General features: G+C 34.3%; 3 protein-coding genes across 8 annotated transcripts; 1 reads left to right on the forward strand and 2 right to left on the reverse strand.

Moving 5' to 3' along the window:
• Nucleotides 1–2,439: 2,439 nt before the first annotated feature.
• Nucleotides 2,440–5,787, reverse strand: LOC108198069 (uncharacterized). Its single transcript, XM_017365850.2, has 2 exons — nt 3,266–5,787; nt 2,440–3,163 (listed from the first exon to the last, which is right to left on the reverse strand). Exons 1-2 carry the CDS (start codon nt 5,785–5,787, stop codon nt 2,440–2,442), a joined length of 3,246 nt encoding a protein of 1,081 aa, XP_017221339.2.
• Nucleotides 5,788–22,253: 16,466 nt separating this feature from the next.
• LOC108199296 (sucrose synthase) lies at nt 22,254–27,756 on the forward strand. 2 transcript variants are annotated; one of them, XM_017367063.2, is made up of 14 exons: nt 22,254–22,446; nt 23,737–23,878; nt 23,959–24,091; nt 24,267–24,418; nt 24,513–24,705; nt 24,872–25,207; nt 25,308–25,403; nt 25,508–25,681; nt 25,776–25,892; nt 25,976–26,142; nt 26,240–26,464; nt 26,555–27,118; nt 27,201–27,339; nt 27,429–27,756. In XM_017367063.2, exons 2-14 carry the CDS (start codon nt 23,781–23,783, stop codon nt 27,459–27,461), a joined length of 2,427 nt encoding a protein of 808 aa, XP_017222552.1. In that variant the 5' UTR covers nt 22,254–22,446; nt 23,737–23,780; the 3' UTR covers nt 27,462–27,756. The 2 variants fall into 2 exon arrangements, with proteins under 2 accessions (XP_017222552.1, XP_017222554.1); XM_017367065.2 differs by lacking the exon at nt 22,254–22,446 and adding an exon at nt 23,357–23,580.
• Nucleotides 27,757–28,759: 1,003 nt separating this feature from the next.
• LOC108199284 (uncharacterized) lies at nt 28,760–44,548 on the reverse strand. Of its 5 annotated transcripts, XM_017367043.2 has the most exons (12): nt 43,684–43,823; nt 43,111–43,208; nt 42,711–42,987; nt 42,398–42,583; nt 41,459–41,656; nt 40,903–41,367; nt 35,434–37,719; nt 34,909–35,105; nt 34,435–34,590; nt 31,200–31,434; nt 30,215–30,525; nt 28,760–29,627 (listed from the first exon to the last, which is right to left on the reverse strand). In XM_017367043.2, the coding sequence occupies exons 3-12, from the start codon at nt 42,906–42,908 to the stop codon at nt 29,318–29,320; spliced, it is 4,542 nt and encodes a 1,513-aa protein (XP_017222532.1). In that variant the 5' UTR covers nt 42,909–42,987; nt 43,111–43,208; nt 43,684–43,823; the 3' UTR covers nt 28,760–29,317. The 5 variants fall into 5 exon arrangements, 4 of the variants coding, with proteins under 4 accessions (XP_017222532.1, XP_017222530.1, XP_017222529.1 ...); XM_017367041.2 differs by lacking the exon at nt 43,111–43,208 and having other exon boundaries at nt 41,459–41,611; nt 43,684–44,547; XM_017367040.2 differs by lacking the exon at nt 43,111–43,208 and having other exon boundaries at nt 43,684–44,547.
• Nucleotides 44,549–72,089: the final 27,541 nt, after the last annotated feature.

Consider the following 72,089-nt stretch of genomic DNA (forward strand, 5'->3'; position numbering starts at 1 on the left):
TTAGGAGTACCTGAACTCCTTCATCTGCCCAATACTTCAGCAACAACTTAAAATCCTCAAGAGGTATTTCAAGAGGTCTGTTTTCAAGCCTTTGCTCATCGGTGTCATATTTTGTGTAATGCTCCTTCTTGATCCGGGACTTATGCACTCTCCAGCAAGTATTTAGTGTCTTGTTTATCCACTTCAAACCTCCATCAGGGATATCATACCTTTCCTAGAATGTATCAAACATAAAATACGTTATTTCAATGCAAACAAATGAAAAAGAAAAAGCTTGTCAGGTTTAGGTAAAAATGTCTACCAGAGTGTAGTCCACCATTTTCTGCTTTAGGTCTTCTGGAACAACATGCCAGTTAACATGAGTAATGGACACATGATCCTTAACCAGCGTACCAAGAAAGTTACTTAACTCAGATGTAACCTTCTTATCTCCAATTGGCTGATTTTGTTTGTTCAATGTAATGACCACCTTTTCATTAGCAGTCCTACCGTGAACTTTATACATTTTTGATCTTCCTCTAAACCTTTTAGGAGCTATCCAGGTATAAACATGATATAGAAATATCAGTAAAAAAATTTGGCCCTATTAATGCTAATTATCTCGCAAATACAGAAATTATCGTGCTTGTACATTAATTACCTGGTTCGCCTTCTTCAACTTCATTTGGTAAACTTGATTCACCAGCATCCTCAATCCTTGGGTCAAGTTCCAGATTTTGCTTTTGATGTTCGCGCAATGCGACATAGGCAGCAATAGAACCACTTTGAATATCACCACACTGTTTTAACAGTTTACTACATGTCGGATTTAGAAGCTTTGGAGTAGTTGAACTTTCAACTCCCTCCTTGGCGGGGACCTTTTTACTTGCTTTTTTGCGCGTAGCATGCAAGGGATCCTTCTCACATAAATTCGCATCATTTGCTCGGGAACGGGTCCTGGGGCCAGGTGCTATTTTCTTTTTCTTCGGAGACTAATGAAATTAAAATTAGTACAAATTGTAAAATGCTAAGTGAATAGATGCAACAATAATAATGATGAAACAAGCCTATCAGTTTTAACCATAATAACGATGAAACAAGCTTTACCTTTGATGAATCTTCACTATCTTCTTCCTCGCTCTCATTTTCCAAGATATATTCATCTGATTCCTCTTGGACTTTATCTTTTTCCTTGTTTATCTTTACTGCTGGTGGATTAGGATTAGGCAAAAATTTATCCAAGCCAAGTTCTTTAAACTTTTCTCTGTTTTCGAGCACTTGCTTGTTTCTCCTTTCCTCGTAAGGATTCTTTGTTGGTGTTGTTTGTGTTGGTACCTGCAAGAAATCAATAGTACCAATTGAGTATACTAGACATCATTATAAACACTTAAAAAGCATGCTAGCATGAAAAACACAAAGCAGCTGATAAAATATTTATCTATGCAGGGGCATTATTTTGGTTAATATTGTAAGCAAAGTTTCACTAATGTGCATGTTCTGGTACATTATATGAAAGATATATACTAGACATCATAATTATTAAAATATCATTACCTCAACATCGGTGCCTTCATGTAAATTCAATTTTTTCCTCACTGAACCATTTTTATTGACCACCGGTTCTTTCTTTTCTGGAGTCCCTGCAGCTTGCTTTTTACATTGTCGTGGTGATAAAATCCTCCTCGGCGGCTCAGGTGCTTTTTTATTTGCCTTCTTTTTCTTTTCTTGTTGCTGTTGGAGCTGGTGAGTAGTCACGAATGTGCGCTTCACTCCCTCCTTGGTTGGCCCTATAATACCTGTAATAATGCTCTTCCTCGGTCGTACAATTACATGTGGCTGCATTTGTACCGAGGGCTCGACTCCTTTATCAACCACAGTGTCCACATAGAGATCCATCTCTCCATCATTTTCGCATCGATCAACAAGCTCTAGCAGTTCTTTATCTTTGGTCAGAAGCCTCCAACTATTGCCATCTCTCATATATACCCCTCCAATTTCCGTCAAATGCAAATAATCCTTGACGTATTCCATAAGAACTGAATAAGAAAATTCTTCGGTTGGTACTTTCGCTACTGGCAAGGTCTTTCCAGGGGAAAATCCACTCCTCCTGAAGATTCCATCATAGTGCAGTACTATAGTTATCAGTTTCTCGTCCATCCTGTGCAAATTTAAAAGAAGATGATTAGACGCGGCACAAGTAATTGCAAATTAGACCTGTATTTTCTGCACCAAAATTTGAGTAACAACAGATATAAAGCACTACAATAATGCAAGAAAATTAACTAAATTTGGACAATAAAATAATTAAACAACAACAGATAGGACACATCAACTAAATTAGGACTAAAAATTAAGGCAAAAATAAAACAACATAAACTAATTAAGTAGAGCAACATCTGATATAAAGCACTACAATAAGGGAACCAATTATCAAACTAACTAAAATACAACATTATCAAACTACAGGTCTTCTTGATTTTGTTCAATGGGAAATTCTATTTTAGGGATATCATCCCTGAACCAACTAAATTCACCATCTTTACTATGAATTTCATATCCAGGTTCGATATCATGACTGTCATCAATCTGATCATATGCATTTTCTTGTTCAGCATCACACCACTCCCTTGGTAATTTTTTTATGACATAATACACCATCTTTTCAGTCGGATCTTCCACGTAAAATACTTGTTGCACCTGGGATGCAATGACATAAGGTTCTGATCTGCAGATGGTCTTCTTAAAATTCACCTTGGTAAGACCATATGGATCCTTCTCTTCTTGGTACCAAGTGCACCTGAAAAGAACCACTGCAAAAACTCCCCAATAATCAACTTTAACAATCTCTTCAACTGATCCATAGTAATTGACAGCCCCGACTTTTGGATTATCATCTTTCGAACTTGCAAAACTTGTCGTTTCAGCAGTCAAAAATACACCGCTGTTTTGGGTTGTGCATTTTGAATCTCTGCTCTTCGTGTGAAAACGATATCCATTTACCACGTAGCCACTGTACCTCCTGGCCATTCGATTAGGACCCAAAGCAAGGACACGTAAATCAGATGAAACTTCCACCCTTTTTCCCACCACCTCTGTTAACCACTTCCAGAAATCTTCAGAGTGTGCTTGCTCTTTCTTGTATTTTTTTGATTTTGAATGAGCTTCCACTAACGCGCGGTGATCCCTAAGAAAATATTAGGTGAACAATTAATTCAAATAGTTTACGAGGAAAACAAGTTCATATATACTAGTACTCGACAAATGAAGGAGGGAGTAAATAACTTACTCGATCAATGTCTCAATTTCCTTATTACCGCAATTGAAAAGAATGTAAGTATGACAAGCTTTCCAAACTGAATCTGCTAGCTGAATAACTTTGCCATCTTTATTCTTTCTGCCGCCAATATGATATTCCGCATTTGTTGGACATTTTGAAAAATCAGTTAATGGTTCACCACCCAAAAATCTTGAACAGAATGTAACGCACTCCTCTGCCAAATAGCCTTCTGCAATTGAACCTTCGGGTCTAGACCTATTACGGACATAGTTTTTCAATTTACAAAGATATCGCTCAATAGGATACATGCAGCGAAGGTGCTCGGGTCCACCGTATTCAATCTCTCTACACAAATGAACGGGGAGGTGCACCATGACATCAAAAAAAGCAGGTGGGAAAATTATCTCAAATTCACATAAGATGTTGACAATTTCGTCTTGCAGCCTCTGAATATCATCCAAGTGAATGGCCTTACTCCACAAACCTCGAAGAAATGCACTGAATTTTATCAGCGGCTTCGCAACATCAGCTTTGACTGATTTCTTCACAGCAAATTGCAACAAGTAATGAAGTATAAAATGCGCATCATGGCTCTTATACCCCAATATCTTCCTCTCGTTTGTGTGCACATAACGACTAATATTAGAGGCACAGCCGTAAGGTAATTTTGCATTCTTTAATACCTTGCAAAATATGTCTTTCTCCTTGTTTGACATGTCAAATAAGGCTGCATTAATTTCATAAGATTTCCCATCAGCAGATTCCATCGGATGAAGGGACTTCCGTATTCCCATTTCTTGTAAATCAAATCGAGCTGCCAAATGATCTTTTGACTTCCCACTAATATTAAGCAAGGTACCTAATATACTATCGCAAATGTTTTTTTCGATGTGCATGACATCGAGGTTGTGTCTTAATGGATTATGCTTCCAATAAGGTAAATCGAAAAAAATAGACCTCTTTTTAAAAGGGATGCCACTTTCACGCTTTCTTTTTTTATTTTCTCCAAACTGATTTTTAAACCCAAACAGCAGCTGTTCAACCTCTGTTCCCGTCAACGGTTCTGCACTCTGCCTCGTCTCAATTGCCCCATTAAAATTTTTCTTGTCAAACCTCCATTTGTGGGAAGGATCAAGAAACCTACGATGACTCATATAGCACATCTTACGGCTGTGTTTCAAATATTCTGAGCAGGTTTCGTAATGGCACACCGGGCATGCTAACTTGCCTTTTGTGCTCCAACCGGACAACATAGCATAGCCCGGAAAGTCGCTAATGGTCCAGAGTACCCCTGCCCGTAAATTGAAGTTCTGATCAGTCATGGCATCATAGGTTTGGATGCCAATATCCCACAACTCATTCAACTCAGCGATTAATGGTTGCATATATACGTCGATACTATTTGAAGGGGAATTTGGACCCGATATCAACGTCGAAAGAATTAAATTTTCTTGTTTCATGCAAATCCAAGGTGGGAGGTTGTAGTTTACTAGTACTATAGGCCATGTACTATGAGAAACACTCATCGTACGATACGGAGAGAATCCATCAGCAGCTACACCTAGTCTTACATTTCGAATTTCCGAAGAAAATTCAGGATAGTTAGCATCCATCATCTTCCAAGCTAAGGCATCAGCCGGATGCCTAAGCTTACCATCTTCTACCCGTCCCGTTGCATGCCAAGTCATGAGTTTAGAAAACTCTTTGCACATGAAAATTCTTTGCAACCTAGGTTTAAGGGGAAAGTATCTCATGACGTTTGCAGGTACTTTGCTAATAATTCTCTCTGAATCATCATTAACAGCAGACCCTTTCTTTTCTTGTATAACCCACCTCGAAACCCCACAATTATCACAAACTATTTTATCCTTATTATTGCCCCAATACAGCATGCAACTGTTAGGGCAGGCATGTATTTTATGATAATCAAGACCTAAGTCCTTGATTATATTTTTAGCAGCAGTGAAAGATATAGGCACATTGGCTTCAGGAAAGGCTTCTTTAATCAGAATTAATAAATCACTGAAGCCCGACTCGGTTATACCATGGACACACTTCAAATGGTAAAGACGGATGATAAAACTTAGCATAGAAAAATTTGTGCAGCCCGGATATAGCGGGTTTTTTCCCTCCTCGACAAGGCGATAAAAATTTTTAGCCTCCGCATTTGGTCCTACTTCTACATTCTGAAACCTCCTACCTGTACAATCGAACATATCTTGTAAATTATCCCCGAAGGCAGCCCCCGCTTCACAGTCCTTAAAATCTGTCGTATCTCTTATTTTGGCTCCTGAAATCCTATAAATCCACTGGACATGCGACATAGAAGGTCCCCTGCAAATTAGATGATCATAAATTACATCTGCACGATGCCACTTACGATCATCACAATCTTTGCAGGGGCACTTTAATTCATCACCAACAGAAAAAAGGGCAAATGCCTTCTCAACAAAAGCTTTTATCCCCTTTTCATATTCTTCGTGGTATCGTGGAAGTCCTATCCAGCTTTTATTACCATAATCACTTTCCATTTCTAAAACTAGTCGGTAACAGATTCAACACGTTGCACCTATAAAGTCAGCGTAATATGAATATACTTGTCTAGGTGCCAATCTCAAAACCATTTGTTTAAACTAATACTCAGCCTACACAATTATTTATGAGATTATAGAATGTACAGATTCACTAACAGCACAGTAATCATCAAAGCAGCGCGAAAATGACATAACTACTGGATTTCAGCACATATCATCAAAACATAGAGTCAAGTCAGCATAATATTAATATCCACTATATCATCAGACACCAAAACTACTGGATTTCACCACATTAAACTAGTCACATGTCAATTATATAGCACATGCTAACATAAAAATAAAATATAAAAGTTGTACCATATCATGTAACAAAAAATTAGAAAAACAATTAGTGTATCATGCATAAACAGAAAAACCTATCATAACACATGGCAACCACAAAATCATAACAAAGAAGGTTGTCACAAAATTTACAAAAAACATAGCATATCATATCACTATATTAACCCATACACAAATATCATGCAAAAATCCACTCATACTCAAAATAAACCCAATCAAAAACAGAATAGCCCAATCGAATACAAAATAAACCCAATCGAGCAAATACAAAAAATTAAAATTAAACACATACACATATAAAGACATAAACCCAGTGAAAGCTTTTTACCTTAATGAAAGCAGCTGTTTACCCAATGAAACCCCTAAAATGTATGAAACTTCAATCCCTCAAAAAGTTAATCCCCTCAGAAACTTCAATCCCCTGAAATGCATGATATGAACTGTTAGTAAACAGTTTATACTAGATATACAACTAAATGCAAGATTAAAAACTGAAAATAGAAGATGTATTACCAGTTAATCGAAGAACCCCCAAATCGGAGTACCCTAATTACCTACAACTGAAAAATCGATGTGTTAGTAACTAAATCGAACAATGTGTGTGTGTTTGTGTATTCAGGTACCTAATTGATGCTTGAATCCATGCTTGAATCGAAGAAGAAAGAGTGCCGAGAGAGTGTGTTCGAGAGAGTGTGTTCGAGAGAGAGAGTGGGTTTGTGATGTGAGTGTATCTTGACTTAGGCTTTTTTTCAGTGGGGGGAAAACTACCGCCGAGACAATTCACCTCGGTAATAGCAATTTAAATTTACTTTATATTAATAAATTAACATATTATTTAATTAGTAAAAACTGTCTTTTTTAATTTTATATATAACTATTTGTTTTTTAAATAAGATGTAATAATTTTTAAAAAAGTTAAAATATTAAATATAATATTTTATATTAATGAATAGTCCAGAATATAATTTAAAAGGTAATTTTATGATAAATATTTACTTTAATCGGAAAAAAATAAACATAATATCTATTGTAACACCAGATGCTAGTGTTACATATCGTGTAACACCGTCATATTCATGTAACACTAGGTTAACGGCTATTGTAACAACAATTTCAGGGTGTTACAATAGACCTCGGCTTTCTGAGCTACCGCAACGAAATGCTTGTAACACTTATAAAATACCATTGCAGTAGCCCACTTATGGCGTAGTGCCTGTTTAACTTTGTATCAGGGAATAAAGTTAGGAATACAAAGGCTGTCAATCTATTGAACCGTCATACACCTGCAAATTCAACTTCTGAGAGTAGCCCATCCGACGTTACTGTACAGGTTCCCGATTTGGACAATTTAGGTGTTCGTCGTCCAGGTAACTGTCCTCATCACGTGAGTATTCTTAATTATACGCAGCTGCAAGTGATCCCTGAATTGACATTGAATTCCTACTGTAGTCTGGTATTCTGACGAAGCAAGTACCAGTTCAAAAAATTTGTTACATGCTTTCAACAAAGCTAGGGAAAACGCTGGTCTTGGAAGTAGGAAAATGGCAGGTAAACTAGATACTATATCAATGCTTGAGATCAATTTTTCTATGCACCTGCATTAAATGTTGCTGCACATCTGGCAGATGCAACGATTTTGCGTCAACATCAGGCACCAACACCGGTCATGGGGAAACCATCTTTTCAAATCCCTTGAACATGGGTTAGTGGCTCTTTTTCATCGCACTGTTCCTGTTATGAAAATTTCTCACTAACGCTGATCCTCATGTGGAGAATAGATGATGTTGCAGAGGATGAATCTAACACCACTCCTGATGAAGCAGAAGGAATGCACTCTTTTGCCATGTTTAAACACCATTTTATTTTGTTCCTTTTTAGCTAGGCTTCTCTCCGTCAAAAGTAAATATGCGGTCAATTATCTTTTCCGAATGTTGTATATTTAACTTAACATTTTTTAATCGGGAATCTAGAATTTTAATAAATTTTGTAATGTATAAAAAATTAATAAATTCCAAGTACAATTCAGATACAAATATCACTTTTTTTTAACATAGGACCTCGCATCCACTACCCTCGGGTGCACACTGGGTAAACCACGAGCTCACGCAATAACATGCAAACTACGTAAATCAAGGTAAACTGCATTATATTTTTTTAGCATAAATCTCAATTTCAACGGTGAATACCATATATTCCAAATAAATAATTTTTTGATGATGCAGTACCTATAAATATACATAATATGCTAAATAAAGATTAAAAAACTAATGTTAATATTGATTTAATTTATAATCTGACCTCATTTTAATGAAAATTTTAATAATTTACCCGCACGCGAAGCGCGGGCATAATTCCCTAGTTATATAAGTATGTAAAAATTTACTAAACATAATTTATCACTATTTAATAATTATATTAACATATAATCAATCAATTAACTAAATATATAAAAAATATTAATATATTTATTATTAAAAAGATTTAGGCCGATAAATAGTGCCGGTCTAAATTTAGGCCAACAGCCTAAATTTGGACCGAGATCTAGTCACCATTTAAAAGATTTATGCCAGAATGAGTTCAAATTTGGATATTTAGGCCTCTCTTGTGTTTGCCTAATCAGTAGTCCTGTCAGCCGGTCCCCGGATGGGCCATAAACGAACAGAAACATTTCGTTAAGAAATTTCCGTAATCGAATTCAAATTGAATCAAAAAGTTATTGATGTTCGACGAAATCAGCAATTAAATAATTTAAGTTCAATTTGGTTAGTTATCTTTTTGGATTTAGTTCAAGTTCAGCTTTACTTCTTATTTTTGAATTCAAAATTTCTTTTATTTTTTTTCAAATTTTGCTCAACAACTCAAGCTTTCTTTTATTATTTGTGTTTTTCCTAATTTTTTTATTAGGATATGTTTTTCCTATATTTGTTAATATTATTTGACAGATTCTATGATGATATTTTAAGTTAGTAAATTTTATTTTTTCAAAATAAAAGAAACAAAAAAAATAAAATTATTTACAAGCAACCAGAACTCGACATAAATGAAAAACAGGTTTTTGACTTATTTCTTACAAATAAAAGTTCTAATAATACAAAAATAAATTACAAAATTGAAATAAGAATTTAAACTCGAATTTGAAAAATAATATCTCTATCAAATTAATTTCGTTAACAGATCTAGTAGCCTAGCAGCCAGCCACACGGCTGAACAACGATTTCTTGACCTAGGAAAATCACCCCTCTAGAAGTGAAGCAGCCAAATTAATTACATCCTCTCTGTTTTAATTCATTACGTCGTACTTTTTGACATACACTTTTAAGTGTTTTGATTAGATAATTAAAATATTATTTTTTTTAAAAAAAATCTGAATAAAATTATGTCCAAAATTTTAATTCACAAAAAAAAAATCAATTAAAATTAATAATTTTTATCATCCGGTCAACTCACCAAAATGTACATGTATAAGTCAAAAGTGTAATATAAGAAGTAACACAGATATAGTAAATAAGTTAATAAAGTGTTTTCTACTTCTTTACACAAACGGGTCAAGAAAAGCAGAAGTCAGAAGGCAGCATTTGCTTCTTACAAACAAACACCACCATAATATGCATCTCAAGTCACAGGTGACAACTAAGTATCACATGTATAACATATAACTAATGTATGCCACTTATAAGAGCATTCACAGCCGGCCTCCAATCCCCAACCCCAAAAACTTACTAAAAATAGTAATCTTTCAAAATTTTTTACAAACTTTTAAAAATTTCTTCCATCCCATTTCCCATATTCAATCCCTATTCCCCATAAAAGTATAAGATAACACATGAAATTAATAAAATAATAATGAAATGATAATGAAATGGAAGATGAATAGTGTATGGGGGATGAATAGTGTAACCCCAAATATGGGGATTTATTTCTAATCCCAAAAACTAAAACCTATTTTGGGGTTCCGGATGTAGAGTACATTTTAGTAAAAGTTACTTAGTAGATTTCTTTAAATTATAGGGTTGGGGTTGGGGTTGGGGAATGGGATGAGAATGCTCTGATATACTCAAGATGCTATATTGATTCTCAACATATACCACTATTTTGATTGATCATCCAATTTATAAATAATGCACTCCAAACTTACCCTACTCACCAATAAATGTGATAGAAGATCCTCATCCCAACAATACAATTAGACATAATTGAGATTTGGTAACAAACACTTCAACTTGAAGAAAAGTAAAAGTGGTCACCAACAAAACAATGGAGTAGGAGTAATGTTTAATATGGTGTATAGTGTACTATATATTTTGAAAAAGTGAGCAAAGCTAGGCCAATGCATGATGCTTCTTGAGAATCAGTGTCCCACAAAACCATCAACTGTTTTACTTGGCAGCTGGATTGGACTCAATCGGATGGCTACAAATATTATATAGTAGTACTAGTTAATTTTAAAGTGCCACTACTATTAAATAAATTGATGAAAATTTTTACTAACTGCCTAAAAGTTGGATGTTTTGTGGCTGTTTGGCGGGGCTTTTAAGCCCCGCTTCTGGACTTTTAAGTTAGAAGCACTTATTTTGTACCGTTTGTGTAAAAAGTCGAGAAGCACTTATAAAAAGCTACGATTCCTAGCTTTTGTTTCATGACTTCTGCTTTTTTCCCAAACACTTTAATCACTTATAAGTCTTAACTAACTTCTAACTTCTACTTCACTTTTTTATGTTTATGCTGTCAAATTACCCACTCGGACTACTTAAAACTGGCGGATTCTTGGATCTCAAAGATATGACGACGAGAGTGGAAGATAAATCAGAATGTAATACAATATATGATTAGTTGGTTTCATAAAATTGGAAATTTTATATTTAATTATTGAATTGTTAATTCAAATATTATTAGAGGAGATTAAGATTACTAATTCTGGCAAATGTCTTCCTAATCTAACTAAATGACCACATCAATATTGTTTCAACATAATTTGAGTTTTGTTTTATAGTTTTAAGGGGATTGATAAGTAACAAAAGTGATAGTACAAGTTACTACTTCTGATGTCATATCTATTTGTTAAAACCTTTTATGATGTTACTGACCTTTTCCGACGTCCATGTCCAATGACTAACATCTTTAAAAGAACCTACTATTGTTCATTATAAGCTTAAATAGATACTAGCTTAAAACCCGTGCAATGCACGGGCGGTTATAATATTTGTTATTTTGTTGTATATATTTTAGATTTAACGAACTTTATTGAAAGTAAAATTGTGATAGAATAATGTGATTAGAAAAACTTTTATTTAACCGCTGAATAAATTCTTAATAGTTAAATCCTTCAAATAGCTAATTTATAATTATGTCAAATATATATTTTAAGTGAGAATGTTAAAAAAAAATTACATGTTACTCCCTCCGTTCTTGAATATCTGCCTTTTTGATTTTTTCGCACACATTTTAAGATACTTTGACCACATATCTAGAAATGTTACTTTCAAATATTTCTTTTTATGAATAAAAGTATTGATATAATTTTTTTGTTCAGAAAAAAAAATTCAAAAATAATCTTTAAGAACGGAGGGAGTATAATTTAAGGAGACCCATAAACCCAGATAGAAACAACCCAATTAGCATTTTAATATTTAGTTATTAATAGTTAACAATATAATATAAAACATATTATAAGTTAAAGGGAAGCGTAAACTCAAATACTGATCATAATACTAACCTAATTTTTAATGTTTTAATTTAATAGACAGTAAAAAATATATATTATAATTTGTTATAAATTAAGGAGGTACATGGATCGAATATGAAACGGTTTATTAAACTTGATCGAACGAACAACTGAACTTTTCATGTTTCGGTTTTAATAGTACAATAATAGATAGTATAGTATATAATTGTAATATTACTTTGAAATTGAGACCATTAGAGTATTTAAAAATAACGTTAATATATTTTGGTCGAAAAATATCACCATTTATTTATTAATAACTATATATTAATAACATTATATATATATATACACACACACACATATTGCCTGTGTTAATTGTAGAAGATCAGTTTTTTTAGTTACAAAATATTAAAAAGATAATGTGTTTTAGCTATAAAGGTAATTACTGTATTCCTCGATGATCATTTAGAAGATTGAATTTTTTAGTTAGAAAATATAAAGAAGATAACATATTTTAGTTAAAAAAATATTTGTTTATATAGATAGACCTGTATTTCGGCCCAAAATTAAAAAGAATAATTAGTTATTTAGATAAACCCGTATTTCGGCTCAAGTACCGAGCGACCAACTTTTTAATGTTTTGGCTTTAATAAAAAAAGATAACATATTTTAGTTAAAAAGAATAACTGGTTATATAGATAAGCCTATATTTCGGCCCAAAGTTAAAAATAATAATTAGTTGTAGAGATGGGTCCATATTTCGGCTTTTTTTCGTTGGTCCCAACATTATTACTTTAAAGAGGTTTAACTGTAAAAAAGATAACATATTTTAGCTAATAAGAATAATTGATTATATAGATAGGGCTTATTTCAGCCCAAAATTTAAAAAAATAGATTAGTTATATAGATTGGCCCATATTTTGGCCCAAGTACCGACCGACCAAACTTTTAATGTTTCGGCTTTAATAGTATGCTAAAAAGAAGAATTGATTATATAGATAGGGCTTATTTCAGCCCAAAATTACCAAAGTTAAAAATAATAATTAGTTGTAGAGATGGGTCCATATTTCGGCTTTTTTTCGTTGGTCCCAACATTATTACTTTAAAGAGATTTAACTGTAAAAAAGATAACATATTTTAGCTAATAAGAATAATTGATTATATAGATAGGGATTATTTCAGCCCAAAATTTAAAAAAATAGATTAGTTATATAGATAGGCCCATATTTTGGCCCAAGTACCGATCGACCGACCAAACTTTTAATGTTTCGGCTTTAATAGTACTAGCCTTTAACCCGTGCGAAGCACGGGTGACTATATAATTCTTAATTTATTATTTATAATATAACTTTTAATATTATTTTAGTATTATAGATTAATTAATTGGATTTACTTAAATTATATTAATCAACTAATTTTGTTTTATTATAAATTATATTTAAAAGGATAGTAGTCGTACAATATTTTGATTTGGTCATGTGTTTGATGATTCAGTTTATAACTAAAAGTCCGCTTTACCTAGAGTTCTCATAGTTTTACATCTCTAAACAGTGTACACGCAGATTTCTCATAGTCTTACATTTCTAAACAGTTTAATATAGTATAAGATAAAAACTCCACCATCATTTTTTTAAATATAATTTATAATTAGTTAAAAAATGTAACCCGTTTGTTAATATAATTTAATAAGATTTCAATTTATTAATACTAAAACACTAATAAAATGTTGTTAGAATTTAAATTATATATAATAAATTTAAAATTATAATATATAGTATATAAATAATATATAAATTATATTTAAAAGAATAATGGTAGAGTTTTTTATCTTGTATTACATCACAAGTGTTTGTAATTTGAACGGTATAAAACTCTTTAATATTGTAAGAGCAAGAGAAGTCTACATGTGACCGACTTGCAGTTATAAAAGAGATGACCAAACCAAAATTTTGTACGACTACAAATTAAACCTATGTTGGCTTATTATATTATAGTATAGATAGTATAGATTCCTGACTTTAGATGAATACTGGTTTGAATACTATCCGTCAAAAAAAACGATTTAGATGAATACTGGTTTGGATTAATATATTTCATCAAAATAATAAATATAAACTTTTAAAATTACCTCATCAAAATATATTTAAGAAAAATTGGAACAAAAAGTGTCTACATTATAATATTTCAATATAATTTAATTAATATTTAAAAATGAATTTAAATAAAAATTCATAAATATTTTTAAAATATACACAATACACCAAAATTATAAAATTTTAACTTTTAATAATATAACATAAATTTATAAAAATTTGAACCGCAAGCTTGTATATAAATACGTATATATCGTGGAAGGATTACTAAGGCCACCAAATTTCAGCTCTTTCGTGCATCTCTGTGGCTGTCAATCTGTCATGCAAGGTCTACCTAAAAATTAGATAAACTCATAATGGCACTGTTTACTACTTATACCAAGCAACAATCGACAAAGTTTAAAGAACACTTAAAATATCTATCATTTTTGGATGAAAGAATATTGATAACTCCTTTTTCCCTTTCCGTCTATGCGTGTCTTGCAGTGTTATTGCTGGATGTAAGCCTACAAAATAATATCGGATGTGGGTTTGAGCCTCGCAACACCTCCGGCGTGAAAATAAGTACAGATGTCGAGATAAAAGACAGAAAATAAGCTATTAACAATGCAGAGGGTGAGTATATGGGGTATGGCTGTTGTATGGATGTTTGAGTATTTAGCTTTAGTGAATGCAACGCAAGTGTGTGTAAAATATGAGCGTATGTGGAGAGAGTAACCATTAAACTTCTCTACTTCTTTGATTTATTTTTAAGCCAAAGATTATGGTTTAAGGGAACGTACCTTGAACCATGGTCATATATGTAGAGTTGTATCCCCTACACGTGTCCAAGTGTCAGCGAAAAAATAGTGTTTTGGAATGTTTCTGCATTTGTCTCTGCTGTTCGGTTGACCATTTTGTGTTGTCCCTGTCATCTGGGATGTCAATTTGTTACTTGCGCAGAAAGTGCCGGTTTGTACTCATATGTTTATCTGGGGCGGGGTTAATTAGCTGTTGTGTGTGTCCCGAATCCTACCCGGGTTAAAACTTCTGCTCGGGCCGGTGTGCAATAGCCCTTAGCAAGCGGTCTTCCCCGGTTGTAGCTTCTTGTGGGGTCCGGATTATTAGAATCCAGATTATGTGGGTGTTTGTGTATGGCTTAAAAGCCCAGTTTCTGGTTTATAAGTCAAAAACACTTAATTCATACCGTTTGTGTAAATAGTCAAGAAGCACTTATAAAAAGTTAGAAATGCTAACTTTTGTTTCAGGATTTCTACATATTTCCCAAACACTTTAATCACTTATAAGTCTTAACTTGCTTCTAACTTCTACTTCACTTTTTTATTTTAAGCAAAAAACACTTTTTTAAGTTCAGCCAAACGGCTCCTATGTCCTATCAAAGCGGTAAAATCTTAACTTTTTCTCCAAAATTCATAAATTCGAATATTCTAAAAGAAATATCATATAAAATTTGGTATATTTTTGCCGAGAAACTACCCATTAACGCGAGATTTCAAAATTTATAAACTATCCCAAATGAATGAACTACGCCTTAATTATAATTTCGAATACAAAATTGTCCCAAATATTTGTCGGACTTTAGTCTCCTGATCTGCAAATTAGCTACTCCCTCCGTTCCTAAATACATTTCTCATTTGTTTTTATCATGTTCGTAATACACATTTTTGATCATTAATATTTGTGATTTTATATTAATATCAAATATAAAAATTTCACCGTATTAAAGTACTCATAAATACGAATCCAACAAGATCACTAATACTAATGACTATATTTTATCTTATAGACAAGATGTAAATGAGTAATTTGTTTCGTGTTATAAACAGTGCCGACATTTCAAACTGACAATATTTTTAGAGACGGAGGGAATATCAATTATGTTAGATATTTGACGACACTTATTTCATAGGTATAAGGACTGAATATCTTTTTATACAAATATTTAAGAGGTATTTAATAATATATATTAAAAATTAAATATGTATTCATATAATTTTTTGTCAAAAAGCTACTCCCTCCGTCCCACCCATTTCTTATCAAATGGGTTGGGCACGGAGGTTAAGGAATATGTATAAAGTAGTGGAAAAGTGGAAGAAAAGTGGGTAAAGTGGTGAGACCCATTGATTTTTAATGTATAAAAAGAAGATAGTGGGGTAAAAGTAGTGTGAAAAGGAAAGAAAAGTAGAGAAGTGGTGGGATCCATTGACTATTTTTGGTAAGTTTTGAAATGTAAAGAATTGGGTGAGACACCCAAAAAGGAAGGTGTAAAGAAATGGGTGGGACGGAGGAAGTATTTATTTTAATTTTAATAAATAAGATAAGCTCGAAAGGTACATGCAAGAATGGATAAACTCTACTTTCCGCGTCCGTGATTGGTGGTGTTGGAGCTGTACAACCAAAAAAGCTTTCTATCACTTGTCAGTTGTCACTGCCCTGCGCATAGTACATTTTTGCACACTTGTGTCTCAGAAAAACCAATATTTCCCTCCGTCCTTTCTCTTGGTCAGGATTGCCTAACACACTTTTGATTATTACTGTAATATTTTTAATTTTATATTAATATTAAATATAAAACTTCATTATATTGAAATACTAATAATTACGAATATGATAAGGTCACCCATTACTATATATATTTATTTAGATTAGAATAAATTAATAATTTGTCTTTTGTTAAGAACATTGCAGACATATAAGACGAGAAAAGTTTTCAGAAACAAAGAGAGTATCTAATTATGAAAACTTTTTAACAAATAAAATAATTAACATATCAAAAATAAAAAAATATATCTCTATGATCATTCTCGCATCTTCTTTATAATTCAAACTCTTATGGAGTCTTATATTTGTTGAAACTTTACATACACATAATATAAAAAAATATGTAGGAAGATTACGCATCACTTATTAGCATTCTCCTCCTCTTTCATTTTCATAGTAAATAATTCATGACAAGTAATTTATTTTTTAAATAAGATCCCGCAATGATTCAATAATGAATATTTTTTTAAAAATTATTTTATATATTATCAAATATTATTATACATTAAAGAAAAATAATTCGTTTTAATTAAAGAAATATTTAAAAGGTTTCTTTTAGAAAGTAATTATATATTTTTTGCTTTTAATATATACTTAAACTAAAGAAGATAATTGTAAATCTAAAACGAAAATAAGAGCATAATTTATTTAAAATGAAAAGGAAAAATATTAAATATAATCAAAAAAGACGTAACAGGGCCGATTAGGTAAGTGTTAAAAATGTAGACTTGTTAGGATTTATGGGTGGTATATAACAATCAACTTAACATTTTATTACTTAGTTTATTCTAAGTAGAACATACTATCATAACCAATGTATGTTTCTGTAGCATTACAATAACTACCATGTAATAAAAATCCCTCCTTGGAATAAGTTTATTGATTTATTCATGCCTCCAGTCGTACATTTGAATGACAACAAGAATAAGAAATTTTACCGTTAATTGATTGACAGTGGAGCTAGAAGACAGTTGGTTGCTGGTCAAGACAGATGGTTTATATCTAACAACAATATTGGTGGAAACTCCATAGACAACAAGTTTCGTATGTATGACATCAAGGCTTGGATTTTCTGACAGCATCAACTACAAGTAATTACTGTCATCCAAAGTCCATTGTTTCACAGCAAGCACTGACGTCGCTAAGTCACTGTCATCGGAGATACGGGTTGGATTTGAATCTTCATCAAGTCAACTCATGTGGCAGATAAACATGTTGAGAGCTCAAGGATGCTGCAGAAAGTTTGTTTTGTAGCACAACTGTAAAAACTACGACAGAAGCTCAGGAGTGTACAAGTCATGAATCACCGTTTAAAAGTGTCAAGTCACTATCTACTGGGATTTGATAAGCTTAAAATAGAATTTATCTTAGGTTGCTTTTAATACAATGTAATCTCTGTTTGATTAGCATTTTAGAAAAATCACATGGGTTGCAATTTGTTATAAGCAACTGCAAAGTAGAGTCTACTTTGGAGTATTGCAGTACCTGTGTTGATAGTGATGTTTTAACATAACAAGTCATATAGGAAAACACCACCTATTCTATTGTATTCATCCGAGAGAGCACCATTGTAATTCTTGAGAGAATCGAAACTTAAGAAACACTTTCTTGAGGTTGTAACAACACAACGAAATAAATAATTCATTCATTTTGTGAAGTTAACTTCTGTGTTCTTCAAGCTTACATTTCATCTATTGATAAACTCGAATCTTATATTTGTTGCTGGAATTAAGATTTGAATTATCAGTATTGCGTTCAACCCTTTTCTGCAATACATTCTCGGACCAACAGGACTAGAAGTTTGAAGTAAACTAAGACTATAAGTGATTAAACTGGTTGGAAAAAAAGTAGAAGTCCTACAACAAAAGCTAGCATTCCCATTTTCTTATAAATGCTTCTAACTTTTTACACAAACAGGTCAAGACAAGTAGAAGCCGACTTCTTATCAAAAAGAGCGATAAAGTTAGAAGTAGTGTTACCCAAACAAGCACATTGTGTAAGGACACTTTGGGTAAGAGGTTTTTACAGGAATAGTTATGGAATCCCCGCAATAATTCATTACGAATATTAAGGGGCCGTTTCGCTGAGTTTAAAATTAGTGCTTCTTGCTTAACGTAAAAAAAAAAAGAAATAGAAGTTAGAAGTAAGTTAAGACTTATAAATGATTAAAGTGTTTGAAAAAAAAAAGTAGAAGCAATAAACAAAGGGGTCATTTGGGCGTGCTTAAAATAAGTACTTTTTTATTAAAGTAAAAAAGTGAAATAGAAGTTGGAAGCAAGTTAAGACTTACAAGTGATTAAAGTGTTTGGAAAAGAAGTAGAAGTTCTGATAGAAAAACTAGCATTTATAACTTCTGAAAAGTACTTCCGTTTTTTTATACAAATAAGTTAAGAAAATTAGAAGCCAACTTCTTTCAAAAAAAGTGCTTCTACTCCGTCACCAAACATGCACAAAATCTAATATATTTAATTTTTTATAAAAATTTCTTAACTTTTTATACAAACGCTACAAATAAATATTTCTAACTTATAACTCCAGAAGCCGGACCTAAAAATCTGATTCAAACACCCACTAAGTATCTTGTAATGTTCATTGCGGATACTTTGATACCTATCAGTAATATTTCTTTTGATCCAAACAGTGGTGGCTTAGACCAATTCCGACCATAAAAATTTTTCGGTAAAAAATGAACATGTCAAAAATAAAAAATATAATCAATATTTTAAAAATATTATAATTCTAACCATCCTCACTTATTGTCCGTAATTTTAGCAAACTCCGTAGAAAACTCGTACGTGAAGAACCTTGGAAGTAGGGATGGCAACGGGTTGGATCGGTTCGGATATTTAAGATATCCAAATCCAAATCCAAATTATTTTTAAAATCCAAATCCAAATCCAATCGGGTTTCACATATCAAATCCAAATCCAAATCCACGGGTTTCGGTTCGGGTTTGTTCGGGTTTATCCAAAACCTGAATTCCGAAATTTATATAGTATTGTAAAAATATTATTTTTGATTTTTTCGCCCTTAAATTTCATTATATTTAAAACTAAACTACTTTAATAATAAAGGATTACACATAAATAAAATTTTGAACCGTATTTAATAATTTCTAAACACAAATCTTCAATATATGGAGTATGAAATTATAAAATAACTCATTAGTTAAACAAAAAAAGTCACTATAACCCAAAAATATACACATTCACACTCTACACACGTGTATATATATAAACAAAATTTAGTAAATTTAAAATTGAAAATAAGTATATTAGTATACATATACATATTATATACTTATATATAATAAGCGTAAGGGAGATAATTTGGTCGCATGGTCCTATGATCCAAAAGCTTATCTTGGATCGTATATTGAACAAATAAGCACCGTTAGATTAGAACAAAATTAAATTCTGTTCTATAAGGAAACTGACATCTACTTACATGTTTATAATTCCTTTTCTGAATCTAAAACAAATTCTGTGTTTCATGCGTTTTTGGTTTTTTTTAATCCAAAATAAATATTTCTTTCAAAATTTAATTGTAGAATCGTATAAATCGCACCGTTACAAAATTATTTTTATCCATCGGATCGTATATTGAACAAATAAACACCGTTAGATTAGAACAAAAATAACATCTGTTTCATAAGACAACTGAAATCTACTTGCATGTTTATAATTCCTTTCCTGAATTCAAAACAAATTCTGTATTTCATGTGTTTATGATTTTTTTAATCCAAAATAAATATTTTCTACCAATTTTATTTGTAGAATACAAAACAAATTATACCATGTTATTGCATGTTTATGATTCATCTTCTTAATTCAAAACAAATTGTGTTTATCAATTTTAATCTCGAACCATAAAAATTTTTAGAAAAATATTTAAATCACATTATATAATCTAATAGGAGTTGGCATCACATATTTTACTTAAAATAATTTAAAATTTGATAGAAAGAATTTAATACTTTGGCATGATACATATAATTTTAATTTATTATTATAAAATAATTTTTTCACACCATTTAAAATATATTTAAAAAATTTATAAATAATTAAAAAGCTCCCGTGCCTTGCACGGGCTATAAGCTAGTACATACAATATATATATTTGGATTTTTTCGGGTTTCGGGTTTGGATCGGGTTTGGATCGGATTCGGATTTCGGGTCGGGTTTCGATACGGAATACCTGGTATCCAAATCCAAATCCAAACTCGCTCGAGTCTAAAAATAAAATCCAAATCCAAAATACCGGGTTCGGTAAAATCTATTCGGGTCGAAACGGTCGGGTATCCATTCGGATCGGTTTTTTCTGCTTGGAACTCCTTGACGGCCTAAAAGAATGGTATATGACCAAAGCCGAGGTATAAGAAAATAGAAGAAACAGCGACTGGACGGGGTATATTACAAAGCTACATGTACGCGTGTATGAACAGAGACCGTCTAAGAACATCATCACATTTTGGGGGTGTTTGGATTAGAGAAGCAGTGGCTTCTTTTAAGTAGAAGTGCAATGAAGAAGTAAGAATAGCGTTTGGGAAAAAAAGCAAATCACTTTTTTTTGTCTTTAGAAGCATTAATTGAGAAGCTAGAAGTCCAAGCTTTTTTCTTCTACTTCTCACCTTTTTTCACTAACAATCCAAACACTTAACCAAACACTTACATTTTACTTCTACTTCTCACTTCTACTCCACTTCTTTATTTTAAACAAGAAGTCACTTCTTTTAAGCTTAGCCAAACGGCCCCTTAAATTACTCACTAAGATAGCATGCAAATTGCTTAGTGGATAATGATGTCGGTTATTTTAAGGTTGTGGGCCCCCGGTAAAACGTGAATACTCAAAAACAGGGGATACCAACAAAAGCGGTTTCAAAGATGTTTCGGTGGTCTTAAACAGTTTCTACGTTGTTTCACCCAAATTACTATATTTTGATTTATAAATATTAGGACTCAATATTTAGCTATAGAAATAGGAAAATCAGTTGTTTGACAAATTTATTAGCTAATGGTCTAATGTTTGTTATTTTCCATTCCATGTTATTGACATTTCAATTTGTGCTGAGATATCAGTGGACTGGTATATAATTAGTTTTCTATGTTCTAAAATATCTTTTTTATTTATTAAACCTTTTTTATTAATTAAAAAAAATGTTTCACAAATTTGATAAAAAAAATGATTAATCAATAAAATCTTGAATAAATTCTGAATCAAATTTTACATAACATTTCTCAAATTATTAATCTAAAAGAAAATATTAAGATTACACATGACCTCAGTTAATATTATTATTTGACATATATAATCTTTTACTATATATGTTTGGTGCAATTTGCTTACACTTTTAGTCTTTACTTTACTAGCTAGTTCTCCGTAAAACACATATTCAAAAATCAATTATACATTAATAAAAGTGAAATTATAAGTAAAAAAGTCTAATAGAAAGTGGATATTATCTATCAATTCATAGGAATAATTTTTTTTTAATTGAATGCATGATTTAGACAATATTAATATCATTAAAACAATACAAAAGTACTATTAGTATATTAAATCATTTAATTTGATCGAAAATAACTTTGTTACCCGAAACTGAAAATACTTCTAAATACTCCCAATAACATGCTATACCAACTTTGCACTTATTTTAGCCCATACTAGAAAAAAAGTGAGTCATTGGATAAAAAATTCTACTCTTTTGTAAAATAATCAAACTTTATAAGTGGATTAGATATAAAATGTATAATCCACATGGAGTATAATATAATGGTAAAATGTAGACCATTGAAGCAAATAGTATTAGATACTATTAGGCAAGACATGATTGATTAACCCACACTTTTGTGTATAAAAAGGGTGCATGCCTCTTCTCTTCTCATCACACAATTCACAAACCATTTCTCCTTTGCTTATTTTCGTTTCATTCGTCCCTTCCGTTCATTCTCTTTTCTCTCTTATTTCTTTTCTCGCTGGTTAAAATAATAGTAGTAGTTTCTTACAAAAGAGGTACATTTTTCTTGCTATTTTTTTAGTAGCAATACTAAGTTCTTGATCTTGAGAGATCAAGACTTGTTTTTTATGATCCTTTCTTTAATGGGCTGTGCTTGTTTAGTTCTTGAAAAATCTTGGAGTGTTGTTTGCTTGTACACGGTGAGAGAGAGAGAGAGAGAGGGAGAGGAAGGAGGGAGGGAGAGAGGAGATGTGTTTTTCTTGCTATTTTTTTAGATAACTTTGTGCTTGTAAAACTGGTGGTTTTGGTAAAGGTCTCAACTTTAGCAGCTAATCAACTTAAAAAGATCATTTCCGACATGATCTAGTGTTTTTCCGGCAAACCCACAAAGTTTTCCGGCAGCCCAGAAGTGCTGGCCAAAATTTCTTATTTACTTTTCATGAGATAAATTAAATGGGTTTTTTTAATCTTTCTTGAAAAAGTTGTAAACTTGATGGTCTTGCCTACATAAGCATTAGTCAAAAAAATTATCATAATCTTTAACTAAATATAATGTGAGTGTCAATACTTTTGAAATGTGAATCTGTCCTTGGATCTATTACAACCTTCAATTGTATTCATGTACTTGTATGTATCAAAGTTGTGTTTTGCTTGTTGGGGTTTAAAGGTGTATAAGTTTCTGACGATAAGAGAAAGGGTAAAATGGTCAAACAAGTTTCTTGACAAATCTATCACAATCTAGTAGGCTCTCTTCATTTTCTTGTCTTGCATCATATTTATGAGTTGCTTACATAGTAACATTCTGTGTGTAAGTTCTGCACTGGTCCACGTTTACATTACACACTGTTTTTCTGATGACATGGGGACATCTTAGTTATTTTACTAATATATTATTATTTGTTGTGGATTATTAGGTAGATGTTCTTGATTTAGATGATTAATTTTGAAATTTATGAAGTATGGAACAAGTCAAATGAAGCTTAGGTGTATATGTTTGACTTTTTTAGGCATTTTTTTTTGTTTTTCCAAGTTTAATTTTGAAATATGCTTAGCAGTAGTAGTTGGTGGTTGTAGTACTATGTGTCATGAAAATCTTGGGTTTCCTATGTTTTAAGATTTGGTGATTTTAGTGGGAATTTGTTGGAAAATTCTGTATCATAAAGTTGTAGTTTGGTGGTGCTGAATATTATGTATGTCAAGAATATCTTTGTTATTCTATGTTCTAAGATTTTGTTGCTTGTTTTTGTAGTTGATTTTGGAACAGAGTTGAGTACTATGTAGCCAATTTGTATCTCTAGAAAATCTAAGTTATTCTGTGTTCTGAGATTTGTTGTTTGTTTTTGTAGTTGAAGTTTCTGTATTGAAAGTAGCTTAACAAGGCTTGATCACAATGGGTGAACCTGTTCTGACCCGAGTTCACAGCCTCCGGGAACGTATGGATTCAACTTTGGCCAATCATCGCAATGAAATCTTGATGTTTCTATCAAGGTACTAAATATATTACATTATGTGTGTGTCATGTGTATAATAAAGCTTCAATTTGATCACTTGGGATTTTATAATTTTAGGATTGAAAGTCATGGAAAAGGAATCTTGAAACCTCACCAGCTTCTAGCTGAGTATGAAGCTATCAGCAAAGAAGACAAGCTGAAACTGGACGATGGTCATGGCGCCTTCGCGGAAGTTATTAAGTCTACCCAGGTTAATTAGCCTATAGATTAATTAATTGCGTGGAATTATTTTGGTAGACTTTACTAATTGAAAAACACATTCCTGACAAAAAAATAAAAAATAGAATTGTAAAACACATTCTGAGACATGTATGTATGTATTTATGTTAATTGGTATTGACTTGTATAGTTGTATTGGTATATAGGAAGCCATAGTTTCTCCTCCATGGGTAGCACTTGCTATTCGGCTCAGACCTGGTGTGTGGGAATATGTAAGAGTCAACGTGCATCACCTTGTCGTCGAGGAATTGAGTGTGCCTCAGTATCTTCAATTTAAAGAGGAGCTTGTCATTGGATCGTACGTTTCCCCCCATAATCACTGGGCACCTTATCTATATTGTTTTTGCTTATTTGTCTATGAGTTACTAACTTGATACTTTAATATGTTTCAGAAGCGATGCAAACTTTGTCCTTGAACTCGATTTTGCACCATTCACCGCCTCTTTCCCTCGTCCAACACTTACCAAGTCTATAGGGAATGGAGTTGAGTTTCTCAACAGGCATCTTTCTGCAAAAATGTTTCATGGCAAGGACAGCATGCACCCACTTCTTGAGTTTCTCCGGCTCCACAACTACAATGGCAAGGTACATATTAGTTGGTAACTTGAAATGCTACCCCTTTAATCTCAAGGTGGACTTGCCATCGCCTAATATGTGAACGTGTTTAGAAATAGAATTGGTATGTTAGGAATGCCTTTCGGTTATTACAAATGCTGTTAAATGATTAATTTTACATGATTTCATATCCCAGACCCTGATGCTGAACAACAGAGTTCAGAATGTGAATGGTCTCCAATCTATGCTGAGGAAAGCTGGGGATTATCTCTCTACACTACCATCAGACACACCTTACTCTGAATTTGAGCACAAGTTCCAAGAGATTGGTTTTGAGAGGGGTTGGGGTGATACTGCCGAGCGTGTTACTGAGATGTTTCACATGCTTCTGGACCTTCTTGAGGCCCCTGATGCATCCACTCTTGAGACATTTTTGGGGAAAATTCCAATGGTTTTCAATGTTGTTATTCTCTCCCCTCATGGTTACTTTGCTCAAGAGAATGTTTTGGGATATCCCGACACTGGTGGCCAGGTGAGTTGCCACAAAAAACTAAATGCAAAGAGTCCATCTCTATTATGCATTGTTTGCTCATTGCACTGATTTGCTGTACTTTCTTTTGTCCTCATATTAGGTTGTCTACATTTTGGATCAAGTTCCTGCATTGGAGCGTGAGATGATTAAGCGCATAAAGGAGCAAGGACTCGACATCAAGCCTCGTATTCTGATTGTGAGTTGCAAATTTTGTTGATCTTTTACTTGAGTATCAAATTATTACCCCCCTTATTATTTGGTGTACAAATGATTAATAGGATATGTGGCTATTGTATTTAGGTAACACGCCTTCTGCCGGATGCAGTAGGTACCACTTGCAATCAGCGCCTGGAGAAAGTGTTTGGAGCTGAACACGCCCATATTCTTAGAGTCCCCTTTAGAACTGAGAAAGGAATTTTGCGCAAATGGATCTCCCGCTTTGAAGTTTGGCCCTACATTGAGACTTTCACTGAGGTGAGCGTCAAAATAAAAAAAAAGATTTTCCATTATTTAGTCAGTTCTGCATCACTTTTAGTTATCTAAGCGTTGTAACTTGTACAACTATCAGGATGTTGCAAAAGAAATTGCCTTGGAGTTGCAGGCCAAGCCAGATCTGATTATTGGAAACTATAGCGAGGGTAATCTTGTTGCATCCTTGCTGGCACACAAATTAGGTGTTACCCAGGTATGAGCCTTTGTTCATATATCATAATCATCAATGTAATCTTTGCTTGAATCTTTATTTGATACTGGTTTTACTTGTTTCAGTGTACCATTGCTCATGCTTTAGAGAAAACAAAGTACCCTGATTCCGACATCTACTGGGAGAAATTTGACAAGAAGTATCACTTTTCCAGTCAGTTTACAGCCGATCTTATTGCAATGAATCATACTGATTTCATCATCACCAGCACATTCCAGGAGATAGCTGGAAGGTAGTAAAGAACTTCTTTTATTATGTATATAAATTCATTTACCGAATCCGAATGTCCCTTTAATTATATGTTCTATTTCTTGTTTTGACCATTGCAGTAAGGATACTGTTGGACAGTATGAGAGTCATACTGCCTTTACAATGCCCGGATTGTACCGAGTTGTGCATGGGATAGATGTCTTCGACCCAAAATTCAACATCGTTTCACCAGGTGCAGACACATCTGTTTATTTCTCTTACAAAGAGAAGGAAAAGAGGCTGACAACACTTCACCCTGAAATTGAGGAACTTCTTTACAGTTCGGTTGAAAATGAAGAACACCTGTAATTTTCTTCTCCCTCAGTTATGCACAACTGGCACCTAAAATTAGATTGTGGTTTTTAATGGAATATATACGTTTTTATTAATCACAGGTGTATCATAAAAGACAAGAATAAGCCTATACTGTTCACCATGGCGAGGTTGGACAATGTGAAGAACTTGACAGGATTCGTCGAGTGGTATGCTAAGAGCCCCAAGCTACGTGAGTTGGTGAACCTTGTTGTCGTTGGTGGAGATCGTAGGAAGGAATCAAAGGATCTGGAAGAACAAGCACAGATGAAGAAAATGTACGAGCTTATTGATACCTACAAGCTGAATGGTCAATTCCGATGGATTTCTTCTCAGATGAACCGTGTGAGGAATGGTGAACTTTATCGTTACATAGCTGACACAAAGGGTGCTTTTGTGCAACCTGCATTCTACGAGGCTTTTGGTTTAACTGTTGTTGAGGCCATGACCTGTGGATTGCCAACCTTCGCAACTCTCCATGGTGGTCCAGCTGAGATCATTGTTCACGGGAAATCTGGTTTTCATATCGACCCATATCATGGTGAGCAAGTGGCTGAGCTCCTTGTTAACTTCTTCGAGAAGTGCAAGACCGATCCTTCTCAATGGGACGCCATTTCAGCAGGCGGCCTTAAACGTATCCAGGAGAAGTAAGCCGTAGAGTCATTATTCATGTTCATTGACATTCCTATAATTACTTCATATTACTAACAATTCTTGCTTTCCTTTTAGATACACTTGGCAAATCTACTCGGAGAGACTATTGACATTGGCTGGGGTTTACGGATTCTGGAAGCATGTCTCCAAGCTCGATCGCCTTGAGATCCGTCGTTATCTTGAAATGTTTTATGCTCTCAAGTACCGCAAGTTGGTGAGTTTCTTTACTAGTAATAACCTTGAGATCTATCATTATTTTTGCTTCAATAAATTTGACATATTGCGATGCTTTGTTATATTCAGGCTGAATCAGTTCCACTTGCTAAAGATGAGTAGAGGAGAAGAAGAGGCATTGGGCTGGTCACCAGAGTTTCTGAGGCTTTCAAATAAAAAAAGAAAAAGAAAAAAGGGTGATTCTGATGAGAAGAGGATTCTGTTACTTTTCTTTTGTGTCTTTTCTTTCCTTATGTTTTGTCTGGGCTTTTGACCACCCCCTCTTAGCTTTGGTAAAAATTTAGTTGTCTTTTTATTGTTAATATTGTGAGTTTGGTTTCTTTATCCTGTGATGCTCTGTGGAGATTGATACTCAGCTTTCTGAATTTTCAGAACTAAATAAAGATCAATTTCAGTCTTTGCTACATAATGTGCCTGTTTGGGAACCAGAAGCAACTTCTGCTTTTGTTGACCCGTTTGTGTAAAGAAGTAGAAGCACTTTTAAGAAGCTGAGAATGCTAGCTTCTCTCTTACGGCTTCGGCTTCTTTTCCAAACACTTTATTAACTTATATACTTCTCACCTCTACTCCACTTCTTTACTTTAAGCAAAGAATCACTTTTTTTAAGCCCCAATGTCTGTTCTCTAAAATGTCGTGTATATTGGAAATGCTGGTCATGATATAGTATCTCCACATGCCTCTCTCTTCTTTTTTTTTTTTTTCTCATCATCATTCATTTGAAATCATTGGTATATCTAAACATCTAATATTTCGAATCACTATTCAGTATAAATGACATCCACGTATATATGTTATTTATAACGGGAAACAATTTTTGTGTTACCTATATTTTAGTATAAATATAGGGTTTAGAAAGGGGGAATGAACTTGGACATACCCTACCCGTTTTGTTGCTACCAGTTCAGTACTCGAACTCGTTTTGTTGTTACCACTTACCAGTTCATTACTCGAAGCTTATTTTTGTTATTGCCAGGTTCAAGCTCGACCGGTATCTAGTTGTATAGATAAGGAGTTTACATCCACTTATAATATAATATATATATCTCTTTATGACACTCCCCTCAATTTTTTACCTTACTTTTTGGCACGTTTTCTCCTTTCATTTAAATTTTTTTTTTGTAAACAGTGTATGTAATACATAAACTATTCTGGGAGTAATATATAAGGGTCCTGTTTCATTGGATCATCGATCCAACGGCTGGGACACAGTGTAAACGTTCCCCGACAATCAATTGTCAGGGAACATGACCCAATATATAAAGACTAATATACGAGTATATTTGCCGGAAAGAGAACGACTTTGTATCAGTAGTTGAAAGAGAATGACTTTGTATCAGTAGTTGATCTTTATTCCTACAATGGAGAAACAAAGTCTACTACTGCAAAAATTAGACAAGAGATGAACTGAAAGTTAAAAAGATATTTTAATTAAAAATATTATGGATATGCTGGAATTTGAGTATAAATTTATAATATGTCTGCAAGTTATTTACATTAGAACAATAAATAACGTGCAACCTAAGGTTATTCTCTGCCTCCATTCTGTAAACAATATGTACACAAAATTTCTCTGTTGCAAAACTATGGATGATCCCCAGTCCAAGACTGTATCAGTCTGACAGGCAAGGTAAAAAGTTTGCTAGTTTCTACCCATGCCCATTACATTCTATATGCAAGAAACCTATCAGACGCGGATGACTTTCAACAGGCAAGGCAAAAAGTTTGCTAGTTTCTACCCATGCACATTCCATTCTATACCACTGCATCCGTAACAAGATGTAGCTCCGATTATGCAGCGTAGGCAGAATTCCATTTCATGATTATTCTAATGGGACGCACTCAGATATCACCAGACATGCCATGGAAGCTTGACCAACACAGCATAAAACTACCCTTGGGGGAATCAGTGGTGCATCATTAAACACAACTCCTATTCACCACCGACAATTGAATATTGTTCATTCCCGTGCACGCCTTGCTACTTTATTCCCAGTAATAGGTTGTCGCCTTGGGTAAAGGACTACTGTTAACAACAAAGTAAATGCTAGACCAACAATCCCGCTAAATGGTTCAAATGAAAGGGTTCCAGTTAACCATATTGGAAAATTTGGCTCATAGGTCAAAAAGCCACCAGTTTTCAAGATAAAACAAGAAGCCATTATACCAGTCCGTATGCCAATTGGGAGGGAAAGGCTACCTTGGCACCTCTGTCGAGCTCCAGATAAACAAAGTGATAATAACCATAGTCCAGGAATTGCCAGTAGTGATCTGCAATAATAAGAGCATAGCACATTACGTGTAGTGCATACAACAGCAAACATAAGGGCAGAAATGCAAGGCTGTGGGAAGTAGACACTCAGCAATCAAACAGTCAAGGTTAAGAACATTCAGTCAAATTTGATCAGTCAACTAGAGAGATGAGAAGATGGCCTATTCACTGAAAATCTAAATGGCGACCAAGTTTCTTCCTTTGTTTTAGTACAGTGCTTGCCTCAGTAAGTTTTATTTAGCTAAAAGAATAAATCTGCATACAACTATACAAGTGTTAATTTGGAGTGCAAATCTTAGACAAAATTTGACTAGTCACAGCTATTATTTTATAGACATGAAAAACTGCATTAAAAACCAATAAAAAATCTCTCTCCATCCCACTCATTGTTCTGCTTGTCCCAAAACTATTGTCCACATTTAGTAGATATCGTAAATTAATTGGTAATTATGTTAATAAGTTTGAAAAACAATACAACTTTTTGGAAATTATCAGCTTATTTAAAGTGAGTGAATAAAAAGTGGATTTCTGATTGTGGACAAAATGAGTGGGATGGAAGGAGTAATAAGCGAAGTTAGAAAGATACCTCTGAGATAAAGAAAATGCAAGACCTGATATAATAATTCCACGATAATATCCAAGATCAATGGCTATTTCATTTGGCAACCATGATCTGAAGAGTAATTCTTCCACTAGTGCAACACCAGTGGCTGTTGCAAGGCCCTTGCCACAAAGAAGTAGCAGTTGCACATAAAATTTGAGCTGATTTGCCGCATCTGAAGCAGATGAGACATTTGAAGGCCAAGATAGATGGACAAGTCCAATCAATGCACTTACTGAATTTATTGCTAAGACAAAAAAAACTCCTCCAGCCAAACCATATAAGTAGTTTTTGATCTGCATCCAAGAATAGATTACATTGGCAATCAGGAAACGTTCCAACTAATGTTCAACTTTCTGAGGCCTAGAATTATCATCTGACCAGCACTGATTACGTAAAGAAGCAGTATCTAGACTCCAGATCTGTCCCAGGGTTGTTATTAGAAAAGAAACCATTCTTGTGTTTTCATTTGTTTGTTCTTGATGGCATTTAATTACCCACAAATTAAAATTGAGAACTGTTTAAAGTGATTTTTTGAATAACATCTTAAGTCTTACTTCGCTGTAATATTCCATGATAACCCAAGTTCACATATCAAGCATGTATAGGTCACTGTAAGAAACTGTCAGACAGGGACATAAACAAGCAGGGAAGAGCCATGTGGCAATGATGCTTACAGCTTACCCATGTTGGAATCACCAATCTTATATTATTCTTATGCTGTATTCCGAGTAGAGTATGCTCTGTTCTTTAATTTTTTGTTTTAATTTGAAGTACCATGGTAATCATGACTGCCCCTGCCGCTGAAGTTAGGTATCAGCCCATAAAGAAAACAAATAAAGTACTACTATAGAAGTAAAAATGTTATCCAGTATCCTTCATTGCCATTTTCACGTAGTGAAAAAGGAAAAGCATGCAAAATTTGCAGGAAAAAAAACTCTGCTTGCTTGAAATACTAATAAACACGTACCACTTGTGAGGAAGTCAAATCTAAGCCATACTGCTTAAGTGGATTCTCATACCCTCGTATTCTTTTACCCCACAAGATAATTAATGTCATAATAGATACATAAAGGCCAATGATGCAAGCAAGCTCAGCAAATTCGGTTGAACTATGTGATGCCCAGCCCTGCACAATTGTTGGAAGCAAGGGAACAGCAACAGGTGTCCATAGAACAAGAACCAGGCATATGAATCCTAGAATCCTATTACAAGAGAAAAATTATAGGAGGATATCAGTGCAATCTTCAAATGATTTTGGCAACAAATATAGATGGCAAAAGCAGCTGTACTTGGTAATTTGCATAACACAGAATGTTTTAAGTTTTAACCAAGGCATACAAGTATTCAGTCAGAGGAAAGTATAAACAGGGAGGTCATGCTTGGTGAGATGGAAAGTCACTTGTTATGTGCTGTGTAGAGAGGATTTACCTAAAAACAACTTCCCTCTGGAAAATTAAAAATTATGGGTGAAGCATGAGGCACTCACATCTCTTTCAAAAGAATTAGAGAAGGGAATATATAGATCACCTAAGCATACTAACCCTGCTTGGTAAAAGAATAACCCACAAAGCATATATTCCCCGCCACAACTAATGAACATGAGAAGCTTTTACAATCAATAGCACCAAATAATAGACTTTATAGGAAACTAACTTCTACTTGAACCGGCCAGCTTGGGCCTGCAGCCAGAATAGTATCTTTGGGTATATTATACGGACATCAGACAAAGAGAATATAAACTGGTCCTAGAAACTATTGAGCTAATTTTGGAGCTGAAACTCCTTTGCATCAATATTTGTTCAATGTTTAATATTTTGGATGTCCAATATTACCTCCATTTTATATATAAAATATATCATATTAATATATTTGAATAACGTACCCATACCCTATAATTTTAAAATTGCGATTTCATGTCCCCGTCCCCATACGCGTATATGTTCTCATTCCCGTCTCCGTGCAACATAGCAGCCAACATAATGTAGATAGTGTATTTTTACTCTTTTCAAAGCTGAAATATAAAAATAGAACACTTTGAATATATAATGCCAAACTCAAACTACTAGATCTACAACTGCAATTTATCAAATTTGATGATTACATAGCGTCAAAATTCAACCAAATTAGATAATAAAGTATGCAATGAGTTCAAAATATTATATTTGCAATTGCACCTAAATAGATTAAAAGTGAAAATCATAGAATTCTTTTTCCCTCACACACACACACACACAATTGAAGTAACAACCGTTAAAGTAATATCGTCACTAAAGTAATATTTTTTTCTAGCCCCAACATAATGTAGATAGTGTATTTTTACTCTTGATAAAGTAATATTTTTCGTTGGTCCCGACATTATTACTTTTAAGAGGTTTAACCGTATTCATAAAATAAGCTTGCGTGTAATTTAAATTAGAGGTTGCATATTATATATATGTGTTGAATAATATATATAAATCAGATTGGGTAACATATAGAACGGATTGATCTTAATATATATCCGATACATTTGGTAATCACACTGGATTATTTTTAGACAAATCCATAAATGTCTATATAGGCTCGGATTGGATATCCGACCCATTGCAATTTAACAAACACTAGTGAGTGTTTATTTTTAATTATATATATATATATAGGCTCATGATCAAATAGAAACCAATTTTAAAATAAAAACTAGAAACCAATACAAGTTAGTGATATTCTCAGTACAATTTAGTGATTATCTCTTTAGGATTTAGTGATCTGTGCTGCAGAAATTAGTGAAAACTCAATCTCCAGATATTAACCAGCTTAGAATTTCCAGATCTCTTCATGTTTTCGATTCAGATGGTGGTGATAGTGGTGGAGATGGTGGAGGTGAAGGTGGAGATGGAGGAAAGATGATTGTAGCGGAGGTTTGGGCGGCTTGAAGTAGGGGGTTGGAGCGTTGCCGGAATAGTGGCGGCTCCGCCTTTGAAGTTGAGTCGAGGTGGAGAAAGAAGTATGAACGGATCTGAAGGAGGTTGAAGCGGAGATTAAGATGGGCCTGGTGAAGATGGAGGTGTGGAGGTTGTGTTGTTAAAGAAATAATGGAGGTGGAGGTGGAGATGGAGATGGAGGTGGTGGTTATGGAGGGGGTGGGCGGCATAGAGGTGGTAGTGGTTATGAAGGAGGCGACGACGGAGGTGGTGGTAGTGGAGGTGGGGTTGGTGAAGATGGAGGTGGGTTTGGTGAAGATGGAGGTGGAGATGGGGTTGTTTAAAAATTTAGTGGTATTTGCTTTAGGATTTAGTGATATTTCAGTTTGGTTTTTAGTTTCTAGGATAAGGAGGTTTCTATTGGAGTAAAACTCTATATATATATATATATATATATATATATATATATATAAAATTGAGACTAGGTCTCGTGGCTCACAGAGATTATGAGTGTTATGGTGTTATGTTTTAAGGGAAGGGTTCAACTCAGTCTTTACCAGATGCATTCGTGCCAATCAAAACTGTTTGGGTAAGTCCCATGTGAAGAAGGCCATGGGCTAAGGTATTATATTCTTATTATAGCACACACTGTTTTATTTGTTGTGCACTAAGCCGGGGGTCTTCACGGAAACAGCTTCTCTACTTTAAGGGTAGGGGCATGGTTGCGTACATCTTACCCTCCTCAGACCCTGCTCTAAGCGGGATATACTGAGTATGTTTGGTTTGGTTTGGTTTATATATATATAGGCCAACATTCCAGGGAGGGACTCCTTATATGGAGTTACATAGTACACCATTGTAAATCATCAATTTTCTTGTAAATTCTATTATAGAATACATATAAAACGTGATTCTAATATAAAATACTATAACATATATATGTTTTAAGTAATTTAACACTTAAAATTGGATGAAAAAAGTATATTTTCGAAACTGATTCTACAACAGAATAATTCTGGATGATTATTATTCTGTTACAGAATCATGTTGAGATATTGCATAATTTTAGATGATTTTTGGAATAAAAAAAATTGTATAACTTCATTTTCAATTTAATAATCAAAATTTGTAATTATATTCCATAAAAAATATAATAGAATATATATTATGTATATATTTATAATGGCGTGCTACGTAACTCCATATAAGAGGGTATGCTATGGAGTGCTACCCTATATATATATAAAGAACAAAATAGAACACAGAATAGTAAGAGATGAACACAAGGCAGTATAATATTACCTCTGAAACAAAGGGCGGTCAGCAAACCTCAAAAATGAGATGAGCCTTTCAATTAAACTCAATGCACCACGTATTCCACCCCAAAGTAAAGCAGCTTTACCAACTAGCCTCAGCATACCACCCCTTTGCCCAAATTCTGCCAGCATCGCTACCAATCTGCCCAAAGATGAACAGAAGTAAAAATAAATTTAGACAGGAGACAGGTCGGTAATCATCAAGTATATAGCTCTGCTAAAACTTTAAGGGTGTTGAGAAGATGCCTTGATTGCACCATATATTATACTGCAGCAGACAGACCAACAGACAAATATATTTAAACAGTGGGGGTGGGAGTGCTCAATCCCAGAGACATTTCCTTCAATCCGATTGAGCTTTCCAAAAACCTTACGGCATTGGGAAGAGACCTTGATTGGAGCATATAATATATTTAGTAGTAATTAGAAAGAACCCGAACAATAAGCATCTAAGTCGCACCTTCCTTGATCTAGTCCACCATCTTTTGTTGGAACCACAGGACCAGCCACAGACATTGCTTTTTCTGCAAGGCTTGTGACTATATTGGTTTCATTCTTCTCAGATGATTCTTCAACAAATTTACCAAGCTTGTGATGATTGTCTTCCTTTTTAAGCAAATTCGATGATGTTTCAGAAATCTCATCATCTCCACAATCCTGTAAGATATAGGTTATGGTTTACTTGAGAATGATGCGTAAATGTAGGTAATACTGCCCCCCCCCCCCCCCAACCCCCCCCCCACACACACACTGACACTGTTATATAACATGAACACTCAACTCAAAAGGGAAGTTGTATAGTTTAAGGGACGAGCTATAAATTTTTTCTGGGTTATGGTCAATTACAGAAACAAGAAATTTAAACACCCCCACACACATGCCTTCGCTAAAAAGCTTGAACCCTCCACACACCTTACAGTTTGAGAAAGCAAATAATAAAGCAAACACCAAACGGTGAAATCTTTCAAGAGATTTGAACTAGTACCTGCTGATGCACCAACAAAGCAGATGCCCCCAGGGCAGCTGTAACAGCACCGACCATAGCACTTCCATTGTTTCCATCGCTTGACTTGTCTCTTGCCTCATTTTTTCTCGATGGTTTCTCCAACTCATTATTGTCAAAACTATCAGATGGCATCCCAACAGTTTCCCTTTCAAATGTTTCCACCCTGTTTTCAGCCCTAGAAAAATTAATTTTATCTCTGATGACGTCTCTTTGACGATTCTTAGTTGCAGAAGGTGCATCAAAATGATTTCTTAGAGCAGCTAAGCTAGAGCCAACAACAACACCAAGTGGGAGTACTTTTCTCAAGTAGCTAGTGTCCTGAACAGCCAAAGATATAGCTCGTACTATGTATTCTCCCAGGAGAGTATTGACTTCATCTGATGTGTGGTCTGCATCTTCTATATAAGGAATTCTATCCTTTCCAAATCTTAAGGCTAAAGATGCTGCCTTTGAGACATGTTCCAAGTCACTGACAAGATCAGCTTCCATTTCCTTTATGTCTGCTGAAGTAAGCCTGCGACTAACTTCCAACATTAAAGAATCTATAACAACAGTTTTCACGTTACGCATCTGTTCCTTCGAAGTAGCATCACACATCTCAGCTATTTCATTCATCGAGTTTGCCATCTCACATTCCTCAACCGGTTCATGTAACTTTTCTGAATCTAATATCACGTAGGATGGTTCAATAATATGACCTTCTTTCAAAGATATATTGTTTTGGATACTGGTGTCCATACCTTCAAGAGTAGCATCATCAAAAGAATCTTTGGCATGTCCAGATTGCTCCAAAAGCTTCCATTGACCTTCCTCCGGATAATAGTCAAGAAAAAGAGCAGCAGTCGTATCTAAATCTAGTAATTTAGCATTATCCATCTGTGATGTAAGACATTTCCTTAGACGCTCGCTATAGAGAGGGTCTCCAATTGGGCTTTTACTAATGCGTCGAGGAATGTCATGAGGAACTTTCTCCACTGATCTAACTTTATCTGAATGTCTAGTGCCAACTAATTTTTCATTCAATTCATTTGCCTTGTCCACATGAAAAGCTGAATTAATTTCCTGCAATTGGTGAACACCGTTATCATCAAATGTTGCAGGCATGTGTGAAGGCTGCTCCGCCAAATTGTTTCTAGCATCCATATTATCACACAAAGAAACATCATCCAACTTCTTAAACTGTAAGGTCGAGTCAGGCTGATTCTCTTGTTTTTGTCCTAACTTGTTATCAGAAGTCCCATTCTTCTCAGATACGGAACCAGTTTCTTTGTCTGAAGACTCCTTACCATTTTCCACCTCTGTTCCATCATCTCTTTCTTCCTCTAGATGAGTTATCATACCTTCTATCACATTAAACACACTGTTTACAGCTGCCTGAGTTGAATCATCTATACCGGTAAAAGCATCAAATGCTTGAGAAACACTAAAGGTTGGAGTACTTGAACTATTTTGATTGGGGTCCATAACCTTTTCTTCTCTTTTCTGATTCTCAGTGTTTTCTTTCTCCGCTGACTCAGCCTCTGGGGTAGGTGTTGCAAGTGTTCCCTCCTTTTCATCTAATGTCAATTTATTTTCATTGGAAGGTAAAAGTGCATTACTATCTCCATTCTGCTGCTTACTTTTATCCTCTTTTATATCCGACTTATAATTTTCTGTGTCTTGACTCAGTTTGGATTGGTCAAGAGTCTGATCTCCAGTGGAATTAGACATATCAGAACCAACAGAGAGTTCAAGCCCAGAATTAGCTTTTAAGGTGTTTTCCTTCTGCTTAGTATCTTGAGCACCGTTTTCATTTGAGGACTCTTTAGTTTTGGTGTCACTTCCTTGTTCATTAGTTATGCTATTGCCTGACACAGACACCTCAGCTCCAATATCACCCGTCTGTAACTGATCAGTATCTGCCGTTTTTTGAAAACTATCTACGGCATGGGATTCAGAATTAGGATCTCCTACAGGCTTGTCCACGCCAGCTTGACTCTCATTGCCATCATCTGCCAGGTCTTTGCCCATCATTTTCTGTTTTGAAGAATGAGAATCATCTGCCTCACCCACAGGACTTAATATTTTGCCCTGGATCTTTGAATCTAGACCAGATGCCATGTCAGGAATATGCCCAATATTTAAGAGGCTACCAAAGTTTAAGTTGGACCCTCTGTTTTGCATGATTCCAGAAACAGAAGTTGTGAGCTTCTCACGAACATCTTCAGGCACAGCCTCCTGGAGAGCTTGCATCAACGTCTCTCCCTTCCCAACGGCATTGAGAACCTGCAAAAGAACAAATATTTGTATTAAAGATACAAAGCAAGATTATAAGCTCTATACAAGATAATAAGTATTAGAAGTCCATTTATAAGATTATACAATATGGAGAACTTATCAACTCAAACCTTTTAATAATTTATTATTTCTCTAAAATATTTTATTATTTCTAGTAATAAATATTTTATTATTTCTAGTAATAAATATTTGTATCGTGCAACATTCTTTTAAAATATTAAGATATTAAGATTCTACTAAGTAATTCACTAATTACATTAGATTTCTACTATTTTAATATTCGATATATCTATTCTACATTAATTTCTATTATTTAATTCCCTAATTATTTCAAGAATTTATTAAAAAAGTGTTTCGTCAGTCAATCATATATTGACATGATTTATTATGTTTTCTCTTTAAATAATGTAGAATTTAATATAATAAAATTGATTTTAATAATACATTAATTGATATTCTAATAATTAATGCATTTTCGAATTTTAATAAATAAAATACTTAAGAGCATTTAACAAAATATTTTGTGTTGTAGATTAATTAGTATTAGTAATATGTAATAAAACATTTTGGAGCGTATTCAAATAGAAATTTTAATTATTTATTTAATAGAATCTTAATATTATTAATATAATGAAGGGTACGAGAATCTCCAAGATATTCTGTCATTTTGTACCAAGATTTTTTGAGATATATATAAAAAAGATTCACTAAGATATTTTATTATAAATATTATATGTTAAATGTAAAATGTAAAATAGTATTTTTTTTTTAATCTTTTCAAGGGAATCTCTTAAAATTTGAAATTTAAAATTCAAATTCAATATACATTAAATGATTGATTGATTAAGATACGGAGAATCTATTTAAAGATGGTATTAATGTGTGAATGATTTGGTATATATTTATGTTACAAAATTACCTTATATACACTTAGATTTGATTGATATAATTAATTATTACAATACAGTATATCATTAAACAAACATACATGATCGTGATTAGCAGGGTTTTCTTAAGATCTTCCCTATATATATATAGGGATAGGTTCAAATAAAAACTTTTTTAAGTTACAAACTTACAAATTTTTTTCTTCTCCCAACTTGTTAATCCTTGGTTACAGAAAGTATCCATGTTGAAAATTATTGAAAAAACATCACAATTTTAAAAATAACGCACATATAAATCGTGCATTCAACACATTCGTAACCGGGGTTCAACATTGGGTGTAGAACATCAATTATCATTGTGTTGAATATATTTATAGAGATACTTAAACTATACCTCTGGGGTTTGGGTAGGGTCTAGAAAGATAAATATTGGTTATATAATACGTTTAACTTAGTTCTTATATTGAAAAACTAGTTTATTTACTTCTCCAACACAATTTTAATCGATGTTCAACAAAATATTTTAAAAAAATATTGAACTCAAGATATATATGTGTTGAACAAAAAAAGTTTGTAAGTTTGTAAGTTTGTAAGTTTGTACCAGAACCCTCCCATATATATATATATATATATATAGGCCAACATTCCAGAGAGTTACTCCTTATATGGAGTTACATAGTGCGCCATTGTAAATCATCAATTTAATTATAAATTCTATTATAGAATACATATAAAACGTGATTCTAATATAGAATACCATAAAATATATCTATTTTAAGTAATTTAACACTTAAAATTTGATTAAAAAAAGTATATTTTCGAAACTGATTCAACAGAATAATTTTGGATGATTATTATTCTGTTATAGAATCATGTTGAGATATTGCATAATTTTGGATGATCTTTGGAATAAAAAAATTGTATAACTTCATTTTCGGTTTAATAATCAAAATTTGCAATTATATTCCATAAAAAATATAATAGAATATATATTATGTATATATTTATAATGGTGTGCTACGTAACTCCATATAAGAGGGTATGCTATGGAGTGCTACCCTATATATATATATAGGGCCGCTCTCAAGAGAGGACCAATGCTTAAAATAGAACCATGAAACCACTAAGGTTCTTCCGCATAGCCCTATATTTTATATAAATTTTCAGGATCTAAATCTAAATACATGTTCTTTTTGCATCGTTGCGTGTGTTCAAAAGTAATTTCAAAATATAATACATAAATAAGACATGTTTTTCATGTGTAGTTCTGTTGCAGAACCTAATTAATACTAGAAATAAGGTAAGGGTTCTAAGGATAAGGGTTCCAAGTGGAACATGACCCGTACCTGCTTGTCCTATACAAGGACACGCTTTTCTATTATATCTAGAGGCCATATCATGCTAATGAACTATTTTGAAGTGCAAATTTGACTTATCATGTAGAGTAAGAGTAATATCGTTAAGGGAAAATAGATTTTTTTGCCACTCAACTTATAGCGTTTTTAGAAACTTACCACCCAACTATTTTTTTTCTTCTTTTAGTCACTAATGTTAGGTTTGGTTTTATTTTTAGTCACCAACTTAGATTCGGATTTGATTACTAGCATTATGATAATTTTTTGTAGCATCATTTATACATAGTGATAGTATGTAATATTTTGATGATGTGACGTATGTTTATATCTTTATATATAGCAATAATAATAATGAGCCGATGAAAAATTAAAATGAGGAAAAATCATAATTAGATTCTAAAAAGGTTTTTCCTTTCTATTTATTTATCTTGAAAATTGTAATAAGATAAAATTATTAAAATTTTTGAAAATAAATTTAAGAGAGATCTTAGACTGAGCTAATCGATTGAATTTTTGGAATCTAATTACGATTTTTCCTGATTTTAATTTTTCATCGGCTCGTTTTATACTATTATTGCTATATATATAGGTATAAATATACGACACATCATCAAAATATTACATACTATCACTATGTATAAATGATACTACAAAAAATTATCATAATGCTAGTAATCAAATTCGAACCTAAGTTGGTGGCTAAAAATGAAACCAAACCTAACATTAGTGACTAAAAGAAGAAAAAAAATAGTTGGGTGATAAGTTTCTAAAAACGCTACAAGTTGAGTGGCAAAAAAATCTATTTTCCCTATCGTTAACTCGCTGAAGTGTTAGCTCATCATAATACTAGCTTAAATGCATGGCCAATGAATACAGTGCACCAATAAAACAAACTAGTTATTGAGCTCAATCAAAGACTTAAGCATTACCTTCTTCTTCTTTTCTTCCGTCAATGTATTAGGCATTGTCACATCAAGCATATTCATAACAATTTCTGCAGTTTGAAGCACCTGCCCTCTTTCACTATCTTCTGGTATAACTCCATCCTCTGGAGGATCTGCAATAACAGGGGTTCCTTGATTTATCACATCATTATTTTCTTGCTTCGGGCCAACATGTTCATCTTGAGAACTCCGCAGTGAATCCCTCTCAGTTCTTATGTGCAAACCAACAGCAACGTCACGCCCTCCAGAAACTTCTTTAAAATTTGTAACAGAACTGCCATTTACATTTACATTGCCAATACGAGGAAGACTTGGAATTTTCTTCACTTGACCACTCTTTTTTATCACTTTGCTTTCCACAGTCAATAAGCCTTTTGAAATATTAATATCAACATCTTTTAACAGAGGATGACGACCCTTCAAGAGGCCAAGCTCTACAGCCGTGAGCCACTACAAACAAATAGTATGTGCACCACAAATTTTAATACAATGTAATGCGTTAAAATAGCATTACAGCTAGAATTAAATTTCTAACTTTTACCTCGATAGTAAGGTGTCTGCACCATGCTATAGTAGATATACCACTTGTAGTTGTATTAGATGGTGGACTAGAACAAAGCAGCAGGCTTGTGTATGGATTTTCAGCAATTGAACTATGTGGGATGGAAAATATTGGCAGTTTTCCATCATCATTCTGATAGATTAAGAAAACTCTGTAACCTTTTGCATGTTGAGAAAACTGAATAAGGAAACACGGATAGCAAATAAAGGAAAATCGGGGACAGTAAAATCTGACAGACTTAAAAGTGAATACCTAAAGTACAAGTACAACAATATGACAACCTGTAAATATGTTTTTGGTAAACTATCAATTGAAGGAATTTAGGAAGGGGTGGGAAGGAAACAAAGAGGAAAGAATAGATTAATGAAGAAAATAGATGCAAGAACCAGAATGAACAAATTATGTTTGTGTTATGCATCCCGATTAAGATGACAAAAAGCTCTCTGGCTACAAAAATAATAATTAAACAAAACTACAACATAAAAATAAATCAGCAGCCACTGGAAAATCGAAGCACAATAAATTTTACAGCCATTTCCCAATAGAAGATATAGGCAAACCATGCTCCCCATGAACCAGAATACATAAAACAGACTGGATGCTGATAGTCACATATGATAAACAGAGCATTAGAATGTCAAAATGTGGAGGCATTGAGATTTTAAAGCCCCTGTTCATGAAAGTACATACACAATTACCACAGGAAGATGCATATAATTTGGTGTTGGAAAACAAAGTACTACTAAATACATGAGACTCCACGGGATACATGAAGCTTATAACAGCTTGAAGCTGCAATTCCCATGTTTGATTTGTCGATGATTAGTAAGCCACACATTTACACGTAAACCAATTTACAGATGCACTTTCAGAAAACTGACATTTTTCACATAATCCGACAAAAAATAAGAATGTCACCTGTACAAAAAGAAGTGGAATCTTCACTTTATCAACCAAACCTTGTGTGCTGGATGTTGAATAGAAGTCTTCAATGGCATCAAATCCATATGAGATCATAGATACAGCTTTCTCAAAATCTCGCACACATGTTGCCTGAAGAGCACCTTCAATGTCAAAATCTTTCCCTCGACCTTGAAACAATTCCTATAAGCAGCAACAAAAATTTCACTCTGTAATTCACACAGATGAGAAACAAGGACAAATATGACAGAATTTTGGACACATGTCAAACCCCTTCAAATATCATCAAACCACAGAATATTTTAATAACCTTGTTAGATTTCAGAATATCAACCAAGCCTCTAGTGAACTTCTGATCAATGGCACGATCATAAGAAAAGGACCTTGACGCTGCTTCCAAGTCAAATGGATTGTCTACGCATGTTGCAGCTGTGAGAGGTGTATTATCTCCAACTTCAGCAAGATACTTCGTCAGCATATTTGCCCCATAACCCCATCCAACACCCATCAATGTTGTCCAAGGCCTTTCTTTGTTGATGAATTGTATAGCTGTGGAGACATCATCACTGTCAGCAGCTGTAAATAACCTACACAAATAAAACAATTAGAATGCCTACTATCAGCTTGTAGCAAATGTCTAAATCATGATGCACTCTTGCATTCAAAAATTAAAGCACGAATATCTAAGGGAGTGAGTCAGTGACACAGACCTTTGGATAAGAGGATGAAAACGGGTTTGTAGCCCTAGTGGAATGAGTCAGACGATATTTTGTTTGCTTTAAGTACTAAAAGAATGAACTTACATCATCTGAAAAAGAAGTAAATCAAGATGTAATCATATATTTCTTAATTAATTTCAAATCACAAGGTGGATGAAGATTTGGAGGTGGAACGTGGGTTCAGAAATAATGAAAATTAGAAGATCTACTACTGACCTATTCCACACCAGGAGCACTTGGGCTATTACATAATACATAATCATATCTGAATATCAAATAGTAGTGAAGAACTTCAATTTTAACATTCAAATTAGAAATATTAAGAAGCTCCAACAAACATATTGGTCTTCCTCTATGGTTGCAAGGTAAAAATCATACTATCCTTTCTTTCTTATCTTGTTGAAAATACTCCTATTCAATGTCTTGCAAATAAAATTAGTTACCACGAACATTTACTTGTACTCTATAATTTACAACGGAACACACTAACAATAACACAACTTCAAACACAGCATCACTCAACATTGCACAACAAACTAGTAAGTAATGATAACTAAACCATACCGTGCAGTTGTCAATGGCGAACCAGAACACCCCCTCGGATTAACCACAACTGGAAAACACCCCCTCCTGACACACTCAACCACAAACAACTTCACATTCTCCTCCATACTCCCTTCACTAGTCCCCGCAACAATCACAATCGTAGTATCCAGCCCATGCTCATCACTCAACTCCAAATTCGCAGGCCAATCCAACGAAATCACTCCACCGTCATCCGTCAACACACATTTCCTCTGATACACAACTCTCTCCTCCTCCTCAACACTCTCCATCTCCATCTCTCCAGTTCTCCCTCTCCTCAACCTCACGTAATGCCTATCTTCCTCCACAAGCTTCTCACCCCCAACTTCCCTCTCCAACTCAATCGACGGACACCGCAACACCACGAACCGATTAAACGGCGTCGGAGAGGTGAACAATATCCACTCTCCGACATCGTCAACTCCTCTCTGCCCAATCCAACTCTCTCGCAACCTCAAATTCCGATTCGACAAGTATAAAGCAAGTCCGGAAGCTAAACCTAACGCCGGAGCAACTAAATCTAACGACGCGACACTCGAAACTAAAGAATCGAACGGAGACTGTAACGGATTACCTAACTGACACCGGACGGCGAGAACTGAAGCTTTCCGGCGAGATTGCTTGAGTCGGCGGCGACGCCAGGCCTTGTAATCACGGTTCCCGAGGTGAATTGCGGTGGTTAAGTGCGGCGCGAGAGGCGTGTGCAAGTATAGTTTTGTGTTTGTAAGCATTTTGTTTTGTGTTTGTGAGCATTTGAGAGAGTTGATAGATATGGAGGGAAGGGTTGATGATCAGTTGGCTCGATTTTCGATGTATGGTTTGCAGTAAAGTTCCGGAATGATCTTTTTGGTCCCACTGAGGAGAATTATATTTGCAGTTTTGGACTTTAGGTTGTACGATTTTACAATTTTTCCTTTAAATATGTTATTTTGACTCCACATGGATGAATCGTTTGGATGAAAAATTCACAAGAAAAGGGTCCAAATTTATTTTTGAATTGAATTTATTTAGTTATATAATATAGTTAACATAATACTCCCTCCGTCCCGGTCAATAGTATACATTGGGGGACGGGGGCGCGGCACGGACTTTAATGCTTCAATATAGTATAGTTCTGTAAATTATTTTTAAGATTTTTTTTTTTTGTATAAAAGTATAACATTTATATTTTTATAAAAAAAAAGAAAATCTTAAAAATAAATTGTGGAACTATGTTTTATAAGAGCCTTAAAAAGCGTGTCGAGCAGTGAAAAAAAAACGTATACAATTGACTGGGACATAGGGAGTAGTTATGTAAAAGAATATAATAATAATAAAAAAAAAAGAGTTCTTCTGCATGGCTAACATAATTTTACTAATTAGATGGTTTGAATGTAACTTTAAAAAATTTAACAACTCTGAAATATTTTATTCTTTGTCTTTTCTTTTATAAGAGAGAATGAAAATTATATTATTTATTTATACATAAGATTCGGAATAAGGTGTCATATATTTAAATCAACGGTTGAGATATTAAATATCTTAAATAATATATGAAAAAATTCACAACATAAAATAACAATATCAACATAAAAAATGTTGAGATAATAAATTTTTTTGATGTAAAATAAACAAAATCTTTTTAAGGCTGCAAGTTTAAGAATTTTTAAATTTTATTTTCTGGATAAGAAACGAAGTTCTGATTATCTTGAGTGCATCTTGGTTATGAACATTAGCATTATGTTTTTTGTTACTCCCTTCGTTTTTATCATTTGTTTACATGTGATTTAGGTACAGAAGTCACGAAATATGTTAAAGTATAAAATAGTAGAAATAAAAAATAAAAGTGGATAAAATGGTGCGTCCATTGATTTTTAATGTATAAAAAATGAGTAAAAGTAGTGTGAGAAGAAAAAAATGGATAAGTTGTGAGAATTAATAACTATTTTTGATAAGTTTTGAAATATAAAAAAATCAGACAAGACATCTAAAAAGAAAACGGTAAAAAAAATTCCTAATATTGAGGGAGCATTAAAGTGTAAAAATCAACAAGTGTGTACAACCAAATTTGAGCATATAAAATGAGGTGATGAGACTGCATTTGTGTACATGATAAGACTGGAGCGGTCAAGCATTTGCTTTTAGGTGAGTTCGATAACAACGGCTACGATTGTACTTTAAATATTGCTGCCGGGCTTTTCTGTAATCATACTCTTGCAAGCCTGCCTAGTTTTCAGGGTCAGAACGTGGATGACTCTGGCCCATATGGATTTCTGGTCCAAACCCATTTTAATATGTCTTCTTCGTTGTGTCATCCACAAGTCTCGGGTCACTCTTGTGGATCGAGCTTGCCGGTTAAACAAGGAAAGCATGTGAAAAGTAAATTGTTTTTTATTTAGAATTGAACTAGTTGAAAAACCGCGCGTTGTGGCGGTCAATAAAAAATTGTATTAATGATTTAAAATTAATAATTTGTAAAATAAAATAAATTTGTGACAGCCTATAAAAATTATATTAATGATTCAGAATTAATATTTATAAAATAAATAAATTTTATATTATAAACATCTCGATGCAATACCAATATTAATATATAAAATTGTAAAATGAAAAATTGAATTATAATTCATGAGTGAAAAAATGAAAATATCTGCATGTAATTAACGATTTAAAACAACTTTTCAATAACTCACTAATCTGTCACGGTTTTGAGATCTCTATTTCCCCACATGCTAGTGACAGTTTTGATGCCACGCACGTATGTCAAGCAACCAACAACATCTGTATAAATAGAGATACAAATAATATTATATATAAAACATGCGAGTTTAAGATCTTGGAAGTACACACATATATATTAATAATATTTTGTATGGAAAAAAAATACCTAAGAGTATATCTTTATCCTTAATACGGACATTAATCATGTCGGGACGTATGAACTCAAATCCAATATTTCTAACTCCATCTTCCAATTTCTTTGGATTGGTTGTCCGCAGAACATCAATTCAAACCCATGAGATAGCGGTCTATAACTACCTTTGCTTGCAACAATCCTTATTTTTTTAATATTGTATAAACAGCTTTCACTTAAAAGGTGCTTGAACCGAGCAAACAGATATTGTCGAAGTGTTGCATGAATAATATTTTCTTGTAAGTAAACCATATAAAAATTAACAATAACAAACATGTCCACATGTCCGATAAACAAAACATATATTATAAAAGACAAACCAACAAACATATATAACTAAAAGTTAATTTATTGACTTTTTCATCCATCAATATCATGTTAAGATTATATTCTCCTCCCGTATTTGGATTTGTCAACTCCCACATTCGACAAACTCTTACTGTTATCGGCGAATCATCTCTATCGCCATTCAGAGCATCTAGCATAGTGTGACTCATTATTGTATTACTCCCTCCATCCCAAATTAGATGAGCTAGTTGACTTTGGGCACGTAACTTAAGGTGCATTGACCGTTCCGAAATTTAATTTTTTATTTTTCTTTTGTAAACAAAAATTTCATATTTAAATTTTTATTTGCAAAAATAAAATTTTAAAAAAAAGTAATGTAGCTATGCGGTCAATGGACCTTAAAGTGTGTGCCCGAAGTCAACAAGTTCATCTAATTTGGGATGGAGGGAGTAGATGGTGAAGATAAATAACCACAAAAAATTGTTTATGTTAAATTTTATGATGTCTGACCTCGATTTATAGGGGTTGATTTGAGAAAAGACCGGTTTATAAAAAATATTTTCTCTTTTTGATATACACCTTTTCCAAAAATATGGTCATAGTCTTGGAAGAAAAGTAAGTATTTTTCGGTATAAAAATAATTGAGAAGAAATTTCAAATTCAGATTTGATATTTATTAAGGTAGGTAGTTTTTATTTTTAATATATTGAAAAAAGTAGTTTTGAAATTTTGTTCCGATATATCTGAAACTACAAAAAGTAATTTTTATTTTTGATATTTTTAAAATTAAAACATATTTTGAGACTTTTTTCCAATAATTTTTATACTAAAGAAGGTAAGCTGATTTTATTTTTGATATTTTAAAAAAAGTAGTTCTGAAACTTGCTTCCAATATATACGAAACTAAAAGAAGTAGTTTTTATTTTTGATATTTTTCATCTAAAATTTCCAGATTTTGAAAAAGACATGAAACTTGCTTCCAATATATACGAAACCAAAAAAGTAGTTTTTATTTTTGATATTTTTCATCCAAAATTCCAGATTTTGAAAAAGGCAATTCTGAAACTTGCTTCCAATATATCCGAAACTAAAAAAAGTAATTTTTATTTTTGATATTTTGCATCCAAAAATCCCATAAAATTTAGAAAAATAAAACGGAGCTATTTGATAGGCGCCACCTGCACGCCCCTCGTTTCTACTTTATATAAGTATATTGATTTGTTTGGAGGTTTATTAAGAAAAACAACCAAAAAGAGATATAAATCGGAGGTATATATCTATCAAATGGAATAGTTGAACGTAAATTTTTTTTATACATTTTTTGATAAAAAATACCCCTAAGTCATAAGTTATCCATAAATAATTTTTGTTTATTATATTTTTATTAATATACAAGTCATTAATAAGTCAATTATCCACCAGATGTTCACGTTAAGTCAAAAGTCACAATCTTAAACTCAAGAAAACAGGCTCTTTTATACCTAGGCTTTAAGTCATTTTCGACTTAAGCTGAAAAATGTCCGTAAGCCAGAAGTCGGCTTAAAGTCACAAATTTTGAACTCAGGCAAACTGGCTCTTTTATACCTAGACTTTAAGTCATTTTCGAGTTCAAGCTGAAAAATGTTTGTAAGCCAGAAGTCGGCTTAAAGTCACAAATAAGCCATAAACTAACTTAAAGGCAGAAGTTACCAGGAGGTACATATTTTGATCAATTTATTGTAGTTTTTATTTATTTAATAAAATCAATTTCAACACTAAAATTAATAGTCTATCAGATTTATCTTTTAATTATTATTTTAATAACTCATAAGTTAGCTATAATATAAAATTACCCAAAAATACAATTTAAACTGATCACTTATTACCTTAAATCATTATAAGTCACAAGTCATGATTTTAAACCTGTCGAACACGATGTTTGAGTCTCATAGTTAACTCCTAAAATAGTATTGAAAAATAAAAAAATTATATTAATATATTTTCAAAAGTGTTAACTCCAACAATACTATTTGATATTCCTCTTTATTATATATTTTATTAATATTTGAAATCCACTATCAATATCGCTAAGAAAGGTATTTGATAAATTGGAGGGATGAATTTTTTGTTATTAGAAATAAGTTAAGAGCCATATTAGTTCTTAAAACAGAGCATAGAGAATAATTTCATAATTCTTATAAAAGTAATTTAAAGTCTCTTACAATTATATTATTGTTATATATAATATATAAGAAAGTTTGAGAGAGAGCAAGCTAAATAAAAAGAATGGAGAACATCTTCTTGTATCTTATCAATAACCAAGGTACAAACAAACCTTATATAGGCTAGTACAATGTATGTTACAAGAAAATGGTGACCCAAAGGTTGGCTAATAATGAGAGGATACAAAAGGGTTAGAAAAACAAGAGTCCTCCCCACATTATACATAACACTCCCCCTTGGATGACACGTACTTACATCATGTCCCGTTAAAACCTTACTAGGAAAAACCTTGTGGGAAAAACCCTAGTAGAGGAAAAAGCGTACATGTGTTGTACATAGTTGAAAATAATGTCTCCCCCTCATTTTAACATAACTACAAGATGTCCGGAAGTTTGCGCATTCCAATTTTGTGTACTAACTTCTTGAAGGAAGATGTTGGAAGTGCTTTTGTAAACAAATCTGCTGGATTTTCACATGAGCGAATTTGACAAACATTAATACCTCCCCTTTGCTAACGGTTGTGAGTGAAGAAGAATTTTTGATCAATGTGCTTGGTCCGATTTCCTTTAATGTAGCCTTCCTTGGTCTGAGTGATACATGCTTCATTATCTTCGAAAAGGATCATAGGAGTTCTTTCATTAATTGAAAGACCACATGATTCTCGAATATGATGGACTAGAGATCCTGATAAGTCCATATTTTGCATATTTTAACCGCCTATTTATTGTTTGTTTTCTTATTTTTATTAGTTATGTTAGGCCGAATTTATTCACTATATTAATGAATATAGTGTTCACAATCAATAATAAAACACTAGTATAAGAGAACAGTTCAACTAATCTCTTATTCACAAATCACAGTAGCTTACAAATAATCTCTTAGTGATTTATATTTTATCACTAAGAGCTGCTAGGTTACACGAATGATATTCAATTGCTTAACTCTTCTAGAGTACACCCTAAGCTGTGTTTAAATACACAGTTTCATGATATCTACTGATTGATTTACAATTATCTGCTTCCTAAAATAATCTAATCAGTAGCTATCTATTTCCTGTTCTGATTTGCATAATCTCCTTGATATTTGCCTTCCTTGTTTATCCAGATCTTTTCCTAGAAATCAGCCGCCTGCAAACTCTGATCTTCATTAAACTCTGATCCAGCTTGCAGTCGTCAAACTCTGATTTCCAGATAAACTCTGATATTCGATTCTGCACACTAAACAAGTTAGACACCTGTGACATCATCAAATATGTAACAATCTCCCCCAACTTGTACATTAGACAGAATGAACAAGTTCTATATATTTACTGATGATGTCAAAAATAATCAAGAACAAATGCATGAAATAATTAATTCACAGAACTAATTACAACTTACAGAACCAACAGGAACTAACTATCCAATCAGTCTATACCCATAGCTTTCTTTGACAAACTGAGTTATCAGATCTTCCTCAATTTGTCTCAGAGTTTGTATCATCTGATCCTTGACAGTCTTCAACTCTTCATTGTCTTCTCCTGTCTGGTATATGGCTGATCTCAAGGCACTTGCCTTGCTTCTTTTCATAGCTTCTCCCAGTTGAATAGCTTTAGGTCTGTCAGCTTCATTGTTGTAACCCAACATTCTGGTTCCTGCTATAGTCTCCATGACAGAGCTATTTTTCTCCATATCAATCTCTGAACCATCTTCTTGAGCTATCTTGGGAACATACTCTGCTTCAGAACTTATCCCATAAAATCTTCTTTTCTCTTGAATAGTTCTTTTTAACAGCTGAGACCATATCTGGGTAGCTTCATTCTTTATCTCAAGCATATAGTGAATATGCTCAAGTTCCCTTAGAGATTTCATTAACATATCAGCCTCAGAAATTCTGTATACTCTTCCATTGTTGAGAAAGATTGATATCTTCTCTTTGTCTTCGTTTCCATCATGAGTATCCATCAGAATTTGTACTGATTCTATTTTATCAAGATCCTTTTGTGTAACAACTTCTCCAGCCTTGTCAGTCAGAGGATATGGATCTCTGAAGATAGTTGCTGCACTGGTCTGAATTTTCTCTTTCTTGTGACCTAGACCAGCTGTGTCATATGCTTCTTTTCCTCTTGTTCCTTGGGTTCTGATTCTTGTGATCAGTGAGCTTTCCTTGTACTGTCCTGTACCAAGGCTTCCAAACAAGCTCTTCTTCTTTGGTTCAGCTTTATCAACTTGAGCACTGTCAGAGGTTGATTTTATCCAAGAGGCTTTTTCTTCAGCTATTTTTAGCTGATTCTCTTTCAAGTTTTCAGCTTGAGCAATGTCAGAGGCTAAATCCTGATCAGCAGACTCAGGATTTGTTGCAAGAGTTTGTGTTAATTCTGACTCAGTCTTCTTTTCAGATGGAACCCCATCAATGACATTCTTCCCTTTATCTCCTGAATCAGAGTCATACTTTGTCTTATAAACTCTTGGTCTGTTAATATCAGCATAATTAACTTCACTGATCACTATCCCTTTTCTCCTTGAGGATGATAATTTCTTTGAGGGATCAGTGATCTGCTTCTGCTCATCAGACTTTGCTTTGCTGATCTTCTTCTTCTCAGCAGCCAACCTCTCTTCTTCTTGTCTGACAGCTTCAATTGTGACTCCAGGATTCTCTTCCTCAAACAAGTTCTTTGCAACTGCTTCATCAATAGCCAGTTGTGTAGGAGCTTTGTAGAAAAGTGTAGTTTCCTTCCCTTGAATCTTCAGAGTCTGACTCAAGATCTTGGAGTCAGGATCACCAAGCTCAATCAATTGCTCAGAAAGGGCTCTTGATCCACTGTCAGCTGGAATCAGAGTTTGAGATTTGTGCTGAGTATTCTGATTCTGAGTTGAGCTGCTTCCAACCTTATCTCTCCTATTCTCCTCAGCCTGAGTGTGTAAGACTATTTCAGAGTTTGCATTATCAGACTTTGTGATCTCAGCTCTCCTCCTTTCTTCATCCTTGTCCTCATCATCTGGCTTCTGTTGTTTCTGGTCCACTTTGCATTTGTCTTGAGATACTTTCTCCCCCTTTTTGACATCAGCAGAGGTGAGAATTTGAACCAGCTGAGCTACAGAGGAGCTCAAGTCAGCCAGAGTTTGCTGCATAGAGCTTTGAGTAGATTCAATGGAGGATAATCTGGCTTCCACAAATGAAGGTGGAGCTCTGTACATTGTCCTGGAATATGTTAATTTACAGACCTTGCTCTCTGAAGGCCTGGAATGAGGAATAGAAGAGTCAGGAGCCGGTGAAGGAGTTCTGATAGGTGAAGATACTCTGACTGGAGAAAAAGTGGAAAGTGGAGAGACTTCTCTGACAGAGATGGTTTCTCTGATTTGAGCAGAGATTTCAGCTATAAGAGAAGCTGTATCAACAAATTCTTCATCAACAGGTGGAACAGATGTAACCTCTGTGGCATCAGCATCATCATCATCATCATTGGCTACAATGCTGACTGTATGAGAACCCAGAGGGGTTGTAGCCTCTTCAGAGTTTGCATGATGTGAGATCTCCTGAACAGGAGCTGCAACAAGGTCTTCAACTGGAATCAGAGATTCCTGCTCAAACTCTGGAGTTGTAGGTACATTGCCTTTCGGAATTTCTTCTGATATAGGTATATCAGTTGTTGTTGTTGTGAGCAAAGGATCCTCTGACTGAGCATGTATGTCAGGAATGGATTCTGACATATGAATGTCAGCTTCTGTAGATTGAGTAGTCAGAGGAACTGCTGAAAGAGGTTCCATCATCACAGGCTCAGAGAATGTGACCATCTCAAGAGGATTAACCACAGATTCCATAGGTGGGTCCACAGTAAGATCAGTGATTGCTGTGGGCTTAACTTTCTTTCTTGGTCTGGAGACAAGTGGAGTTGGTACTGGCTCATTATCAGAGTCAGATTCTGAGATCTTCTGCAAGAATCTTCTCTTCCTGAGTGGAGGAGATGGTTTGGATGGTGATTTAGAAGATCTTAATACTCTGGTTGGTGAAGATGTTACAACTGGCCCCTTTTGGGAAGAACCAGAGGATGGTTTGTGGTCAGATTTTACAACTGGCCCTTGTTGGGAAGGACCAGAGGATGGCACATCTTCTTGTGGTTGGTGGGAAGAGGAAGGTATATTCTCATCAGAGAATAAGAGACCATACTTATCTGGCATTGCCAGCTTCAACTTGTCCTGTACAGTTACAGGAATAGCAAACACAGGAGAATGTGGTTTCTTGCTATCCTTTTTAATTAGATCAGTAAATGCACGCTTGGTAATTTTAAAAGGCAACTCATTACCAGACTCAGGAATAGGAATATCAGGGAAGCAATAAGAGAATATAAGTTGACAGAATATAGAAACTCCTTATGCAAAACCTGTATTCAAAGTGACACCCATGACACGTCCATCTCGACCTGCAAACAAGAAACTCACGCCACCAACTATACTTTTTGTTCCACCATTTTCCGTAGGAACGAAGAATCGAGACAAAGAAAGTATCTCAAAACACCCCTGCAAAAATCATAATATTACAATTGTAAATTCATCAAAACAATTTGTCCTTTCCAGGTTTTCCAACACAAGTTCATCAAGTTTCCATTAAAAACATATGGTCTACAAACTATTATAGTTATAATTTATACAAAAAAACATTTATTATTAAAGATGTGTCACTTCATGAATCTCAATGTATTTATTTTGCAATGCAAATTGAAATTTATGAAGTTACAAAACATTCATACCTTATAAGCCAGAGTTTCCCGAATAAATTTGACTATGAAGAGTCACATTAGACACCGGACCACTTCCAGAAAGTACACATACCGTCTTAGCCTCTTTCGAGATCGACAATAACTTCACTGAGACATCTGGCAAGCAATCATAGATCGAATATTAAATAAAGGAAAGTTAGATATAATGGTCATAATCAAGAATGCAAGTGATACCTCTCCAAGATCCACCATCACTATATGAGGGACATTTAGGTTTGTCTCCGATGCCGTTATCCGCTTGATTCTGATGGTTGAAGGTGGAGACTACTCCTCAGTGAACCGAGAAAAGGCAGCTTGTTCGCCGAAGAAGACAAAGATTGGAGGTAGGAAGTCCCCAAGGTTTGCTTTTATAAGTTTGTTTGTGTTCTGTTTTTAATTCATGATTATTGTCATTTATCAATATGATGTGAGATGATGTTACAAAAACAATGTTACTAAGATTAGATTTATCAAGCCGGATACTACACTACACCATATATTGGATTCAACAAAATTTTTTCAGTGTTACAAGCGAAAGTGTAGCCTTAATATGGTTCAGTTTCAATGTCCACTAGTTCATAGAATAAAATGGACATGAGGTATTCTAACTTAGTGGTTTAAAACAACAGAGTTATCAAAGCACAGAAAATTGTGGATTTAACGAATAGCAAGTTTAGCACAACTTGAAAGCTTTACAATGCAATGAACACTTACAAATGAAGTGGGAGAGCCATATTTATAGGCAAAACCCAAGAACTAGGCAAGACAATTGTAGACAAGACAATGCAAAGCTTGCTAAGACAATCTATCAAATTTTCTTGCCAAAATGAGCTAGGCAAGACAATCTGGGACATTGTCTAACTAGGCAAGACAATCTAAGGGACAATCTCCTGGATTGTCTTGCAAGCCAACTTTCAGCAAGACAATCTTTTGCATTGCCTTGCCAAACCAAATTCGGCAAGACAATCATTTGCATTGTCTTGCCACACAAAATGGCAAAGACAATGAAGGATTCAGCAAGATAATCATTTGGATTGTCTTACCGCGTGAAGTGAGGGGTACTTAGCTCCGTAAGACAATCCTTTGGATTGTCTTGCAAAGTTTATAAATAATAAAAGAATTGATTTTCTTTTAAATAATTAATAAATTAATATTCACTTTATTATATCAAATGCATAAATTCATAAATTAAATTAATTCGAGATAGAATCAATTTAATAAATAAATTACACATCCAATATAATTTTTTTGAGAAGTGAAATTATTAATTCAATAATGATTTAAACCCTTTTCTTCAGCAGCAGAGTCTTCGGTCTTCTATAAACAATTACGATCTTCGACTTGATTGAACGACCACCTTTGTTTGATGCAGAATATTTAATTTCAGTAGCTGATACACAAATGTACTGTCTGGTTCATCTGTAACTAGATGAATCAAATATTCTTTGTCAATTAAACAATTAAGCTGCGACTTGTTCGTCAATTCTTTGTCTTCTGAGTTCTTCTTCAGTCGTAGACACAATATGGAATCTTCTTAATAAATAAAGTATTTAAACTTTATACCTTCTGATCTTCTGGACGTGCTACAAAAGATAATCTGAACACTGAGGCCTGAACATATTAATGAACTTCTTCCAGTGGTTTGCGGCAGCATCCTGAAATTCTTCTGACATAAAATCTTCAATATAACATTTGACGTTCTTCGTACGGATTCCGATTAACAGTACTTGCTATTTACTTGCTTTATTATCAGTGTTGAGTTGATACCTCTTTAATTACAAATAGGCTTAACATATGCCTTTCAATCTCCCCCTATCTGTTTGTTAACATAACATGCAAATTATCGAGAAGATAACTCAACTAATTGATAAGACAAAGGATTAAACATGGAAAGATAAATAGCAAAAGTTTCTGGTATTAAATTAAACATTGACCAGAATTCAAACATAAACAGTAGATTACAAAAGGGATGTTCTTTTGGAACATATATTACAAGACACTAACAAATCTACTGATCAACTTCTCCTTCCTCTATGTCAGAGCTGTGAATGATAGGAGTTGATGGTTCTTATCTGGTTGGTTGTACAGCAGTAGTGGATTCACCATGTTTCTTTCTTTCCCTAGCCAGAGCCAGATGGTGCATCACTTTCAGTTCCACTGGGTCTTCTTTAAAGTCTGCTGGCTGACCTTTTTTTACCTGCTTCATTTTCCATGTGTATTTAGAAATGTCTTTCCGAATGCAGTAATTAGCAATTACATTATCAGCATCAGCCTTTGCTTTTGAAGCGAAGCCCTTAGTCCTTAGGAGAGTGGACACCAGAATCAGTTGCTTGACTGGATATTTGGGAAGTGCTTCTTCATTCAATTACACAGAGTTAAAGATGCCTTCGTTGATGAACTTCACACAGTAAGGATTCCTGACAACCCGAGGACTGTTGAATTCAGCACATTCCATCAGTTTATCTCGAAGGAGTTCATTTAAATTAGAGCATCGCTTGACTTTATTACGAAACACCCAGAGCTCAGTCACAGTGAATGATTTGAGAAAATCAACTGAAAGTCTGAATGTTCCGTTTCTCCTGGTATAAATGATAAGCTCCCATTCATCCAACAAGTTCTTGACAACAACTGTGATATAATATAATTCAAGAGTAAGGGCATGCATGAATACATCCTCATCAGGGTTTACCTCCCTTAGATCATAAATTAGAGACATGAACTTCCTGTCTTCGAAGGGTTCCCTTTGAGGTCCATTGAAAATTTTGCATGCAATGTCCCAACTCTTTCCAACTTTCCTTTTGATATCAAGATTTTTCTGCTTGGAGGCAGCATCCCAGATTTTATGCTTTTCTTTCTTGATTTCTTCCTCAGTTATCAGCTTGTCCTCTAGAAGCTTTTGGAAATCTCTGAGATTTCACTTTCTAGCTTCGTTCTCCATCTTGAACTTCCTTACCATCTCTTCATGTTCAATATCTACAACTTCCTCTTCAGTTTGAAACAAGTAACTTTCATCAAATGATCCTTCTTCTTGAGCCTGACAGTAGGTAGCATCAAACACATCATCATCATCCATGTCTTTAGGATAAGCATCATAGTTATCTGAGTTGAAGACATTGTCATGTTGATGTATTGGTTCTTTGCCTTTAGACTTTTTAGAGCTTTTTCCAGGGGCAGAATCAGAAGTATTTGTATTTGTGTTCCCCTTGTTACTTTGATTAGAGTTGTTCCCTTTGTCGTCTCCACCCTTGTCCCTATTCTCCCCCATAGTTGAGGGATCCTCTCCAGAATTCTGAGCAGTAGACTTTGAAGTTTGCAAAAGATTGAGCACTTGAGCCAGAGTTTGCTCCATTGCATCAAACATTGCCATATATAGCTCATGATTTGAATTCATCATGGTGGACAACGCATGAATCTCTTCCTTCAGCTCATCTCTATAAGAACTAGATGGCTGTTCCTCAGCTTTCTTTTCCAAGGTGACCAACTGTCCACCTTTCAACTTTTCATTTTCCTCGGCCATCCGAGTTCAGCTTTTAGCTTGGCCATTTGTTCCTCAAACAGAGCAGTGTTGGTGTGTGCACTCACCTCATGTACACTTAGAGTTGTTTCAACCTCCTTACGTGCATGTGTATCGCTCGGTGTTTGCCTTACACTCGATTCATTCACACCTCCAGCTGTACCTGTGTATACTACTAATGTTCCCTGAGATGGGTTCAAAGGTAGTGGAGGAACAAATTGTCCTCCGGATGCCATTGACGGCAGATGTACTTGCACATTGCCAAGCAGCTCCTGATCATAAAAGAAATAGTGATCAGAAAAGTTTTCATACATAGTAACTTGATTTTGAAAATATGTGCTCTCATAAAGTGTAGTAACCTGTGTTTCAGTTTGATTTTGCACTAGCGTGAGTGCTAGAGCAGTGCTTGACTCTGTACAGGATACCGTGGCCGGACGGTCAATTTCAATCGATTCATTCTATGGAGAGAATGAATCCAAAGACTCTTTTATTGCCATTTCAGTGTCCAAGCCCTTTTGGGAAGGCAAGGATGTAGCAGCAGTTGTCTCTGAGGCTTCCAACCTTTGCTTCTTTTAGGAAGACAAAGGTGTGGGTTTAGACATCAAACTTCTCCCACTCCTTTTTCTGGCAACTTTACGAACATGTTGCATAATAGTGTTGGTAGAAGTGTTTGGAGAAGAGATAGTTTGTTGAATAGAAACATCAGCTTGGATATGAACCTTTTTGTTGTCTGGTTCATTGTTGGTAGGCTGGTAAAACAAATCAAAGTCACAACCATAATTTGAGTTATCAACATTTAAATTAGATGAGAAGTCAGAAAGTGCCTGAGCAACCTGTAGGTCCACCTGGAAGGCTTGGAGCCCAGAATTGATGGCTGACTTCAAAGGTAGAGGTTGTGAGGCTGATTGTGTTTGAGGGATTGGTTGTGTTTGGTGGAATGGTAATATTGGTTCAGATGAAGATGGCTGTGGTTCAAAGAAGTCGTATTGTAAAAGGCTCATCTTCAAATGAATGTGATGGTTGTTGATGTATAGGGGATTGATGAGGTGATTGTTGAGGTTGAGGTTCTGGTGGTGGTTGTAGTTGTAGTTGTAGTTGTTGTTGTTGTTGTTGTTGTTCTTGCTGCTTTTGCTGTAGTTGAGCCACTTCAAACTGATATGGTGTCAACTGAGCATTGAACCTCTCAGACATGTAAGGAGTGACAACGAGTGGAACGTAGTTGAACTTCGAGGCCTTAGCGAGCTTATTGATCAGCTTGATACTTCTATTTGACAGAGGCTCTTTCAGAATTGAAGTAAAAGTTCTTCTCAGATTCCATCATCTTATCATTCAAGAATAACATCAAGAATCGTGGATAAAAGCATTCAACTTTGGCATTTGTTTCCACAAAATGATTCCCAAGCGGACCCAGCTTTCTCAGAATCTCCTTCATAATTATCTTACCAAAGTCAATTGGTCGATTGAAAGCTATGCACAGACCAAAAACCTGCAGTATGTTGGAGATGTTGTGGAAGTTTCTGCGATCAGTGGGAATAAACACTTTTGCTAGGGTGTCGAAGAAAATCTCTCATTCTGGCTTCAGATTACCCTTTGTCATCTTTGGCAGATTAATGTCACCTTGGTACAATATAGTTTCAAAGAATTGTACCAACTCCTATTCTTCAGGAACTTCATCAAAGTTTGCCCGAGGGAAGCCCAAAATACAATTCACATCATCAGATGTAACCGTGATACTTCTTCGTCCATTGAGGTCCCCAACCCTTATATCTCCTGTCAACCTATAGTTATCCAACAATGTAGTATTCAGTGCCGTTGAGTAGAAGTCATAAAGCGGTTGCACTTGTAGTTGCGCTAAAGTAGTGATAGCGGTGCTTGCCAGACATTGTTCGTTCAAAAACCGAATCCAGGGTCTAAACCTGTTAGGGCATGTCTCCGGGTCCTGGTATCAGTTATAATTGGTCTCCATGATATTGAATTTGCCAACCATTTTGATAATTAAAAGATGAATTAAGCGAGAATTTTTCAAATAAGATGATAATTCTCAAATGTCTTGCAAATTTCACTTAATGATTAATTAATGATTAGTTAATTAATTAATAATTCGAAATATTAATTAATGCCGAATTAAAATTTAATTAATTTTTAGTGGCCACATGAAATTTGATATGATTGATCTCGGAAAATTATCTCACTATCCGGGCATAGAGGTTATTCAGCACGAAGAGTATATACTGTTGAAACAGATGTCTTATGCAAGGAAGATATTGAAAAGATGGGGTATGACATAATGTAAGCCTACTAAGTATCCTATGGAACCCACATTGCAATTACACAAGTATGAGAACAGGAAAGCTGTGGATTAAACTTAATATAAGAGTGCAGGACTTCATTATATGGTTCATACTCGACGAGATATAGCATATGATGTTGGAATTGTTAGCCGTTATATGGTACGACCTACTGTTATGCATTGGAACGCTATGATACGGATAATGCGCTCTTTGAAGGGCACGTTGAGTTATGAGTTGTTGTATTCCGCTAGAAGTAATAATAATGTGTTATCAGGATATTCCGATAGTGATTTCGCGAAAGAAGTTGATGACAGGAAAAGTACAGGAGGGACGGTGTTTTAGCAAAATGATAGCGTTATTACTTGGGTGTCTCAGAAATAGCGTTGGGTGGATTTATCGTTTTGTGAAGCTGAGTTCATGGCAGCTACAACAGCTGCATGTCAAGGAATAGTTTTACGCAATCTACTAGGGAAGATCACAAATGAAAAGATTGGTCTAGTATTACAAGGAAAGGAGAACGTTCCAAAGAATCGCTAACCAAATCCTCTGTGCCGGAACTCGGTTCCATTCCATACCAAGTCGATGTGATTCTCTTCGGTTTGTTGATTCCGGCGATTCATCACTGAAATTCCGGCCACTTAGTCTTTTAAGAAGACAAAATAAAAAAACAAGCAGAAGAGGTAAATAGAAGGCTTAAATATTTTTTGAGAAAAGTAAAAACAGAAGAAAGAAGATGGAGAAGAGGAGAAGACGATGCGTCCATTGTGGTAAAAGGAGTAATCGATTTTGCTTCATGCAGTTCAACGATATTCGTTACTAGAGATATTACTTTAGTGGCCTTTCTTGTTTTATGTGCAACACTGAATGCGTAGTTTTGTTGGAGTCTACACCTCATCAACACTTATCAGAATCTATTTACATTGTTTTTGTGAAATATATGTAGCCCTTTCCTATTTTATACGCAAACCAACGTAACGTGTTTAAATAACATCTTAATATATTACTCTCCCTCGAAGTCTCTTTTGAAAAAATTATGCAGGAAACATTAATTAGATAATATTTTCTCACATGTACGGCTAATGGATGAATGTAGACTCTGATTCAACCATCATTAATTATTTTACAACTTTCAAGAGGGGTAATTTTGAAATAATGTCAATATATTTGCATTGAAAACTAAAAGTGCACAAATATGTGCGAAAAAAATTGCTTCTAAAAAAACTATTGTTCTCTTGATTTTTAACCCAAATTTTAAAGTATTTTGATTATAATTTTAGTTAAATTTTTTTTCTAAATAAAAATATATAATCAAAATTTATTAAAAAATAATACAAATTAATTAATTTTGTCATGCATTCAAAATTTCTAAAATTACATGTTAAAACTCAAAATGACAAATAAAAAAAATATAAGAAATAAATTTTAATAATATTTTATTTACATGTTTATTTATACTTGAGAGGAGATATTGTAATTATATTTATTTCTATGTTTAATATTAGTGCATATAACTTTTGACTAGCCTATTTAGTAGTAAAAATTAAGCATGCATAATATTTACTCAACTTTATTTATTTATATAAATAATTTTCAATATTAAAATTATAGCACGTGAAAAATGAAAATTACAAGTAACTAGATATCAATGCATGATTTATATATATTTACTACTATCACTCCCCTCTCATTTATTTCTACATTTTTTGCGTTGCTCAACACAAATACGCATATAAAATATAGTTTCATAACTCTTTTAAAAAAAATCTTTTTTGTAATAAAATTTATATAATAAATATTTATCAAACTATATTTTATTTTGAATTCTGATATTCGGCTGAGTTTGGATGTGGCAGCTGGAGGAAATTTTAAGAAAGCACATGTTCATCAAGCTAAGGCACTTCTCCAATAATTGGCCTCAAATAACTATGCTTGGGCACCTAGTGGTACAAGCTCGGTGAAATGAGCACAAGACACCGAGATAATGAACTTGCTCACTCTGAAATTGGATGCTCTTACTCAAGATGTTCATGGACAAAGGGTAAATGTCAATGATATTTCCTCTCCCATGTAAGGGTATAATGATCCTGGTGCTAATCAGTACTCACATGCACAACAATTTCCAGAGGAAACATCTGTCATCCAAGGAAGACAATCATGGCATGTTCAGAATAATTCTTATTACAATCCAAATCATAGGCCAAACAACAATCTTTCTTACAACAACAATCATGTTGTTAATCCATCATATGCAGCTCCGAAGCAGAACCAACCTCCCAGTTTTCAACCACGTCAGCAGTATCAAAATTAACAACAGTGAAAGGCCTTATTCAAAGGTATATGTCTAATCCTATTTTGTACAACCAGTGATAACTCAACTAGTGTCTGATAACCACTCAACTTGTAACTCAACCTGGAATCGTCTCTGATAAGTTATGTCAGTAGATAGTAGATAATTTAGTTGGAATCAGTTCAAGAAAGTCTAGTAGATACAAGAATCAGAATGTCAGAAGAATTCCAAGATATCAGCTACAAGCCACTGGAAGAAGTTCATTTCATATGATCAAGCCTCAGTGTCAAATAAATTGTGTAGCAGTTTAAGGAGTTCAGAAGGTACGAAGATTCAAGTATTTATTTCATCAGAGATTCCGTATATGTACTGAAATGAAGTTGAACTAGAAGACAAAGATTCGAAGACCCGACCACAGCTCAAATGTTTAATTGATGGAGAATATTCAATTTGGTTAGGCACAGATGAACCAGACAGTACATTTGTGTGTCAGCTGTTTATATTGAATATTTAACATCAAAGGAAGGTGATCGTTCAAGCGAAAGATAATCAAAGACGAAGATTTCAAGACAAGAAGACAAAAAGATCTGAAGAAAAGAATTAATTATTTATTTATTCTCTACCCTCATATTAATTTAGTTGCTTAATTTATTTATTAAATTAATTCACCTTGAATTAATTTAATTCTTGAATTATTCAATTAAATTAATCAAGTAGAAAATAAATAAATTAATTAATATATTTAAAGAAGACAGGAAGCTGTTCTACTGAAGAATGGTTGATTTAATATTTAATAGACTATTATTTCACTTCTCAAATAATTATATTAATTGTGTAATTTATTTATTAAATTAATTCACTCTCGAATTAATTTAATTTATGAATTTATATGATTAAATTAATTAAGTGGATAATTTTCTATTAAATATAAACTACAAATCACATTTAAATCATCCAAACAAGCTCAGCAAGACAATCAGAATTGTCCTACCTTCCCTCTTGCAAGACAATCAGAATTGTCCTACCTTCCCTCATGCAAGACAATCAGAATTGTCCTACCTTCCCTCCTGCAAGACAATCAGAATTGTCCTATCTTCCCTCATGCAAGACAATCAGAATTGTCCTACCTTCCCTCCTGCAAGACAATCAGAATTGTCCTACCTTCCCTCCTGCAAGACAATCAGAATTGTCCTACCTTCCCTCCTACAAGACAATCAGATTGTCTGGCCGAAGGTTGCATCTTGTCAAGACAATTCAATTGTCCTACCGAAGGTATGAATTGTCTTCCCTTGTGTCAGAATTGTCTTGCCCCTTTAGAATTGTCTTTCTGGAAGGTTTTAAGCTTGTTAGGCAATATGTCTTTCTGCCTTGTTTTGTGCTTGGAAGGCAATCTGGAATTGTCTTCCCTTGCCATACAATTGTCTTGCCCTTGCTAGATTGTCTTTTCTACTTGTATTTGTCTTGTCTTTGCATTGTCTTACAAGTACAATGCTTTGCCTATATATATGGCTTAGTATTCTTCATTTCAAGTGTTCATCCTCTTTGATTTCAAAGCATTGTTAAGCTTCCAAGTTGTTCGTAACTTGCTTGTTATATCCACAGTTTTCTAGTGCTTTGATCACTCGGTTGTTTTAACCACTAATCTAGAATACATCCTGTCGAATTTATTCTACAAACATTAGTGGACAATAAAACTGAACCATATTAATTTAATAACGACTTTCAAGTTTAAATAACTTTTTACTTGAACCTTGTTTATTTAATTAATTAAAATCTGATTATCCTGTTTTATCCAAATCAGATTTATTCCGCGCGAATTTTTTTGTGACGATTGTATTCAACCCCCCCTTCCACAATCGTATCGGGACCTAACAATTGGCATCAGAGCGGTTGATATAATCTACCTTATCAGATCCTACACTCACTCTGAAAATTTCTAAAAATTCCAAATAATTTTTTATTCGAAATAATTTTATTCCAAAAATTATTTCTGACCGAAAATTATTTTTCCTTCAAAAATCCAATCTTTTCCCAAATAATTTTTTATTCGAAATAATTTTATTTCTAAAATTATTTCTGATCGAAAATTATTTTTCTTTCAAATCTTTTTCCAAATAATTTTTAATTCGAAATAATTTTATTCCAAAAATTATTTCTGATCGAAAATTATTTTTTTTTCAAATCTTTTTTCAAATAATTTTTAATTCGAGATAATTTTATTTCAAAAATTATTTTTGATTGAAAATTATTTTTTCTGTCAAAATCCAAATCTTTTCCCAAACACTCAAACACCCAATCTTCTACCATGTCTACCGCAAAAATTAGCAGCATTAAAATTCCACCTTTTGACAAGGCTAATTTTGGTCTTTGGACGAGACACATGCTTTTGTTCCTCCGGGCGGCGAATAAAAAATACATAAATATTTTGACGAAGGGTCTTTCGCCCTCAATGAATATTATCTTGGAACATACTGAAGATGGAGTTACTATTCCTCACAGAACCTATCTGAAAACACCTGCTGAGTTCTCGGATGAGGATAATGAGCTGATAAATCTAGATGTAACTCTACAGCTCATTCTGATCGAATCATTGGATCCAGTAATGTACAATAATGTTGTCAATTGTACAAGTGCTAATCAGATATGGGACACTCTGCAAATTATCAATGAAGGATCTGAGGAAGTACGGGAAAACAAGAAGGAAATTCTTGTGGCTCAATATGAGCAATTTGGTTCTAATCCCGGAGAAGGAATTTCTGAAGTATTCATCAGATTCAACAATTTGATAAACAATCTGAATCTGAACGGGAAATACTACGACAACAAAGAGGTGAACCTAAAGTTTTTGCTGACGCTCCCTGAGCATCTAGAACATCGGATAACCGCCATCAGAGAAAGCAGAGATTTGACAGAGATCTCATTGGAACAGCTGTATGGGATTCTGAAAACCTATGAATTGGAACAGGCTCAAACTAAACAGAGATACGGATGGGGAAAGACACTGAACACATCTACGTCTGTCAGCAATTCTACTGCCCTCATAATACAATCACCTCTTGTGAAAGAAAGGAAGGTTGTTGTACCTTCAAGAAGCTCCCAGGAGTATGTTGTGCCGGAAATGGGACATACTTCAGTAAGTACGGGAGATGATGAATTTTACTCGATGGAAGAGTTAGATCAGCTTGAGGACGAATCTCTTGCTATGTTTGCTAGGAAGTTTGGCAACATGAGATTCAGGAGGAATCCCTCCTACAAGTTTAAATCTTCTGGTAGTAAATTCCAGAAAGGGGGATCTTTGTCCACAACATCAAAAGGGGCTTACAAGACTGGGATGGTTGATCGAAGCAAGTTTAAATGCTTCAACTGTGATGAGCCTGATCACTTTGCATCGGAGTGCAAGAAGCCCAATCAGCTGGCAAAGAAGAAAGAATCTTATGACGAGCTAAAGCAGAAGTACGAGGCTCTGCTAAAGAAGCATCAAGGCCAAAGCAGCCAAGGGAAGTCCTATGTGGCAAAAGGAAAAAGCTGGGATGACACAGATAGTGATGAGGAGGAAGAGCGGGGTAATGTTGCTCTAATGGCTTTCATGAAACCTTCTACACCTCCACATCGCACTGGCGGATTTCCGGTAGATCCTACTTGCCCTAAACTTTTTATGCAATTAGGACTTGAACGTGATGATGCTCTTAATAAGCTGAAAGCTTTAACTCTAGAACACAAAGCTTTAAAGCTGGAGGTTCATGAGTTAAAGTTAAAAGAAAAACTAGTGCTCACCCCTAAAATTGAACAACTAACTAGTCAGTTATTGACTCAGACTAATAAAGTCGAAGTGTTAGAATTTAGGGAGAAAAAGTTGAATGAGCAGTTAGCTGAAGAGAAGGTTAGGTGCCTTGCTTATAAGGAGTCGACTAATATTGTTAAGAACCTAGTGGACCAACAAGTGATTAAAAGGAAAGTTGGTATAGGTTTCGATTACAACAAGTCGGTAGGTAAGGCTAGTAATATAACTCCTTTTGTTAAGAGTGCTGAAGACAGGGGTATCCCACATGTTTTAAAGGATGCTCCCAAACCTTTATTCAAAACCCCTGTCGCAGAACCATTACTTGATATGCCCGTGATTATTCAATATGAAATGAATTTAGAGGATATTGAGAATGAGAGGGAGATTTTGGCATCTGTAGAGCCAATGCAAGTTGAGGGCACATTCAGTTCGCCCAAAGCTGGCATAGGTGCCAATGGCTTAACGAATAATTTCAACAAGCCTAATAAGTTTGTTAAATGCAGGAATGATAACAATACATGCTCTTCTACTAATAACATTAAAACTTCTGAAAATGTTAATGTAGAAACTATTAAACCCCCTGTTGTTCTGAATAACATGCCTACTGTTCCTTTAGTTGATGTGTGCCATAAACCTTGTGGTGTTGATAATTGCATGTTGTGTGCGTTTAATGTAATGTCTGCTTATTTTAAAAGTATGCATGCTAACAAAGAAAACACAACACCTAGAAAGCACATGAATAGTAAGTTTGCAAAAACCAAGACTGCCGGTCCTTCTCCTATCAAGAAGGATACTTATGTTCCCAAGCCTAAACCTAAAGTGTTCAAGGCTGTTTGTAGGAAAGTAAGTACAGTCAAGGTGGATGCTGATGTTATTCGAACAGGATCTATTGTCAAAGCTGACAAAGGTCAATTCTTTAAGTATGTCGGGCCCAACCAAGTTTGGGTTCCGAAAAAGGTTTAATTCATTTGATATGTGCAGGGAGCCAAACAAGGTTGAAAAGGTTGTATGGATCCTCGATAGTAGATCTTCTAGACATATGACCGGTGATAGAGCCCTGCTATCAAATGTGATTGAGAGAGCTGGCCCGATTGTCACCTTTGGAGATAACAGCAAAGGTCGTACTACGGGATATGGCAATTTATTTGCTGGAAATGTTATCATTGAAAATGTTTCTTTGGTTGAAGGACTCAAGCACAATCTTCTGTGACAAGGGATTCCAAGTAAACTTTGTCAAGGAGAAGTATTTGATATCTCACACTAAAGATGACCGTCTTGCTCTCTGTGGAGTAAGAAAAGCTAACTTATACTTAGCTGATCTCAATTCAGGTGCCAATGATGAAGATAATTGTTTCTATTCAAAGGCTTCACCTGAAGATAGTTGGCTATGGCATAAGAAGCTGTCTCACCTTAATTTTAAAATTGTAAACTCTTTGGTCAAGAAGGATTTGGTGAGAGGACTGCCTCCTTTGGAATTCACTCTACAAGGACTTTGTGAGGCATGTCAGAATGGGAAGGCTAAGTTAGCATCATACAAAGGCACATACACCAGTAACATTACTGAACCACTACAACTATTACAAATGGATTTATTTGGTCCAGTCAATGTGATGTCTTTATCAAGAAAGAGATATGCCTTGGTGATTGCTGATGACTTCTCTAAGTTCACATGGGTTTTATTCCTACATTCTAAGGATGAAACTCCGCAATTGGTAATTGATCTTATCAAGGAGATCGAGTTGGATTCGAATGATAAACTTCGTGTCAGAGCAATAAGGTGCAATAATGGAACCGAGTTTAAGAATAAAACTCTCAACAGATTTTGCTCCGACAAGGGATAACAAGACAATATTCAGCGCCAGGGACTCCTCAACAGAATGAAGTAGTAGAAAGGAAGAATCGTACCTTGATTGAAGCTGCAAGAACTATGCTATGCGAATCATGGTTGCTCATCTACTTTTGAGCTGAAGCTGTAAATACTTCTTGTTACACCCAGAATCAAACTCTGATCAACAAGGAAAATATGAAAACTCCTTATGAGCGTATGAACGGAAAGAAACCAACGGTCAAGTACTTTCATGTATTTGAGATGTGCTTAAGGATGGCAATGAACATCGTGGCAAGTTTGAACCCAAAGCACTTTAAGCAATTATTTGTTGGTTATTCTCATCAAGCATATAAGGTGTTTATCATTGATCAATTACAGGTCAAGGAAAGTGTCAACGTTACTTTTGATGACACTAAACTCCCAAGTATCCAATTTGAAGATCCATCTGAGTCACTAAAGTTTGATAATTATCCTGACTCAGACTCGGATGATGACGATGAATAACCTGATGCTGCAACTAGTAATGAGACTAACAATGCTGATATTGATCCAGGTATTGGTGGAGAAAACAATGGAAACACTGTGGACTCTATTAATACTAGTGGTGGATCATCTAGTCAACCTGGCAGCAGCTCAGGGGGAGATGGTGGATCAACCGGTCAAACACAACATCACAATGATAGTTCTGGCGAATCATCAAGATTAAATCTTCCAAGGGAAAGGATCTGGAGTAGAGATCATCTCTTTGATCTAATTTTTGGTGATCCAGATGTTGGTGTTCGGACTAGGAGTGCAACTCAAAATGAATGTCTATATTCGGGTTTTCTTTCTCAAGAAGAACCGAAGAAAATTGAAGATGCACTAGCCGATTCGGAATGGGTTCTTTCCATGCAAGAAGAGCTCAATCATTTCGAGAGACAAGAAGTCTGGGCCATGGTTCCAAGACCAAAGATAAAGTCTGTTATTGGAATTGGATGGGTCTACCAGAATATGCTTGATGGCGATGGCATTGTTGTACGGAACAAAGCCAGACTGGTTGCTAAAGGTTACTCCCAAGAAGATGGAATTTATTATGATGAAACCTATGCTCCAGTTGCACGTCTTGAGGCCATCATATTTTTTTTTCCTTGCATTTGTTGCATATTCCAACTTTAAATTCTATCAGATGGATGTGAAAAGTGCATTTCTGAATGGAAAACTTGAAGAAGAAGTATATCTAGAACAGCCCCTTGCTTTTAAAATCTAGAATTTGCTGATTTTGCGTACTTCTTGTTTAAAGCTGTTTATGGCCTCAAGCAGTCGCCAAGAACCTGGTATGACACACTCTCTGAGTTTTTAATTGGAAACAATTTCATTAGTGGTGTCATAAAACTCTCTTTCACAAATTGCATGATAATAATATGATATTTTTTCAAGTATATGTTGATGATATTATATTTTGTTCTACTAACGATAACTCGTGCAAGAGATTTGCTAAGTTAATGCAGAGTAACTATGAGATGAGTATGATGGGTGAACTGTCATTCTTTCTTGGTCTTCAAGTAAGTCATAAAGATGATGGAATCTTCATTTGCCAATAAAAATATGTCAGAGATCTTCTGAAGAAATAATATCTAGAAGACTCTTCACCGGCAAAGACACCCATGACCACTGCCACTAAGCTTGAACAGGACATATCTGGTAAGAAGGTTGATATTTCAAGCATTAGAGGTATGATTGGCTCATTACTCTATCTCACTGCTAGTAGACCTGATATAATGTTTGCAACATGTTTATGTGCAAGGTTCCAGAGTGATGCTAAAAAGTCACATCTTATAACTGTTAAAAGATTTTTAGATATCTTAAGGGCATACCAAATTTAGGTATCTGGTACCTTAAGAACACTGGTTTTGACCTAACAGGCTATATAGACACTGATTATGCAGGATGCAGGATTGATAGGAAAAGCACTTCTGGAAGCTGTCAGTTTCTAGGACGACGGTTGGTTTCCTGGTACAGCAAGAAACAACACTCAGTATCTACCTCGACAGCGGAAGCAGAATATATTGCGGCAGGTAGCTGTTGTGCTCAGATCTTGTGGATTAGGAATCAGCTTAATGACTATGGACTTGTATTAAACAAAATTCCCTATATTTTGTGATGATACAAGTGCGATAGCCATTTCCAACAATCTTGTACAATATTCCAGAACCAAGCACATTGACATAAGGTATAATACTATTAGAGAACATGTCATGAATAGAACTATGGTGTTACACTTTGTACCATCAGCTGATCAGATTGCTGACATCTTCACTAAACCACTTGATAAATCCACTTTCTCAAGATTGGTTTGTGAACTTGGCATGTTAAACATGACATGAGCTCTTGTAAATAGTTTTTATTTTTATGTTTAATTCCATTTTAATTTTGTTGAATGCTTGTAAAGTATTTCTTATTGGTATCCATGTTGTGAATACTAATATTGTGAATATTTCTGTGGTTGGTAAATATTTAAGTAATTGACGGTTGCAATAACTTTGTCGTCCATATCAGGGATAGACACTGGAATTGCAGGTTCTTTATTGAACCAAGTGCCTTCATAAGCATACGAGGGAAACTTGGACACGTTGCCATCTAAAACGTCCTTGTCTACCCTCCCGAAAGGAAAATATCCGGATCCCCTAAGGGATCTTTCATCCTTGAAGGTGAAAGGCAATCTACTCTAGTAGAGGATTCTTCTAAGGATCAAGTGCCTTAACAGGTATCTTAGGGAACATAGGTTTCATGCCATTTAAAGGCCTATTGTCTACCCTCCCAGAATCAAACTCTGGATCCTTTAAAGGATTTACTACTCTCTGAAAGTAGTAGGCAACTTGTGGACTATGACTTGAATTTATCCGACGAGTCTACGAGGATCAGGAATTACGAACTCCCATTGCACCACCAATGACCTTCCATGAGGAGGCAAAGGTGATCTTAATTGCAGGTACATCACACCATCTATGGAAGCTCAGGATTTGTGTGGAGTGAAACACTTACAAAACTTGTGAGTGACACCTTTACCTATAAACTGAGAGATATTTTGAGTGTCGAGTGATACACCTGCAGAATATTTTTGTGAGACACCCACTGTTAACCAAATTTAAACCTTATTGTTCAAAATTGGCATCTATAATGTTTTATCTAAGTGGATGCTTACTATGGTTACTTTTCTACTGGATGCACATTCTACGAAGCCCTGTCTTCTTCATACTGGATTCTGTCATTCAATGTTTTATCTAATCAGTTGGTATCATTATTGATAACAATTGAGGATTCCTCAACTAAGGGGGAGAATGTTCAATGATGTTAAAGGGGAGAATGTTCTGAGAGAATATTCTATGATCCATGCTCTAAGGGGAAGAATGTTCTATGCCTCACTTAGGGGGAATGCAGAGTCACATAGGGGAAGGATAATATTGCCAGAACCCATGGAAGGAGAATATCAATGTTCTAATCTATCATCTAAGGGGGAGAATATTATGAACATATGAGGGAGAAGATTAAGGGAGAATTACATGGTATATCTTGGAAGGAGATTGCAAGGCCTCTGGGGAGATTTAAAGGTCTTAAGAGATTGAAAGGTATTCCAGAAGAAGTAGTTGTCTGAAGAAAAATGGAGACTGGTACAATGTTATATGTATTACCAGAAACCATCTACTATGTACATTTTAATGTTTTATGTTTCTCTTATCAACTGGGATTGTTTCCTAATAGGTTGAGTTGGTATTAATGTTTATTGAGTCATAGAAAGTTGTTAGTTGAGTTATCCTCATCAGAATTTGTGTGTTAATGTTCAACAAACAAATAGGGGGAGATTGAAAGGCCTTATTCAAAGGTATATGTCTAATCCTATTTTGTACAACCAGTGATAACTCAACTAGTGTCTGATAACCACTCAACTTGTAACTCAACCTGGAATCGTCTCTGATAAGTTATGTCAGTAGATAGTAGATAATTTAGTTGGAATCAGTTCAAGGAAGTCTAGTAGATACAAGAATCAGAATGTCAGAAGAATTCCAAGATATCAGCTACAAGCCACTGGAAGAAGTTCATTTCATATGATCAAGCCTCAGTGTCAAATAAATTGTGTAGCAGTTTAAGGAGTTCAGACGGTACGAAGATTCAAGTATTTATTTCATCAGAGATTCCGTATATGTACTGAAATGAAGTTGAACTAGAAGACAAAGATTCGAAGACCCGACCACAGCTCAAATGTTTAATTGATGGAGAATATTCAATTTGGTTAGGCACAGATGAACCAGACAGTACATTTGTGTGTCAGCTGTTTATATTGAATATTTAACATCAAAGGAAGGTGATCGTTCAAGCGAAAGATAATCAAAGACGAAGATTTCAAGACAAGAAGACAAAAAGATCTGAAGAAAAGAATTAATTATTTATTTATTCTCTACCCTCATATTAATTTAGTTGCTTAATTTATTTATTAAATTAATTCACCTTGAATTAATTTAATTCTTGAATTATTCAATTAAATTAATCAAGTAGAAAATAAATAAATTAATTAATATATTTAAAGAAGAC

This window comes from Daucus carota, chromosome 8 (assembly GCF_001625215.2).
Source record: "Daucus carota subsp. sativus chromosome 8, DH1 v3.0, whole genome shotgun sequence".
Classification (NCBI taxonomy): Eukaryota; Viridiplantae; Streptophyta; class Magnoliopsida; order Apiales; family Apiaceae; genus Daucus; species Daucus carota.

What these genes read in the sequence shown, in the direction of transcription:
- LOC108198069 (XM_017365850.2), bottom strand. Translation starts at nt 5,787, where the DNA reads ATGGAAAGTGATTATGGTAATAAAAGCTGGATAGGACTTCCACGATAC. An exon ending in GAAATTGAGACATTGATCGA is followed by an intron (nt 3,164 to 3,265) that starts GTAAGTTATTTA and finishes ATATTTTCTTAG; the next exon opens with GGATCACCGCGCGTTAGTGG.
- LOC108199296 (XM_017367063.2), top strand. Translation starts at nt 23,781, where the DNA reads ATGGGTGAACCTGTTCTGACCCGAGTTCACAGCCTCCGGGAACGTATG. An exon ending in TTCCAGGAGATAGCTGGAAG is followed by an intron (nt 26,143 to 26,239) that starts GTAGTAAAGAAC and finishes TGACCATTGCAG; the next exon opens with TAAGGATACTGTTGGACAGT. An exon ending in GTTGAAAATGAAGAACACCT is followed by an intron (nt 26,465 to 26,554) that starts GTAATTTTCTTC and finishes TATTAATCACAG; the next exon opens with GTGTATCATAAAAGACAAGA.
- LOC108199284 (XM_017367040.2), bottom strand. Translation starts at nt 44,435, where the DNA reads ATGCTTACAAACACAAAACTATACTTGCACACGCCTCTCGCGCCGCAC. An exon ending in ATATTCTGAAATCTAACAAG is followed by an intron (nt 42,584 to 42,710) that starts GTTATTAAAATA and finishes TGCTGCTTATAG; the next exon opens with GAATTGTTTCAAGGTCGAGG. An exon ending in CTTTGTTGGTGCATCAGCAG is followed by an intron (nt 35,106 to 35,433) that starts GTACTAGTTCAA and finishes TATATCTTACAG; the next exon opens with GATTGTGGAGATGATGAGAT.